General features: G+C 32.9%; 4 protein-coding genes across 6 annotated transcripts; 3 read left to right on the top strand and 1 right to left on the bottom strand.

The window, feature by feature from the left end:
* The first annotated feature begins 16,201 nt into the window (after positions 1-16,201).
* On the top strand, positions 16,202-26,334 carry LOC133204678 (uncharacterized). The gene is made up of 15 exons (XM_061340424.1): positions 16,202-16,466; positions 16,963-17,047; positions 17,599-17,892; positions 18,032-18,138; positions 18,333-18,351; positions 18,495-18,774; positions 19,004-20,449; positions 20,590-21,093; positions 21,412-21,859; positions 22,282-22,766; positions 22,998-23,424; positions 23,727-23,994; positions 24,127-24,518; positions 24,765-24,797; positions 26,255-26,334. Exons 1-15 carry the CDS (start codon positions 16,202-16,204, stop codon positions 26,332-26,334), a joined length of 5,133 nt encoding a protein of 1,710 aa, XP_061196408.1.
* Positions 26,335-36,937: 10,603 nt separating this feature from the next.
* On the bottom strand, positions 36,938-51,160 carry LOC133204677 (potassium voltage-gated channel protein egl-36-like). The gene is made up of 2 exons (XM_061340423.1): positions 50,684-51,160; positions 36,938-37,834 (listed from the first exon to the last, which is right to left on the bottom strand). The coding sequence occupies exons 1-2, from the start codon at positions 51,158-51,160 to the stop codon at positions 36,938-36,940; spliced, it is 1,374 nt and encodes a 457-aa protein (XP_061196407.1).
* Positions 51,161-52,177: 1,017 nt separating this feature from the next.
* Positions 52,178-68,067, top strand: LOC133172494 (carbonyl reductase [NADPH] 1-like). Of its 3 annotated transcripts, none has more exons than XM_061307383.1 (2): positions 52,178-52,321; positions 61,854-62,777. In XM_061307383.1, the coding sequence occupies exons 1-2, from the start codon at positions 52,301-52,303 to the stop codon at positions 62,682-62,684; spliced, it is 852 nt and encodes a 283-aa protein (XP_061163367.1). In that variant the 5' UTR covers positions 52,178-52,300; the 3' UTR covers positions 62,685-62,777. The 3 variants fall into 3 exon arrangements, with proteins under 3 accessions (XP_061163367.1, XP_061163370.1, XP_061163368.1); XM_061307386.1 differs by lacking the exon at positions 61,854-62,777 and adding an exon at positions 67,059-68,067 and having other exon boundaries at positions 52,182-52,321; XM_061307384.1 differs by lacking the exon at positions 61,854-62,777 and adding an exon at positions 54,149-55,092 and having other exon boundaries at positions 52,192-52,321.
* Positions 68,068-69,941: 1,874 nt separating this feature from the next.
* LOC133206018 (carbonyl reductase [NADPH] 1-like) lies at positions 69,942-71,832 on the top strand. The gene is made up of 2 exons (XM_061341924.1): positions 69,942-70,025; positions 70,938-71,832. Exons 1-2 carry the CDS (start codon positions 70,005-70,007, stop codon positions 71,742-71,744), a joined length of 828 nt encoding a protein of 275 aa, XP_061197908.1. The 5' UTR covers positions 69,942-70,004; the 3' UTR covers positions 71,745-71,832.
* The last annotated feature ends 257 nt before the right edge of the window (positions 71,833-72,089 follow it).

The raw sequence follows: 72,089 nt of genomic DNA, 5'->3' as shown, positions 1-72,089 counted from the left end.
GTCCCTTCAAAGGGGAGATAATCAAGTAAAGACAAAACTTGGGTGGGGTGATTAAAGAATCTTCTTCTCAAGAACCACTGGGCCAGAAAAGTTATGTGGAAGCATTCTGGGGTAGTGTAAATTCTAAATTGTTCATATCATGACCCCCGGGGGTAGGGCTGGGCCACAATAGGGAATCCAAGTTTTACATTGAAATATGTAGTAAAAATCTTTAAAAATCTTCTCAAAAACCACTGGGCCAGAACAGCTGAAACTTATGTGGAAGCATCCTGGGGTAGTGTACATTCTAATTGTTCAAATCATGACCCCTGGGGGTAGGGCGGGGCCACAATAAGTACTACAGGGCATGGGGGGATCAGGTAAAAAAAACAGCAAGGCCAAAGTTACTCAGGTTAGCGTTGTGGCCCATGGGCCTCTTATTGAAAATTATAGTCTTACACAAAATTTCTTTACCTTCACCTTTGACAGCTGTTTCTCATTTTGGGAGGGGGATATTGTAAATGTAAACTCGGTAATCGAACTTGTGCAAATAAAAAGCAGAATGTACGACAGCCACATAAATATTATTCTTAAAACAAAACTCTTATATAAAAAAAATTAAGACTTAATTCCATGACCCTTTGCTTTTTTGTTGAGTATAAATTATTTTTTTTATTTTCATTGATCAGTTACAGTATTTACAGTGATTAATTATCATAACTGAATAAACAAAAGAAACCAACTTCTCTCTGTTTACTCATAAGATCAATGGTACCCTGCTCAGAACCAGAATACTTGATCCATAGGACTAGTTTCAGAATTTTGGAAAGGTCACCCTTCCTTGTTTCTTTTCTTAACCATGCACTTAGTTTGTCAGCTTAATACACAGGAACAGAGAAGAAGATTTTCAAAGAATTGAAGCAATTTCACTATACATGTATGACCAATAAAGCCCCACCCTAACAAAATGACCATGACCAAGAGGTCTTAATTCAAAATTTTGGAAGAGGCACACTTGCTTATCATTTCTGTGTATTTAGTTTGTCTCCTAAATATACAGTCGAGAGAAGAAGACTTGAAAGAATATTACTTTACCTATATGATCTACATGTATAAAGCCCAACTCTTACATCAAAACTCCAAATCTAAGGACCATGAATGAACAGTTTGCTTTTGAGGTATCATTGCTTATTGGAATTCAGAAAATAAGCAAGCATTTAACGAATAAGTTGATTATACAAGGATATAAAGAATCTCGTTTATACACAATATTTTGCAAATTCTATGGTTGAAACAATGGCTATGATTGCAACTACGATCTCTCGTTAAGTCCATTACTTTTACACTGAATTGTCTACTGAATTCTCCAGTTTCCCAATAATGACAAAGAGCAAACAACGGATTTGTATGGACGACAGGGGATGCTCACTCATTTAAGGTACCTGGTCCCTCCTCTGTTTTCAGAGGTCCTTGTGCCTCTGCTAAAAATTTTGTATTGTTTGCTTTGACTGTTCGTAATTCTCATATCTTATAAATGCTAAAAGTCTGACTGCTTGATGTCTAGGAGTAAATAAGACTTTCAAAAGTTACATTAAATTTGATAGTTTGAACCCCACCCCTCAGGTTCCAACAAATTTGATGTCGATATCGACAATATAACATCGATATTGTAATGCTATCGATCCTGATCATTACTATGGAATTGGAAATACTGGATAAATATTAAACTTAGTTTTATTTCGACACCGTTGATATCGACAATATCATCGATATCGATACAGATCAGTACAGTTTATTTCCAAATTGAGGAAGAAACATATTTATAGAACGTCGCAAGTATGATGTCGATGTGCATTCATTATTTGGCATAAGTATCTAAATATATAAGGATGACAAATAAAGGGCAAGGGGTTGTTTTTTCAGGAGGTTGGTTTTAGGTAAGGTTTTGGGTAAGGGTGAACGTTGGTAAAAATATTATGGTTTGCGGAATCATAATTCAATATCGGTACGATTTCGATATTAGGGCAAATTTAATAATCAGAAAGAACGTACTCATAACTGTAGCATAAAGAAATGCATCCACAAGAATGATGTCGAAAATGATTTGATATCCATACGATATCGTCGATATCGACAATATCGATAGCAAGTACAATCTTCCCAAATTTAAAGTATTTAAACAAAGACTTACATACACAATGGCAAGGACAGCAGTTTGAAATGCTTGAGCAAACATGAATCGACATCGAAATGATATCGACGATATCGACACTACAGGAGGAACTTCAGAAAATGATAGCATTCAGGTAACATAACATTGAGGGAGGTAACCAACATCCAATGAATAATCATGATTGAATATCAATGCGATATCGTGGATACGTACAGTAAGAAAAGCTTTGTAAATATTGAATATTGTAACATACGAACAAGAAAAAAGAAATATTGTAGCAAACTATGAAAAAATAATCTGTCGATATCGTAACTACATCTTGTCTTGGACATAACTCAGCTCCAAAGAGCCAGGGACATATGAAATTCACAACTTTCCTCTCCTTTTATCACACATGCTATATACCAAAATTGATTAAAACATATATAAAGGTCACATAGAAAAAGCTGAATATGTTTAAATATAACATACGACGGACGACAAATGACAACAAACGAAACATACAGCAATAAGTCACCTGAGTAAATGAACAACCTCATCTCCAAATGTAATGTTAAAATGTGACATGGTTCGGATGAGATAATTGCCTTAAAGACTCTCTTAAAACATAACAAGGCGCACTTCCTATGATCCCTTTCCTTTGCCTAGTGTTGGTTTGTTACATTATTCAAAGATGGCGGAGAAAAAAAAAACGCTTGAATCAACCCACTTGGTGGAACCCCTACAGTTCCAACTTAAAAGCGAAAATGATAATGCCCCCCCCCCCCCCCATTCTGCCACAAAAGTACTTTCATGCACACTTCAATGATAAGGGGATAATAGACGAATCTTAAATTTTCTTGAAAAGAAGAAAAAAAATTAAAGTTTCTTTCAGAATATTGGCAATGTCCAGTCTTAAAGACCCTCCAAAAACTGAAAAGGAATACTTCCTATGATCCCTTATCCTTCCCTTGTGTTGGTTTGTTATGGTGTTCAAATATTGCGAAAAATAAATACTTCAAATAGGGATTTCAACCAAAGCACAACTAGGTGGTTCCCATAAATCTTAATCTGAGATCGGCAAATGATAGCCCGATACGCCACTTACTATGCCCTACTAACGGTATGATGCATATCCACTTCCAAAAAAAAAAGGCTTATAATAACTGATCTTTATCCGTGTTTCAATATTCAATGTAAATAAACGACAAAGTTTAACAGGTCCCCATCAAGACCGAGAGAACAAGAATAACATTTTTCAATGATCCTCAACCAGTATTAGTTTCTTCCATGGACCTAAGGTGATTTGAAAATGAAAGTTTGAAATACGCCCCCACCTATGGCACCACTTGGTGGTACCACTACAGCCCCATTCTGATAGCGGGAAATGATAGTCCTAGGGGCCCTCTACCTTGCCCCAGTAATGATTTGAAGCACACTTCAAAGATAAGGGGTATGATAGCTGACCTTTAACCTGTATATTAAAACTTAAAGTGAAAAACAACAAAGTTCAGGTTAGCTTACTGACCCTTTTTCTTCTCAGGGATTCTTCAAAAACCTGGCAAGTGGTTCTCTTTAAGGTCCTTAACCTTTCACTAGTGTTACTTTGTTCTAGTAGCCAAAGATGCTTTCAAAATGAATGCTTGAAATACGTTCCCCACCCTTGGCACCACTTGGTGGCACCACTACAGCCCCATTCTGAAAGCGGGAAATGATAGTCCTAGGGGCCCTCTACCTTGCCCCAGTAATGATTTGAAGCACACTTCAAAGATAAGGGGTATAATAACTGACCATTAACCTGTATATTAAAACACAAAGTGAAAAACAACAAAATTCAGGTTAGCTTACTGACCCTTTCTCTTCCCAGGGACCCTTCAAAAACCTGGCAAGTGGTTCTCCCTAAGGTCTTTAACCTTTCACTAGTGTTACTTTGTTTTAGTAGCCAAAGATGCTTTCAAAATGAATGCTTGAAATACGTCCCCCACCTATGGCACCACTTGGTGGTACCACTACAGCCCCATTCTGAAAGCGGGAAATGATAGTCCTAGGGGCCCTCTACCTTGCCCCAGTAATGATTTGAAGCACACTTCATTGATAAGGGGTATAATAGCTGACCTTTAAACTGTATATTAAAACACAAAGTGAAAAACAACAAAATTCAGGTTAGCTAACTGGCCCCTTCCTTTCCAATGGATCCTTCAAAAATAGGCAAGTGGTTTTCTCTAAGGTCCATAACCTTTCACTAGTGTTACTTTGTTCTAGTAGCCAAAGATGCTTTCAAAATGAATGCTTGAAATACGTCCCCCACCTATGGCACCACTTGGTGGTACCACTACAGCCCCATTCTGAAAGCGGGAAATGATAGTCCTAGGGGCCCTCTACCTTGCCCCAGTAATGATTTGAAGCACACTTCAAAGATAAGGGGTATAATAGCTGACCTTTAACCTGTATATTAAAACTTAAAGTGAAAAACAACAAAGTTCAGGTTAGCTTACTGACCCTTTTTCTTCTCAGGGATTCTTCAAAAACCTGGCAAGTGGTTCTCTTTAAGGTCCTTAACCTTTCACTAGTGTTACTTTGTTCTAGTAGCCAAAGATGCTTTCAAAATGAATGCTTGAAATACGTCCCCCACCCTTGGAACCACTTGGTGGCACCACTACAGCCCCATTCTGAAAGCGGGAAATGATAGTCCTAGGAACCCTCTACCTTGTCCCAGTAATGATTTGAAGCACACTTCAAAGATAAGGGGAATAACATCTGACTTTTAATCCATATATCAATAGAAAAAGTGAAATACAACAAAGCTCAGGTTACCTAACTGGCCTTTTCTGGTCATTGAAACCTGTCAAAAAGTTGACAAGGGGCACTCCCTAAGGCCCTTAACTTTTTTCCAGTTTAGTGTTAGTTTGTTCTAGTGGTCAATGATGGTTGAAAATGAAAGCTTGAAATATGTTCCCCACCGTTGGCACCACTTGGTGGTGCCACTACAGCCTCATACCGATTGCGGGAAATGATAGTCCTAGAAATCTATCTTGCCACAGTAATGATTTAAAGCACACCACTCTTATAAGATAAGAGGTATGATAGCTGCTTGAAATATGTAACCCACCTTTGGCACCACTTGGTGGCACCACTTCAGCCTAATTTTCATGGCCGTGTAAAATAGCCCTGTGGACCCTTTACTTTGTGCCAGTAATTGTTCGAAGCACATTTCAAGGATAATAACTTAAAATAGATTAAATTACCTTCAAACCCTTATCAATGTAAATATTAGGAGTAAGCAAATTTCAGGTTAGCCTTTTGGCACCATCATGTTCCTGAGACCCGTAAAAGAGCTTAAACAGGATTCTCCCGGAAGTACTTAACCTATTTCCAATGTTGGTTTGTTCTTAAGCGGTCAAAGATGGTGACATTTTTTCTTTTTTTGGGTGTTTGTTTGTTTGTTTTGAAACCGCATAATTTTCCTTATGCAGGTGAGCTTAACTGCCTCCAAGTGTTTGAATTATTAAATAATAACGTGTTGCATTAATTATCTTATTATTAATTATAAATTGTCGAAAATGAGGCGTTAAACAGTATTGCGTCAGAGTACTCTCAGTCCTTTGATGAATTTCCTTATTGGCTGCTAGCTTCTACGGGCTTAATGGCTGCTGTTATTGGCTGCTAGCTTCAGTCTAGTGAGTTTTCTTGCACATAAAACTTTGACCCTTTTTTGTGGTTCCGTCCAAGCCCAATGCAGGGGATCGATCATGATTTGAACAAACTTATATTTACAAACATAAAGATGCTTACATATCAATATTAATAATTTTTAATCGGTTGTTCTTGAGAAGAAGACTTAAAATTAAATAAATCTCAGTCTATTGTTGCCCCACCCTAGTATCGTGATGACTTTTTGCTTCCTTAGTCCTACGGGTTATGAGCTAGATCTAAACTACTAGGAGATACAAGTACTTGCATTTAAATTTGGCTAAATATTGGCCCTTCTGTTTTAGAGAAAAATATTTCAAAAGAGTTTTCCTGCATATCCTATGAAAAATTTCCATTAATTCTTTTTTATCCCACGAAATCTTTCAAAGGGTCATATTTTGAACGAATGGAAACTACACTATTTAAAATTTTCAAGTACGTTTTATCCTTTTTGGTCTTGGGGTTCTTGAGAAAATGTTAAATTGATCGTATAATACACTGAGTCAAAAAGTTTAGCAACATTCTAGTGCGTTTAATTTATCATTGAATATGCATGGTTTAAGATGAAAATAAATCTAGGTATAGGATAAGTGTTTTTAAAGTGAAGAAAAATAAGAATTGTTAAATAGAGCACGCATTGTTTTGTTTTGTGTTTGATGAGTAATTTGAATCATGATCACAGCTGTGCAAAGGATGACAATTTTCAGTATCTTGTTTATCCCCAACTTTCATCTATAACTGCTCGACAGCGTTTCCACATTCCTTTAAGGATACTTTTAGTTAACCTCTGGGGAATAGTGTACGTACCGATCAGCCAGCAGTGCGTTCTTCAGATCATGTAGGCAATTAATATTTGCGTGATTTTCGGATTCGTCTTTTAAGCAAATCCCATATGTATTTGGTATTTAGGTCCGGAGAGCGGCTAGGTCATTCCTTTATAACGTTCATATTGTTGGTCTGGAGGGAATTTATCGTGACTCTGGCAGTATGGAGACATGCATTATCCTATTGAAACCCGAATCCATTACGTGCATGCTATAAAGCAGTGAAGAACAAGAACAACAGGCCGCAAGATGTCATTGCAGTAGCTCCTTTGTTTTAAGGATTGCAAAGAAAAGATGAAATCTGTCTCTCCATGGCAAGGAACTCTTCCCCATGCCATCAAACTACTTTCTGCAAAAACAGCACTTTGATGATACCTTTTGCCTTTTTGATGTTAGACCCTTAAAAAAAACAGCCATCTGCAAACTTAAGACTGAACCGAAATTTCTTGGTGAAAATACCGATTTCCACTTTCAACGGGGATGTTGATTTGCCCAACCTCAGCTGCTGTTCATGGTTTGCTGTTACCTCCATTTTTGAGGTCTTCAAACCTTTAGAACAGCACTACGGAGGCGATTGAGGACAGTTTTAGACGAAACTCCTGCTGCTGTCTTAAAAAAGATCAGCATTGTGGGTTGCTGGCAGAAATCTGTTGCGTCTTGCTTTTAGGCGTATGAAACGTTCCTGTCTCGATGTTAGTTTCTTTAGTCTTTCCGCTCGACGAAAATGTTTTTTCAATTGGTTATTTTATGGATATGGACAAGCAGCATCATAAATTTTCATGCTTGCATCCACCATTCCAAGGATTCTTTGGCAGTCATTTTGGAGGGAGGCTTCTCTGACGACCCTTTTTAGTTGTGATGCATGAATCGCAGTTTTTATATCAGTCTATTAGCTCACTTTGATTCAAATTCAATCGTTTACTTTTGATTTCCCTTTAGAAAAGCCTGTTTACCTACGGTTTACTCACTAGCGGTGCAAAATCATTCAACTATTAAAAACTGGGGGTAGATTTTATCATGAGTCGAATTAAGTGCTCGATAATTAAAAAAAAAAAAGATTTCACTGGACATTTAATTATTTTTGCTATCAATATATATATATATATATATATATATATATATATATATATATATATATATATATATATATATATATATATATATTCAATATATTAAGAGTGACATATAGGTCCTTTGTGCCGGGTATAAGAAACTTTTTTTTGTAAAATACATTGTATAATTGCATCAATACATGTCACTGTAATAAATAAATTTACTTTCTTACTTACTTTTATTTTATAAATTGCCTAATTATCGTCTCGGCCACTCAGTCGCGGTAGAGCCTCGCTTCGTGATCGAAAAGCTCAAACCCCTGCTGCGACAAACTAAGTCGATAAAAAATAACCTTTGCCAAGATCTCCGCATATTGTAGTGAAAGTTTTGGGTCTTTCGGATAATGCCTTAAAAACCGAAACCCCGTATCACACAAGGCGTTGGCATGTTAAGGATTCCTCACTTCTCAAACATGTCAAAGGCCTAAATAAAGTGCCGAGTATAGATAAACATTTGAATCCCTTCACCGGCATCATGCGGTGACTTGCAAGGTTTGGTTGAGAATGCATTTCAAAGCCAAACCCAGATTGCAACCACTATTGAAATAACGTTCACTATTGAAGTAATTATATGTTATTTCATTAGTTGCTAATATTGCATGTCAAAGCCAAAAACCACGTTGAAACTACTATAAATTATCTTTCACTATTGAAATGATTATTTCAGTAGAGGCTATAATGTAGTATTGCTTTTGAAATGCATTCTCACCCTCTATTGAAACAATTCTTTGAATAATGGTTGTAATTTTCAAACTTACGCAATGTAGCATTGTTTTTTAGATACTTTCTCAACTACTTTCGAATAGTTATTTCAATAGCAGTTCCTGTTTCAATAGTGGTTGCAACGAGGTGCTGTTTTTGAAATGAACTCTCAGCTACCATTGAATAGCTATATGAATAGTAGTCCTTATTTTAATGTGGTTACAATGTGATATTGTTTTTGAAAAGTTCTCTCAACCACTTTTGATATAATTACATTTTATTTCATAGTGGTCGTTATTTCAATAGTGGTTACAATGTGGTGTTTTTGAAGTGCACTCTCAACCACTATTGAAATAAAATATGGATATCTTTTTCATAAGAACCTCTGGACCAGAAAAGGTGAAACTTTTGTGAAAGCTTCATTACATAGTGTAGATTTATGTTTGTTCAAATCATAAACCACAGGGCTAGGGCAGCTAGGCCAAAATAGTCAGTCAAAGTTTACTATATTATATTAACAGAAGTTTGGAGAGTATTAGATGCTCCTGATTCCATGGAAGACGAAAACTCTTTTACTTCGCCTTTTTCAGAAGACAGACCCATCTGTAGACACTGTGGAAAAGTTTTATTTTTTATCAGCAGCTTCCATTTTCAGTTTTTAAAATAAAGCAACATTTTGCTTCTAACTCTTTATCCACTTAAGAAAAAAGAATGCATTAACTAAATGTATGGCATCAAAAGTTGCGAATAGTGGATTGGATTTACAGCATCTCAAGCTTGCAATGAAAAGAGATGGTGAGCAGGGCCGTTTACTTTCTGAAATTTGTCACTTTAAAAATTCATGTATCAAAGTTAAAGAGGATTATCCGGTCCATATCCCAATATCTAAACCACTTAGAGGAATGTCTATCATTATTATACCCCTGCAAAATTTGAGTAGTCTATAGGAATAATTTTGTCCATCTGTCTGTCATTCCGTCTGTGTAATCATGTCAGGGCCGTAACTTTGTAATTTTAAAAGAAAATTTGGAATTTTGATACTTGATTAAAAGATTGTTTATGACATAAGGATTGTAAGGACCTTTAGTGAAAGTCATTAACTTAAGGCAAGTTTAAATTGCAAAAGAGTTTAAAATATGATTTCCTTATGAAGAAACATTGACGTTAACAGCTCACACAAGATTACTTATGTTTTAAAGGTGTGTCTTGACTTTAATATGAGGACATTTGGTCATGGTCGCTGGCAAAAAAAAAATTTGTAAAATTCAGGTCTCGTCTGAAATTTTCTAATGGAAAAACGTTTTAAGTTCAAACAAAGATTTCTTGTTAGTCGAGGGTATATCATAACCTGATGCAAGGACATTTTGCAAGTTCAAGGTCATTGGCAGAAAATATGTGAAACTCATGTTTAAGCCATAACTTTCTTAAGGAAAAATATTGGTAGTTCATACTTCAAACAGAGATTACTGTTTACCAGGGTATCTGTCATTACCTTGGCCCAAGGTCATTTTGGGAAGATTAAGGTCACTTATTGAAGAATTGCTGGTAGGGTCTAATTTTGTGAGATTGCTCTGAATACCATTTGAGCAGTATATTGTGTATGAAGGAAAATGGGAAGAGTGTTTTAATGCATGTACAGGAAATGTTCACTAAGTGTTGTTTTTTTAATACATATGTATTCTGATTTCACTATACACATTAATTAAATGTCATCAATTTAAGAGAGGCAAAATAATTTAAACGAACATGAAAAATACATATATAGTACATTATATTTATACTAACAACTAGTTGACAGGAAAAGCAGTAACAGTGAATTTTACTTGTACAGTAGTGCAACTGTACATGCAAATATATGCATATGACTGGACTGTAAAGTAAACTGGTTTAAACAAAAATCATCAGATTTTTTATGTTTATATTACATATATTGCTACAATTTTGATCGTATATAGTTGACCTGCGCTCGATATTTTCCAGTTAAATTATTAACGTAAATTACATTGTATTCTTTCGAAATCATTAAAATGTCGAATTTACGCCATTTTTACGTCATATATTACTTTTAATGTCACATTGAATGAAAATGTTGAATGCTTTGAAGTCTGCATATATCCTCCTGGCTTAAGGTTCATAAACCTTCTGCTCACTCAAATAAAATGTTTCTTTTACTCTTATGATTTTCCAAATGAAATATATTTGTTAAGTAAAATACAAACAATTATAGCATAGACAAAAAAATACACTTCAACTTGACAAATCTATAGAGGAATAATAGACATTTATGTCAGAAAGAGTTATCTCTCTTATCAGAGTATCAATGAACCTTGAAAGATTAATAGAGGATATTTTTTTTTATATTTTCAGATATTTTCGAGATATATTATAGGAACATTTTAATATCCTAAATTGAACATTTTATTGTGCATTGACATTGAGATTTGCTTTTGGATCCTGAGAAAGTTTTAGGTCTGCAGCAAAAGCATATTCAGATTTCAATAACAGTCAGGGGTTTTGAATTCAACAATTATGAGATATGAAAACAATATCTTAAAATCTCATTCCCCACTAAATTTGGCCTTTTATTAAATGATTTTGTGTCAGAAAATGACATACCACTAGGGCATAAGCAACAACCTACTCGAGATACAGATCTGATAAAATATACTTGAAGATGCTTGTGGATTTGATGCCATATATTTGCTTGAAAATAAACGGATAAAAAAATATATACTGTTTAAAAGTTTCCGTTCTACGTTTTACTTCTTGTACATACAGTTGTACAACTACCCAGATAAACACAACATAATTCAGACTGTTACGATCAATAATTCTGTTCTTGTCTTTGTATAGAAATTCTTATTGATCTAAACGGAACAATTTTTTTTTTAATTTTGCTATACCTCTTTCTACGACCTTGGATGTTTTCTGGCTTTTACCTTGCACTGATTAAGTTGGATTAAAAAAAAAAAAATTAAAATCACATTGTATTAGGAAATAGTTTCCATTGCTAAACATAAACCATGACACATCGTTGGGAAATCCCTTTAAGAAGATTTATTTTATATCGTTTTTATTGATTATATAAAAATTACTTAGGAATTAAAATAAAATAGTGTTAATATTGTTGACAGGTTTTTAAAATAACCAAATCAAAACAATTATATATGTTGTTCATGAATAAATACTATACAAGATGAAACAGTCTAGCACATGCATGTACAGAGTTATCGGTAATTAATTTATATTCTAAACTGCAAAAATATGAATTCACAGAGGATTCATTCTATAAGCCTTGGAAATGAAATAGCAAGAATTCCCTACGTATATAGTTTTATTAAAGAAAATTGAATCGAGATATAATTGGTGTTGAAATGAAAAAGCAAAACGTTATTAATGTAATAAACTCTTTTCTATTTGGTTCATCAATACTTCCTTTAAAAGCAGTTGGCCATCTCGTTTTAGATTGGAGTGCAAAGAATCTTGTTGAGAAATCATCCTGGGATGTAGGTGTCCCGTAGTAGAACAATTAATGCAGTTCTCATGGAGTTACTGTAGTTCCTACTATTGCCTTATACTAAACCACTTGCTATATATTTATGAGAAAAATAAAAAAAAGCAAAACTGATGTAAACATGAAATTACATTTCAATATATGTTGAATTCTTTCAGAATATGAATCATTGATAATGAGATAAGTCGTGGCACGACACTGCACATTTGATGGCCAGTTATCTATGTAGCAGTTATCTCCTCTAGGCGATTAGTGGGTAGGCAAAACCCATTACTGACAACTTGCTCAGTTCATATCGTCACATGATCATATTCAGGGACAATTTAGTATATTCAACGGATTCGTCCGCACTTCATTTTAATTTCCCAGATCAATTAGCTATGATGGCATACTAATTCATATATATATATATATATATATATATATATATATATATATATATATTATCTTTAATTTACATTTTTACATTTGAATATATATCATGCTTGTTAGTTAAGGTCGTGTGAAAAGTGGAAAATGTGGTAACAAATGAAAAATTACTTCTCTTTCAAGAGTGACCCCTATTATTAAAAACTACTAAGAAATGATACAACACTGCTCTTGATCTAGGTTTAATCCCCCCCCCCCCGTAGTTCGAATTAAACATTGCCGTGACATAATTACTTTTTCATGCAGTCTAAAGAATTATCTTTGGTTATCATACATGTACATCCATATTTGTCTGATATTACATGTAAGTGTAATATCAGTCTTGTTCAATAATGAATTCTTTCAAAATTAGACTGAAAATTGAAACACACACACACACACACACACAAACACACAACAAAAACAAGAAACCATGGGGCTAGCATTTACTTTTGGATCAACATATCCTGAGGCATGTCATTTCAGTTGAAAGGATTTGATGATCCAAGCTAAAAAGAGTTGATATCACATGATAAATTTAAAATGTAGATCTCTTTGACTTACTTTTACTAGACTGACAAATCTTTGTGCCCAAGGTGCATCAGTTTTCTACGTTTGGTGACTCGGTGTGTCATAGTATTAAAACATATAGGTACAAAAATTATTTGAATGTCAAGACTTAAAACAGAGAGTAAAGCCAGTGACCTAATTTAAAGCCACAACATAAATCAAATAACAAAGTTCTCAGCATGTTAGCATCCAAGACATTTCGCTATAATGTTTGGAAAAGGAATGGAAATAAGATTTAGAAAGTGGGTCACTGTGACCTTAAATTATTTTATTTGACACACCCTGTTATAATATAAGTTGTTTCAAACGAAAAGTTCTGATGATCATAGGCTACACAAATATATGATTCTAAAACAGTTTGGAATTAAAAAGATGTAAAGTTCAGAAAGTTGGCCACTGTGGTCTACTTTGGGGTCAATATATTTCGAGGCCTAAAGATGTATAAGTTGTACAGAGAATAAGTTGTACAGAGAGTGATCCTTGTCCTCTTTGAGTTCAACCTAAAAAGATTTGACAAGAATAAATAAATTCATATCAGTAGGTGACTGTCACTGACATTTGTGTCAACATATGTCAAGGACCTAATGCACATCAACTGACAAGGATTGATAATCTTAACCACCTAGTATCTTGACTTAAATATTTGACAATGGATTGAATATGATAATATTTTAACAAGTAAGTCACTGTGACCTTATTTTTGAATTGACAAATCCCTGAGCCCAAAGATGCATCAACAATTTAAGTTTGGCGATTCTTCCTAAAATGTGCTATAAATATATAGGTTAAAAGATTTTAAAATGATAAGCCGTCAAATTCAGAAACTAGGTCACAGTAACTTACTGTTTTAGTTTACATTAAATTCAGAAAGTAAGTCACAGTGGCTTATACTTTTTTAGTTTACATTATTGGGTCTAAAATAGGAAATTTTTAAGCAAAATAAAAATATGTATGAGGACATGTATCTCTTCAAATATTTCAGAATATGAATTGATTTTAAGATTCTTAAAGCATTTTTTTTATTTTTCAACTTTGGATTCAATTTGATAAATTATGCACTTCTCAAGACAGTTTCAACGACAAAAAACTTTCTGTCAATCAATATTTTAAAATTTACGACTGAACTGAAGTTCTTGATTTTCATAATTAACTGTTGCAATATTGAAAGGTGTCTAAAGCTTACCTCAATATTACACTGAACATCACTGAGCAAGGTGTAAACCGTGATGAAAACGCTGCATGTTTATAATTTCCATTTCGGGAAAACAACTGTGACGTCACACGAAAACTTAACAAGCGAAATGGAATAAATACAGAGAATCTCTGCTACCAAAACAAAGCAAATTTAAAATTGTTAATGTGTTCCCTGCTTCCCAAAATATTTCACGACGCACTGACTATCACCTGTTTTTATGTAATAAAAAAATAGACCGTATAAATATCGTGTACTAACACTGCACTAACAAATATTAGTAAAGATAACAATAATGTATGTATACGTACCCTTTTCTTTTAATTATCTTACTTATCAATACATGTAATCCAAAAATTATTTATGGCTAACAAATATTGAAACGCTATTAACATGTTTTAATCATTAATTTATATGAAGGAGAACTTTTATTCAAACACCGAAAACATTAGTTTATAAACAATTGGTTTAAGGTATGTCACTCGTGAAATTAGTTATATCAAGGATTTTTTGAGAAGTATATTTTAGATAAGTCCTCATATAGCATGACTCAAAATCACAAAGAAAATGCGGGATCAGTGTGCATCTTACTGAGCTACGGTACAATTAAGTTGACCTTTTTGCACTTAAATTGTAACTCTTTGGTTAATCACTTTTATTTTTATCATATTTTATCAGATGTAATTATGGCAATAAATATAATCCTATTTTACGTAAAATAGTTTGAATAATATTTATCATTGAACAATTCATGCAAATTAATGCGCATTAATTATTGTGTGACCTTTTTGCACTAAAAAAGTATCACATTTGAGGTATAAAAAATCTAAGTAGGCAATAAAATATTTTCTTGTATCAAACTTTTTGTGACTTAAGTGCTGATCGGTTGGAAGTATCAGGTTGTTAAAAATAATGAAAGAAAAAGTTGGGGTCAGTGATGTAAATTTTGAGATATTGGTCAAAATGTGCGATTTTCAGGCAAAAAACGGTGTAAATTTTATCTTGACTTCTTTAATATATCTTCAATTCTTGGCAAAATCTGTTGAGTGAATGTGTAAAATTTGTTCTAAAAATATAAATTGAGACCTATATTTAATATACCTAGCACATCATAACGGAAAATATTCTCTAAGTTAAAATATGTGGGGCTAAAGTTCCAATATATTAAATTTAACAAATGTAGATTTGAAGAATTTTCTTCTAAATATCCTTCCACCACAAAAAATAGACCCTCATAAATCTTGCTTCTTTATGAATTTATGAGCAGTTTTTAAATTGAATGCTGAATAATTTGCAACGTTTAATTTAAATGTGTTATGAAACTTGAATTGTAATAAATAGTTTTGAAGTTAATGGATCTGACTGAACTTTTCTAAAAAGCTGACGAGTTACACACCTTAAAATGAAAAAAACTCCGGAAACTGTATTTGAGGGGGGGGGGTGGGGGGGTCTCGCTATGAAGGGGGAGGACTAGCTCTATAGTGAGACTTCTTCCCGGAAGACTGGCTTTATAGTGAGACTTCCTCGGGTGAAGTCTCACTATATAGCCCCCAATAGGGGGGTCTCACTATTTAGCCAGTCTCCCGGGGGGGGGGGGGGGGAGTCTCACTATATATAGCCAATCATCCGGGGGAAGTCTAACTATAAGACATCGGTATATATAGAAACTTGTCTGGACCTCTGTTGGATGAGCTATTGTTAAAAACGTATGCACTGTACATGTAATATGATGAGTGAGCGACAATGCATAGTCAACAATGTGCTCAGGTGAGCGATGTGGCCCTTGGGTCTTTTGTTACTTGATCATTCCATCCCAGATTAAGGGACTTGGCGTTTTATTCTGTAATACAACTTTCGAAAACAGCCGACTGAATATCCCTTGTAACCATTTAAATGTCCAATGTACCTTAAACGAGTTCATGTATTCATCTGAGGTCATTTTTCACCCACGATTTAAAAATCGTTGTTTTGTTGTCTGTTTTGAAAAGGGATTTTATTTTCTGTCATGAATGTTCCTACATTTGTCACGTAAAATTGGGTTATTCTCAGGTTGCAATAATGGGAAATAAAATGTCACAAAGTCTCTGGATATTTATTCTGATTATATACTCCTCTCATGCAGTGATGATAACATACATTGTGGAATCTCATATATTCTGTGACATGAACTCGTCGGAAATAGACAGTATATCGAAATCCATATCAGTTTTTGTTAATGAAACATCCACTTCATTAAAACAGTTGCAATTAGACCATGGTATAGTAACTTTTTGTGCTTTTCATAATTTGGATGAGGATATTTCAAATTACACGGATTTAATTGGTAAGTTAAATGTGACTAACAATTTGATTCAAGTACAGAGTTGTGTCAGTGCACCTTTTTGCATTTCGCAATCAAAATAAAAATCGTGAAATTAACTTAAAAATTAAATTTCTTACCGCCATTGAGTTGTATATAATGTATTTTGATCTACATGTGATAGAGGAATATTGATTTATAATTTGGAAATATTTCTAAATGACACTTTTGGTTTATATTTTAACATTTAAATTTGATGTGAACTTGCTAACACTTGGAGCATAAAGTGTTTTTATAATGAATACCGGTAGCCGTGTGCAAATGAGTGGGATATCAGCAAAATATGAAATTTAAACATCACTGAGTATTGAAGTACAGACATTATATAATTACTTTTTTATAATAAAATCCAAGGAAGTACTAGTAATACATGTATATTAAATTCAACTATCTTTCTTTCAGATTTGAGCAACTGTATGATGTTCTGCTGAGTTTTATAACAATTTTTTTTTGATTTTAGTTTTTATCTCAGAGAACGAAACAACAAATTTCTCTACATTGTCAATAACATCAAATATCCCAATAATTTCGAATACATATGATGGGTTCGAAGGAAAAAGGTATGTAGTATATCACATAAGTCACACAAAATACTAGGGCTGGGACGATATATCGAGATATCGATTTTTTTGTGAAGACGATACGCATATCGATACGTATGAAGAAATATCGAAATATCACAAAAATATCTTTGTTTAATATATAAAATAAATATGCTAAATATAAATATAAATATGAAATACATAATAATTAACACCACTTGTGTAAAAATAAATTTGTTTTACAACAGATGTAAAACTTCTTTGAATAAATTATTCTTATTTGTGAAGAAATTTTTTGTTCATTTCAATAGAAAAAAAAGATTTTATAACCAATTCAACATATCGTGATACATATCGTATCGTGGCTCAGTTATCGTGATACGTATCGATATAGAAAAAGTTGTATCGTCCCTGCCCTACAAAATACATGTACACGTATCTTGTGAAAGAAAATTTTACACATAACAGCTTTAACTTTATGTTTAATGAATGTAAAAATCTGACCTTTTTTTTTATCATCATTGATCTCCCTATCACCATGTTTATCTTTTCAGAAATAATACTATTATTTCTACACAATACACAACAGAAACGCTGGGTAACTTCATATACAAAGTCCTAGAAGTGCTTGAATGGCCATACATCCAAGTCGTTTTGCAGCCTACACCTTACTACTTCGATATTCTTAATACGTTTAAGCAATCACGTGACTCCCCATACATATGTGCAATACGGACATTTGAAGTGAATTCAACTTCAGAGAGGGAAATCGAACTTTTGCTGGCGTCACTTCAATATGAAACTAATACGAAAGGAATATTAATATTGACAGACGATTCAGTTTTACAGTAAGATTTGGTTTTTAAGAACAGAGATAGTTTTTTGAAATATATTTGATAAAAACTCTAACCTAAATCAAACAGTCTCCCAGGTTGTTGGCCAAGTTAATTTTATTCTAACTTAATATCATAAAATTTGTTTTTGAAGAAGTATCGTACAGATCTGGACAGCAAATAAAGATCTTGAACAATTTTACTTCGTTGCTTTAGTTGAAGATTCAGGAAAAATTAAACCATCCTTAGAATCAATTCCAGGTATTTTTCTTCTCTTATACTTCAGCTTGTTTATATTATATACGACAATCTTCAATTTGTATTTGAAAAAAATGCTTTTATTTTATATTTAAAAAAAAACACACTTTATGTTCCTTTTCCTGTTGTTACGATATGACGCAGTTTCATACTATCCTTACTCAATGGCTTTTGATTTGTAATTTTTATGCTTTCAGGTTGGGTCTTTATTCCGCGATCAAAGGCAAAACAAAACACAAATGCAACAGGTAAAACAAATAAAAAAGTTCAACAGGAATCCAAGAAATCTTTTTAGTCGTTGCTAGGATTGTAATATTTTTATTTGCCCAACAAATTATGGTTCATTACCTTGGTTCTTTCCATTCAGCGAATCTTATTTCAGAGAGTTTTCTATATGGCAACCTATCAATTACAAATATTATGGAGGAAGTCAGAGTTACAACAGTATTCCTTATGGACGCTTTAAGCAATGTCAACAGCAGTGCTTGTGATTACCAGAGCAAAGAGGAAGATGATGCTTGTTTACAGTCGAGATGGATTTTTGAAATGAGATTGAAAGAAGAAGAAATCAGTGTTTACAATGTTCAGATAGATCAGCTTTTAAATAACAGGAATATCGCAATGGCTAGATTTGTTCAGGTAACTCTATCTAATGGCCTTAAGTTGTTTTCTAACCAGTCTTGAGAAGCGTTAAAATGATCATCACAAGAAATTTAAACAAAACACTTCCTGAAACTACTTCTGTATCTTACACAATGTCAAGATGTAACTCTAAATTCGCTAAATATGTCTTATCGTCATCGAATATACAATGGATAATTTGAACAATTTAGATATATATTTGTACGTTTTATATATTTGTGTATAGGTTGGAAAGATGGATAATGGCAAATACCTAACGATGAATCCAATGAAATTATACGACAAAAATAATCTAATCTTAAAAAGCAATGCAGTTTCTTGGAGTGAGGCGTTCGCATACATTTGTCGTTCATTTGTAAAATTCCAAAGACTTACATCACCAACTGAAACGGATATTCAAATAATTGGATCTTTACCTCTCCATTATCCTTCATACACTCCCGAGGGGTGTGGCGAATTGCGAGATAATTACATTTTGTTAACTGAGGCCCTCATATTTGCAATTGAGTATGTTAACAATATGACAAACATCTTACCAAATTTGAAGTTAGGATACGATATCATTGATACATGTACGGTACCTTCCAGATTCATTCATCAAATGTACATTCTGAATTCGAGAGGACTAAGAAATACAACTTTAACGAGAAAAACCTACATTGGTGGAGTGGGATTTCCATTTAGCTCCGAGGTCGAACATTTGGCAGGATATCTTTCTTCAAAGGAAATACCTACCATAAGTATCAGTGCAACTAGTTCTGTGTTTTCTGACAAGATACTGTATCCATATTTCATGCGTATGGTTCCTTCTAATAAAGAAGAAACATTGGCGATAATTGGAGTCTTGGAATATCTTTCCATTCATACTATCGGCATTGTTTACACCAACGATGCATTTGGAGCAGATCTCACGAAGAGCGTATTGCAATTTGCAGAGGAAAAGGGAATCAGAGTGGTGTATTTGATGAGAATGGAAGAATCGTATATGAGAAATTCTGATGTTCTAAACTATCTTGTGGAAAGATTTATTATTGGAAATAATAATGATGTTCAAGCTGTAGTTTCACTTACCCAAAGCAATCACATGAAAGCTATTTTACAGCGACTTACTGATTCAAAGTTCAACCAAGTTTTCTGGATTGGATGCGATACGTGGATAGCAGGTATTGAGGAAAGCTTCTTTAGAAAGAACATTGAAGTAGCAAGCAATGCAATTCTTATAACATTTGAAACAAAAATTTCGGAAAAGTTTCTTAAGTATCTAAGCAGGAAACAGGATGTATTGGAAAATAACCTGTTCATCAGGCAGCTGGTAGAAAAAATAGATAACTGCACTTTTGAAGCGAATCAGCCTTGGAAAGCCCAATGCAAAGACGCTGTGAATTTTCAAAATATCATTGAAGAAATTGATCTTCATGGAGAAACACACATCATAGATGCTATTTTTGTCCTTGCAAATGGATTAGATGCATTAATAAGAACCTTCTGTCCTTTGCTTGATTACTGTAACGAAGCTAATTTGAACAAAGACAAATTGGCAGAAATTGCTCAAAAGTTGCACGTTAAAGACATCAACGGCGACCAAATATATTTTGATAGCAAAGGGGATGGAAAGAATATTTTTTATATCATGCAGATCAATCCAGCGCTTAAAATTCACACATACGAAAAGGTTTCATTTACTTTTTTCTTAATTCTTACATCCAAAGACAATATGTATATTTCACGTCCTGAATTTAAGTCTCTTGCATTTGTCATTTGTAGAAAGATTTGAATGCATAATTGTTATTTAAATTTAACTTCTGTTTGTAGATCGGAATGTGGCTGGAAGGCAAAACTATGATAAATAATGACACATTGAAAATACCAAAGTCAATGTTACAAAACAATCTCCAGCCCTGTAACGGGAGAGATTGTTATTCTCTAAGAGTAGGCATGGCTGAAATGCTGTATACGTTCATTCCAGGTGACGTTATGATTTATGCCTTTCTAGAATTGTTTGAAATGAGCAATGGTACATGTTCAAATACCCTCATTCTAGACCATTTTGAAGTTGCGTCTTCAGTTTTATGGAGCATTCAAACCATAAATAAGAAACAGCCAAAGAACAATCCTCGAATAGGATTAGGAATATTTGGAGTATGTGGCCATGATTCTACGATAGCAAAGAGTGTTGCTATACCATCATTTGTTGTACCTAAGCTTCCATCTTCTCCTTTCACTAAACCTATACTGGGATTTGTCGGAGCTCTTACAAACCCTGTGGCCTCGGCATTGAGCAATGCAAGAGATTCCCTGTCGCAAGACTTCCCAATGGTAAGTAAAAATTCTATTAGGTAATTTTGTTAAAAAGATGATCAAAGGTAAAATTTCAAGCAGGAAATACTAAAAGCAATCCAAAATATCCTTTCGAAAGAAAATTCAAATACTTCTGAAATACTTTAAAAAATGTAAAGAAAATTCCAACCATTTCACGGTGTCCCTGTATTGAATTACTAGTAATTTACAATATTTTCAGGCATTTCTGCCTAAAAAAGAGAAGTTAAACACAAAATAAATATTTTTTGTAGCATTGATAAATAAGCAATGATATTTACATGCAAATAAATTAAATTAGCTTTCTTTTTTTGGAAGATAATATCAGCAACGACAGAACAATTCAACGATAGAAATAGATTCCCGCGAGTTTTCAGAACCGCTATGTCATCATCCTCCGACGTGTACATTGCCATGGAATTTGCAAAGAGGCTTGGCTGGACCTATTTTCACGCTCTATTTGGTGATCGTGATCAGTCTTTGTTAGATCTTTTGGAAATGGAGGCTTCACCTTTAAACATTTGCCTAGCTTCCAAGCATACAATAAAAATGTCAGATCAGGAAAATGAGCTATCCAAGGCTGTTGATAAAATGTTGCAATACAATGGTGCAACTGTTGTCATGGTCTTCATTCCAAATGTTGCCATTGAAATGTTACTAAAAGTAGCACATGAGAAAAATACTTTTGGAAGGCTTGTTTTTATCATTCCAAAGCCTGTTGAGAATGTAGAGAGAATCCTTGCCAAATACAGTAAACCTTCAATGGGTAAATGTTACAGAATACATTTATTATGTAGCCAGCATGAAGCTTTATCTGTCTTTCTTGCATCTTGATTAAGATTTCTATATTGTCACATACTAGTGATACATGTACTGCATGATTTTTGTTGGTCCTCAATTTTCGAATGAAAAATAGAATAAACCAGCTCATTTAATGCATGATCTTTAATTAGGTAGCTAATTTTCATACATCTGAAGATGCATAATATTGTATACATGTACTAGAATTACTTTCTTCTGGGTGGTATTCTTAATTAACAAGATTTTCAATGGGAGTCTAAAGTTTTTGTCAAGCAAATTGTATTTTTCCCCTTTAAAACGTGACACTTTTGAAAATTATCATTTCATCCTGATTAAAAAAATGTTGACGGTTATAAATGGATGTAATATCTTGTCAAATTATTGTAGGATTGGTTATTCTTCAGAACAACATGACAGAAAACACACAGTTTAAATCGTACTTCCAAAGCCTTAACATTGAAGAGGGAGATTGGTCTGAACAACTACCATGGGGAAAAAGATTTTGGGAAGATGTTCACAAATGCAATTTACGATTTTCCAATAGATATAACAAAGACTGTACAATGGATTTGATGCTGAAGACAGTTAACATGAAACAGTCACCATATGTAGTTTCTACAATCAATGGAATATATGCATTATCTGCGTCTTTCCAAAACTTTCTGACGAAACATTGTAACAGTTCAGATTTAGTCAGTTGTGTACACAGGAATTCCTCTGATATGTATCAGCAACTTGAACACGAGCTAGATCATGTAAATGTTATACCCGATGGTGGAACAAAGTTCGCTTTCGAGAATAGAAATGCGTCAGTACCCATGGCAATCCTTAACTATCAGTATGGGCCTAAAGGAAATCCCAGACTGGTTACAGTATGTATGCATTGTCATCATTCAAACTGAAGTTGGTATTTGGTGTATTATTAATGGCTGTTGATACAAAATTTCATGAACATGTATGGTATATAGTTTATAGTGCGTATGAACAAGTTTAGTGCTCAAATAAATCTCTATCTTTCAAAATATAAAGCTGAATGCTATATTTAGATTCATTTGACAATTTGACAAAAATTAAAGCAGTAAATAATTAATATTTTTCTTTAGATTGGAAGTATTCAGAATAAGGAGATAACTCTAGACTTACGAAAATTGAGTATGTACAACTTGAATGGTGCTCGCAGAATCTTCAAATCAGAATGTCCTAATGATCAGTGTTCGGCCTGTCTAGACCCAAACTTTGTGTCCAACTACCACGACAGAGTCAAACACCTTTCCGGTCTTCCTCCTGCAACAGTGAACAGTTTTGAAAGTGGAGTTGGGCTTACTACGATTTTTCTTATAATAATTGGTGTTGGAGTAGCAGTTGTGTGTACTTATTACCTGGCTAAATTTTCCTCTCATAAAATATTTAGTCTTTCTGCTGATGGACATGCTTGTATAATCCTTGGAACAACGATACAAATTCTCGGAGCCGCAGTGTATCTGTTTGATGGTTCGCCATTAGCATGTGGCGTTCATCTCGCTCTGCCTGGTGAGTGTAAAATCAAAATTTTATTTAATATTAACAAAGAATATTTACATTCATTTCATTTGTGAAAGATATGAGCAATAATTCGTTCAAGTAGGCAAAAATATGGTTTCTTATCCTATTCAAAATGAATAATTATCAACCAATTGAATTATGGTGTTTATTAAACATTTTCCTGCAAATTAAATAATAAAAAACTAATTTAAAAAATAGACTGATAAATATTTTTATTTGAAAAGTTAATGATTTTTTTAAAATAGTAAATGTTGATATTTTTGAAAAAAATAATGGACTTTGAAATGTAGGAAGCGTTTATAGTATCACTCTCACTGGCCTACTGATCAAACTGAACAAAACTGCCTGTCTTCATGCGATCATCGGGACAAACATCACCAAACTTCCAAAATGGGACTTCGCTCTCACTTATCTTCCAATAGTTATGTCTGCACCTATTATTGTTTTCGTTGTTTGGAATGTGAGCGATCCTGTGACAATGACTTGGTCCGTGCCAACCCTGTTTGAAATCTCAAATATCGACGACATATCTATTACCTGGCGTTGTGATTTCAATCGGTATTATAATTTGTAGATCTATTAGCACCTTTGCATTTTTTTCTTAATGTTTTGAGATAAACAGAGCAAATTTCTCTTTAACGATCTTGATATAAAGGATTTCTTTAATAATTCTTTATGTAATTGTTTTAGAACAGAATATGCAATTTTCATGACTTTCTTCTGGATCATATTGTTCCTCTGTATGACATTATCTGTCATCTACAAGTGCAGAAAGACAGGACGAAAAGAGGTGAAGCAAGTTTTGCTGTCGGCAACTTGCTTTTCCCTCTTTACCATCGCCACGACCATTGTTCGTTTGTTGAGTAACGATCACGTGCTCTTCAGAGCGTTCATGTCGGTGACTCTTCCATTGAACGGAATCATTATTTTGGTTGTGAATTTTCTTCCACAAATTGTTGATCTAATGAGGGAAAAGAACCGAGAATTGTTGTTCTCTAGACTAATGTCAGATAATAAATCTACTCACATTGCACAGTTATGGAAAGAACTGATACAAGAAGAGAGCACATCAAAAAAGAAAGGTAAAGTTCAAATACCTACTATACCATTTTATTGTATATAAATGAAAGATTTTGTCAAGTGAAAACTAAGAAAACGGAGTTGTACACAAACTAAAATCAGATCATCGTCAAAGCTGTTTTCAATTAGTTTATAAGAAAAGTAATTTTTAAAAGATAAAATTACGCTTTCAGATACATATACTATCTATTATTTAAAACTTAGCCTCTGCATCTCTTTTAAACCAGTGTTACTGAAATTTGTTTCAGAGAAACCAAAAAGAAAAAAGGAGAAGGAAAAAGGTAGGAAATGACAAAGGGATAAAGATAAAGTGAAATGTTAAGAAAATAAATGGTTTAAGGACAAGTGCACTTAAGCACTGCTTAATGGGCCCTTTTTCAGTGCCGTTTGACTTCAGAAGATATTACCAAATTGTTCTTTTTTGGTAATAGTTAAACACAAGTGGATATTTCTAATTAAAATCACGTTAAAACATCACCTAAATCAGCATGGATTTGAAACAAATGAAGATTTTTAAATGCCTATAGATACCTTAAATCCGGAAAAGTCGTACCGAACCTATTTTGAGTTTCGTTTATTTAAATCAAGGGGAGGAGACATTTAAATCGGACACTTGAACAATCTGATGGTGGATCATTGACAGACGCGTTTTCCGAATGATAATCTTGCGCTATTTTACCTGAGAAAAAAAAATCGAAGTTGTATAGATGCCTGTAGCCATAGTGATCAAACTAAGAAATTTGCACGCTTGCATTTGAAATAATACAATAAGTATTAACATTAATTCCTTTAAGTCTTAAATGAAAAAAAGTGTATATAGGTGGCTTTCATTACCGGTACCATTGTCTTGCATGAATGTTAAAAATGTTTCAATTGACGCTTTTATGTATGCTGATTTCTTAACGACACTAAACTCTCCTAACCCTCCCTTGTTCATAAAACCAAATACATCCAAACTTCTCTATGCGGCACGTCTTCGATATAATGATACAAAACGTGGCTATCTTTTACAGTGGAAATATTTACCTGGGTAGAACTCACGTGACTACCGGTATTTTAAATAATTTATTCCACGGATGGGTTCAACAAAGGTCATACAGGTAAATAGCTCTTGTTTGCTATTGGAAAAACATTGAACTTTTCATACATTTTTAGTATTTTAAGTACAAGCCTAATCTTGTACAAATGTCCTACTTTCACACAAGTTTTATAAATGTATAATGCGCTTCTTGTCGTTCGCACAAGTTTGTACAACGTTAGGCTGACAGTAAACAAAAGCTTTGAAATGAATGACCGTCCTCGATTTACAATAGAAAATCACGAATGTCGGCTGACCCCTACCACATTGTATGGCTTTGCTCTTTGTATATTCATGAATTTCACCGATAAAATTTGTTGAATCTTATGGTTTAGATATCAATTAATGATCTGAGATGAAAAATTATGCTTAATTTGATTTTTCATTTTTTCACATTTTACCGGGGCCCATAAGTGCACTCGTTCTTTATATTTTACCTACTGAAAACCATGCAATTCTCAATTAGCTTATTTGATAGGAAAGGGAAAAAGTAAGACAACTACAAACAAATATTTTTTAAATTCGAAAAAGGTTCAGAAGAATTAAATTACGAAAGAAAATTGCTGTATATGTATTAGAGTAGCAAAATTAATATGGAAAGCAGGGTATATAGGAAATCAATCAGTAATCGAATTATTTTTTTTTTTACTTTTCGTTTAGTTTCCATGTCAGTAGTTGGACTTTCGTCAAAATGGAGAAAAAAGACAAAAGGACAAAAAGAAGACGCATCTGAAGCATAAAACTTGCAAATTAATAATTTTGATTGTTTTGGAACATTTTTTTTAACCAACCTTCATTATTTGTTCATGAAAAGTTTACAATTTGATCAAAATTATAACATGAATATAGAATTAAAATTTTGAAATCTAATTCAGTTTAATGTTTGAGAAGCCTTGCCTCACCCTTTCAAAATATGAAAGGGGGATGATTACTCCAAGCAATATGAGCTGCAACTTTGAAGTCGGAAATTATTGTTGCAAAATTGTAATTAACTATTTCAATGTCAGAAAAAAGTACGTTTATTATAAACTACTGTTGATCATTTTTGCAATGGAAGAACTATTCTTAAGCTTTGGTTGAAGCAGAATTACATTATTGTCGTCCTGTACAATATTGATTCCTTATATATAATACGATATATATGATTGCACTGAAGTCTTTCTTCTGAAACAATTTAATACTTTGTTTCATTCAAAATGATCCAAAAGGTTCAAATTACATAAATTTTTTCAAAATAGCACATTTTAACAGCATAATTAAATTCTCAATATTCTTCTTACTTCAGTTTGTAAGTACTTAAATAACTGTTTTAAAAACTTTAATCATAATACTTAGCTGAACAAATAAAAATATTAACCAGAATCAATTATGTAATCACAATGCCTTTCGCAAATGGTGACAGATTATAATGAGAACTTGAATTTAAAGTAAGAAAAACAGATATCAGTGATCAGACTAATTTATAATACTTCCATTCCCTGTTTCATTTTCCATATTTTTACTAAAAAGCACAATATATTCTGTTTATAGTTTGGAAATTGAATGCTTTTGTTGTGCAAAAGGTTGTAAACGCTTTTAATGAGACATTTAATGTTTGTGCTATAAATATAAAACAGAAACATTAATCAAAAGTCAAAATCAAAATTTTTTTTATCAAGATATAAAATAGTTGCCTATATAAACATATCTTTTAACCGATGAAATATCTTCATTACTCAACAGTGTACATTACCTAACACTACATTATATCAAAGGTTGGCCATACTTTACTTTAGTAACTAACTACATGGCAACGTTGGTATACCATATTACACATTTATATATATTTTTTAAGTTTATCAATAAAATAAATGAAGATAGATTGATCCTTGTAACTGTTTACGTTTACATCAGAAATTTAACATTTTAATTTTTAAATCATTTACATTTGAACTTTTAATTTACATTTAACACAGAAGGTGACATTTACATACTATACAATCTAAGTCATTTAAACCATATTGACAAAAAATACTTAAATATGTTAAACTTGACTGTCTACTTTAGAAGTTTATTTATTTGCATATATAGAACAACCAATACACTTTTCAAATTTAGACAGTGATAACTAGAGATTTTGCAAACAAAACTTTAGTGGACAGATAGAACAGGAGCTAAAGTAACTTTTTGGATAAATCTTATACTTTTCTTCCCTCACTTGAATGAAAATCCTTTACAATTTAACATTAAAATTAGGCATTATAGAAAGTTTGTATGACTCTTGGAGAAATTATTACATTAAAAATAATAAAACAATGGATATTCAGAATAGTGACATGCATGCAAAATATCTGAGGGTGAATTAAAAAAAAAATGACCAAACTCATATTTTATCAACCTGCATTAAAGGACAGACAATGGGAATAAATTTCTCTGTCTCAGCAGATGTCTTTAGATAGTGTCTAAATACCTGCCAAATATCTCATTGAAATCTCAATTCACAAAAAAGTTATGTTCAAAAATGATGCTAAAAATGTCAGGAGTGCAATTCAATATTTCTTGCAGGTAGGTTAAGGCTTCCCGTAGAATATCACAGTGCACTCTGTGCCTTCACATCTCTGAACTACTAAAATATGACGTCATAATGGAAAATGACGTCAAGTCACTACAATCTTGAGATGTTATGACGGGGAGAGTGTCATGAACTTTACACTTTATTTCAAACTGCATGTAAAATGCTAGATAGCTTTTGCAAAATTCACGGGTCGTTAAAGCTTTTCTAAGTCTTATTTGTCCGAATATTTTAAAAATACACCGCTAACCTACCCTTTATTGAAATTCAGCATGTTGAAAATGCTTATGAAAAATATACTTTTGAAATGTACTCTGTTTTATACCCGTGGTTGGAGGTAGAATTTATTTTGTGTGTATAAAAGAGTCTGGCGCAGGTGATTAATGAGGATTAATTTGAGAATTTTTGTGGAAATCTGTAAGAAGAGGTTGTTCTCTAACTGAATCTTGCTTTGGAAAAATGTGTGTTGGCTTTGTTTTAATACAGATTACGATATTGTGTGGAAAATACCCTCAAATTTGCAGGTAAGTTGAAATTCTCAGGAAATATTTTGTACCCAAGTAATACCATGACTTTTCCCAAGCACATTTCGGATACACAAGGATATGATGAGTTTATTTATATAACAAAATGTCAATAACTATCGTGTTAATCATCTGCGCCGAAGCGATTTATATGAAAAACTTCAAAAAATTATAAATGACCGTCACGTGATCAACAAAGTCATGTGATATCATAAATAATATGTTAATATATAGCCGAGGAAACCCTTCATATAAATTGAAAGTACTGAAGTTCAATACTTAAAAATTAAAACCAAAACCGACGTCGCAATGACATATTATGTTTTGAGCGCATTTTAAAGCTTCGGGAAGCCTTAACATAGCTGCGATATAATTGAAGATCTTTGAAATAAATTATAATGCTTTATGGTGGAAATAAAGACTTTCCTGATAATATTAAAAGTATTGAGTTTTATATGAAGACTGCAGCAACTTTTGTTTGACCAAGAAGTGGCCATGGCTGGTGTTGAAAATAAAGTACACCATGTCAGGAGTGCAACAGAAAAATGTAGTGTTGCCAAAAACATCAATTTTAAAAATCTGAAAGACTATTAAGTCAAAAAAGGAAGAATTTTTAAAGTGTAAAACAATAACTGATGTACAGTTTAAAACTTTAAAATATTATATAAATCACAAGAAGCATTAATGAGATTCAAGTATCTGTGCATACCCAATAATGTCAGGAGTGCAACATTTGATGTTTTGTTCCCCAGCATGAAAAAAAAAATTATCAGTATATGATTCTTTGATTTTTATTTTGGAAAATAAAGACACAAAGAACATTTTACCACATAGATTTATCAATTACAGGGTATGTCTGTGTTTCATATCTATATTTCTATGGTTAGGAGTGCAACTCATTTTTTTTTAAAGATTCAAGTTATATGATGAAAAGACTTCTACTCATGCTAAGAAATATTCTTTAATTAATAATGATCTATTTAAATAATTTAGTACTAAATTATTGACAGTTTTATTATTAAAATCCTTCTTTTTTTCAATTTTGTCAACTCAGATGTGTTTATATATTTTCTTTGATTTTTTTTAAGAATGTAAAAAATAAACACATTGAAAAATTGTTATAAAGTTCAAGTAATTCCACCTCAACTTTACTGAAACAACAGAACAAGTTCTGATATAATTTTTGCTTCACAATTCTACTTTAAAGACTCCAATGCTCTTCGTCAGGAGTGCAACAAATATGTTAGGATTATTGCTATCAAATATGAATAAATATAATAAAGAAACAAATGATGAGCAGAATGTTCTGGTTGACCCCAGTTGCTGACAGTGTTTGTTCTGTGAAGGAAAATATAGTATAAAATATATTTTATCTCTTAATATATATTTTAGCTGGTTTGTTTGACATAAATAGGGATTAATTCAAGATATAAAGCCAAGTTTAAATACTTTCATGTGTTTTGGTATAATTATGAAGTATTGGACTATAAATATTGCAGAATTTCGTTACCACTTGATGTTGCCAACACTTTATGAATTTTTGTGTTCTGTGGTTTTAATTTTTGATTTTACTGCAGTCAGGAGTGCAACAAAACTGTTTTACAATTATCGATGACCTTTATCTATCTTTTATTAAAAAATAAATAGGAAAAAAAAGTTTGATACTATTTGATTTTCAAAACATTATGTCTATCAACTAATTACAGACATTTTACAGCCTATTCAGAGAATAGTTTTCATCACTTAACACATATTTTTAAATACAATGTATAATTATTACACATTGCAAATAATCATGTTTTAAAGTCTTGAAAATGTGAAAAACTTGCCTTAAATGATAAAAAAATATCAAAACGATGAACTGATTTACAAAATAAGAATGGGTTATTGTGTGTTATAATTTTTAAAACAATGTTAAATAAAATATATATCAGATGTCAAGAGTGCAACACAATAATGTAACATAGAGTCATTTCAAAATCCAGTATTTTTTATAAGAAAACTTGTATGTCAAAATTCTTTTGGCTTGAATTTAAAGAACTGACTTAAATGGACAAAAAAATGATTTAGGGGGAATTTTATTGTTTCATATTCCTCTCATATTAAAACTTTTCAAACCAGAATTGAAAAAATAGTGTAAAATAACAATCAAAAAGCCAATTTTTTTCCACAAATACAAGAGAAGAAACTCATTCAAGGTTTAGATCAAATCATGTATATCCCTGATACCATTTTGAAGCATTAAAAACAATAATTTCTTTTAATTATATATTTTAGAAAGTCTTTAAGGATTAAGTGATATTTTCTTTTTTCAAATAAAGTTTTAAATATAATAATTCTGAAACTTTTTATCCAGTTGTCTATTCTATTGCAACTCCAGGAATTTTAACTAGAATGCATGTACAATATGATGATATAAATGAAAAATACGTTATGGGTAGTTGAATTTTTTATTTTTTTTAAATTCACCCCTAAGCTTATCTAGTTACATATGCTAATATTTAGTTAGAATTGGTTCGTCACAGATAATCGATAATCATCGATTTTTACTCATTACAAATCACCTAGAAACACAAAAGGAAACCCATGTAACAATGACATTCATAATTCAATCTGCCTTTCTCTCTTTTTGCTTTTGTTGCTTTGCAACTAAAGCAGAATTACAAATAGGTCACTTATATATAATATACAAACAAAGATAAAAGCAGATAATTATGTTTCCAATTTTCATTAAAATTTAACTAAAAGGTGCAGTCCTCAACAAATATTTAAAAGAAAACAACTGTAATAATTATTTTGTGAAGAAGAGGTTTAAATACCCGATGAGTCCTTGCTCTACAATGAGCAGCATCTATCTGAGGACGAATTATAACTCAGGTGATAACATGGAAAATAATCAGCCGAAAGGCTCATCAAGAATTTAAAAGAACCTTTATTGATCATACTTTCTTTGGTATTGTTATTTGGACAATAATTGGATCCATTTGAATATTGAAGATCGAACTGGGTTTGCTTTTGAAATTCACATAAGATTTCTTGTTTTCATACAATATTTCTGTATTTCTTTGTGTTTTATTTTCCGTGTTCTTTTTATTATCTAGAATAATTTTCTTTGATGATCGTCAATTTTCATTTTTGGTCTTGATTAGCAAGCAGTTATAATTAAACTAAATTAACATAAAGCTCTTTAATTGGTAACAATCTGGATAGTATATTGAACTTCGATTTTTTTTCCGAGTAAATGTGATTGCATTCTTAGATAATGAAATGTTTATTCACTCAATTTTATACTTAATCAGTATATATATATTCATTTTGCTATCATATTTATCTTTATTTAAATGCGTTTATGAGGTGTGTCCCAAAAAAGTCGTAGACAATGTCTGTAACTTTTCAACAATTAACCAATACTAACTATATTTTGTATGACAATCATTTATCAAATATTCATTAAAATAGTGATTTTTTTAATAGAAGTTTTTTCATAGTAATAATATTATGACGATTTATAAAAAGGTCGAGCTAAAAAATCCGGAATAATTTACGTATGTTTCCATTGAATTTGCAATTGTTTTTCTGATAATATTTAATAGATTAAATTCAAATATATCAATTAAATCAGAGGACAAACCTGCATAATAATAAAATTTTCATGTAAATGGCATCAGAGACAGAGGAGTGGTAATGCAATTTTTATAGGATAATCTGAACCGAGTCAGCTGCAAATAACGCCGTCAAACGCGTCTACAGCGCATAAGGATGTACTCAAATATCGGTTTGATTGAGGTATCTCTCCTTCAGAGACGGGAAAATATAGAAGTAACATAGCACACTATAGTGTTAGTATTGAAGTTTTGTTTTTAAATGGCATACGAGATTCTGTACAGTTTTATCTCAGCACCGTAAAATAGGAAAGGCGTAAGAAGTAGAGTAATGATTGTTAAATTCAGAATTTGAGGAACGTTTTGGATCACAGTGGATGTTTAACTCTTTTTAAGCCTCTTATTTTTAGCCTCTTAAGCAGGCTTTACAAGGACTTAAATTTGAAATTGATCAAGAAAATAGAAAGAAAGTGATAAATTTTATTGAGTCCCTGTGTCCATCTTGAGTGGATTGCCATTAAATTTGAAAAATCAGTGAGTCGCCATGAGAAACTATTGCGTACAAAATTCATGTATTTTGAAAGAGAATGATCATGATCCTAGAAGAGATAGACGTAAATTACGTTTGCTTTCGTGCGCCGATCAACAAAATTACGCTTTCTTTATCATATTTTTTTAATGAAACTTGAAATTCATGATCATTAAACGTTTCCTTTCACTATGACAATAAAAGAAATTTATGTTAGCAAATAGAATTATATTTGTCGGTATTGTGACCTCAACTGCATAAAAGGACTGCGTTGAAAATACTGTAAAATGCAAGTTATATTCAAGAAAATTTATTGTTTGATAAAATACATAGTACAGAAATATAAAAAATATGGCATAGATATAAGCAAAATTAATTCATCGAAGACGAACATAACAGTGATCATGAATTTGAGAATATACTATTCATGAATATTCGGAAATATTACTTTGCAATTAGTCCACAATCAAGAAAAGTCTCAATTCGTTATATTCAATAAATTTGAAGACATTTTCAACATTTAAAAAAAATGATAGGTAATTAAGTAGACAGGCAGTAGATTTTCTGCATAACTCACATAGGGATACTCCAAAGAAGGGAGTGATAAAAAGAAGGATAAATATATATAATGTGAAAAATACTGCAGAATCTGGAGTAACTAGTTCCTGCATTAACATGCTTTATATCATTAATGTAATTTTATATGATACAACTTCATCCCAAAAAATTTTCTGGAATCTAAAAGTTGTTTTGCAAAGTCTTATAAAGCTGTATATTGTTTGCCTTATGTGGTGAAAGCAACGTGATACTAATCTCATGGGCACATTTTGTCAATTTTTCTTTTTTCATTGGAATTAAAATTCAAAGGAAAATCTGCAATACAATTTTTACAGTGATGCTCAAGAAAGGATTAATATAAAATCTATCTAAGGAAGTCGGAATCATGATCTATGACACTGTGCAGAAACTTTGTAATGCAACTTAAAAGTACATTTTCTTATGTCATTCATGTTTAAAAGGGGTTTTCTTTGTCTTAGACGTGAATGGGATTGTTTCCTTTTCATGGTTACTTTCCCCTATTACTTTTTCTTTGGTTCCCCATACTTTCGAATACACATAAATCAAGAGGAAATTATTATCTAAAATACTGGTATGATAACTGCTAGAAGGCACACTCCTGTAATGGCAGATAAAGAACCCCCATTGCTGAATGACCCTGAATGCCGAGTAAAGGTCTAAATTTGAAGCCCTTCACCGGTATATGATGACGTCTCCATATGAGTGAAAAATTCTCGAACGGGACGTAAAACAACATACAATCAATCAATCCATTACCTGTTTCATTTTCCATAACTATGGAGGACTGAGAGATCTGGAGTATAATTTAATGTTAAAACTAGGCATTGTAAAAAATAAATCATGCCTCTTGGAGAAATTAGTACATGAAACATCGCAAAACGATGAATATCCAGAATAGTGACTTATATGATAAGTTTGTTATCTAGTTACATGAACTAGTGCATGTATTTAGATAGAATTGGTTCGTCACAAATACGATCGATAATGATCAATTTTCACTTATTATATTAAACACGCCACAAATCAACTAGAAACACACAAAAACAATGTAATAATGCCATACACAACTACCCCTCCCCCCTCTCTCTCTCTGGTTGCTGTGCAACATAAGCAGAATTACAAATAGGCCATTAGTCACTTAGATATAATATACAAAGATAAAAGCAGATATGTTTCCGATTTTCATTAAAATTTGATTAAGAGGCGCAGTCCTCAATAAATATGCAACAGAAAATTACGAATAAATAAAGGATTATTTTCTGAATAGAAAGAGGTTTAAATACCAGAGGAGTCCCTGCTCTGAAATGCATCAATCTGAGCACGAATGATAAATGTGGTGATAATATGGAAAATATAATCTGCCGAATGGCTTATCAAGAATTTAAAAACTTTTATTGATCATACTTTCTTGGAAAGAAAATGATTGGATCCATTTGAATATTCGATATCACATTGGCTTTGCTTTTGAAATTCACTTTAGATGATTTCTTATTTTCAGACAATATCTCGTGTTTGTGTTTTATTTTCCGTGTTCTTTTAATTATCAAGTAGGATATCCTTTAATGATCGTCGATATTCATTTTTGCTCTTGATTTGCAAGCAGTCGTAACAGTCATAACAGTAGTCAAGTAAATTAGAATTTTATATAGATCTATAATTAACTAAATACTGGATAGTATATTGAACTTCAAAAGTTTTATTTCAACTTAAGGACATACGCAACGTACCTTACCTACTGCTTATAATGAATTGACGCTAACAGCGAAGTGATTTTCATTCCCCTTGACTTTAACATATATTGTGAACTCATTGGATATAACCAATTTCGTTTATAACGAAGCTAAATCGTCCATCCCTAGCCCTTCTTTATAATCGTGTTAAACTGTTTATGTTATAGTGTACAACACATAGTAGATTTCATCATAAAGGTACTAAATGTTTAACATTTAGAATTACATTTAAGGACATACGCAACGTACCTTACCTACCTACTGATAATTTTTCAAGATATTCTTAATTTAAGCTTATAGTGCCATCAGATGTTCGTAGACAAAAAATCAACATGCATTACAAGGGGTTTTGAAAAGATATCAATTGATGAAAATTCTTGTGTAATTCAAAGAAAAATATACAAAAATTACTTAACATATATTCAAGACGTTTTGTTTATCCAAACTTGTTTTCGAAGAAGTGTACAATGGCATACATAGACATTAAAATGTAGCATACAGTTCCTTTAAGTATTGGAACTCTTCAACTCCAGGGAAAAAGACAATAAAGTTCAAACTACGTTGCGTAAGTCCTTAACGGTAATGAGGCCTCAACTTCATAGAACTATGTTTGAGACATTGTAAAATGCAAGTTACATGCAAGAAAATTTATTGCTTGAAAAAAATACATAGTGCAAAAATATTAAAAATATGTTGTCATATAACATGTATATAAGCAGTATTAATTCGTCGGAGACAAACTTTACAATGATAATGAGTCTGAGAATATACTTTTGATGATTATAGAGATATGTTAATTCGCAATTAGTCCAAAATCAAGAAAAGTCTGAGAATACAGGTGACTCTCAATGGTTCCAACTCCGATCTCTCGAAGTGAACCTCCGGTCCCGTTTTTTTTCTCTATATAACTAGGAAAATTTACTCCTGATCTCTCGAACTTCCGATCTCTCGAAGTTCTCTATTTCTCGTCGCCCGCGTGGCGCAGTGGCTAGAGCGCCTGCTCTAGAATCGAGAAGTAAGGAGTTGATCCTAACATCGCGGGTTCGAATCCCACTGTGGGACGTGGAGACCGGTCCTTCGGATGAGACTGTATTAACCGAGGTCCCGTGTCGCAGTGGGTGCTGGCACGATAAAGATCCCTCACTGCTCAATGGCCGTAGGTGCCCAGTATAGGACAAAATTTGCAGCTTTCCACCGGCAAGTGGTGGCGTCTCCATATGAGTGAAAAATTCTCGAGAGGGACGTTGAACAAAATACAATCAATCAATCAATCTCTATTTCTCGAACTAAGACCTCGGTCCCGTTACACACATTTCACTGCATTATATTTAATAAACTCATTTTTTAAATGATAGGTAGGCAAGTAGGCATGTAGTAGATTTTCTAATTAACTCACACAGGGACACTCCAAAGATGTGGGTGACAAGAAGAAGGATAATTATGATGTGGAGAATGCTGCAGAATCTAGAGTATAGTTCCTACATTAACATGATTCATTTCATTCATATAACCTTACATGATACAACTTCACCCCTAAAAATTGCTGGAATCAAAAAAATTGCAAAGTCTTATAAAGCTGTATAATGTTTGTAAATTAGTGTAAGTCTTGCGTGGTGAAAGCAACAACGTGATAGCAATGTCTTGGGCACATTCTGTCAATTTTCTTTTTCCGTTGGAATTGAAATTCAAAGGAAAAACTTGCACTACAATTTGTACAGTGATGCTTAAGATTCAATTGATTATATCCAAAATTTATCTAATAAAGTCGGAATCATGATCTTTGACACTGTCCAGAAACTGTGCTACAAATAAAAGGTTTTTTTTTTCTTCATTCAGGCTTGAAAGGGGCTATTTTTGTCTTAGAAGTAAATGGGGTGCTTTCCTTTTTACGGTTACTTTCCCCCATTACTTTGTCTTTGGTTCCCCATACTTTCGAATACGCATAAAACAAGAGGAAATTATTTACAAATATTGGAATGATAATTGCAAGAAGGCACACTCCTGTAATGGCACATATCGCCCCTATGGACTTCGACAGAGCCTCCGTGGGATATATATCACCGTATCCAACCGTTGTCATGGTAACTATTGCCCACCAGAAGGAGTCTGGGATGCTCGTAAAAACTTTGTCACCCGAAAAGAAAACAAAAGCAGAGAATAAAAGTGTGGCAACCATAAGAAACATGGACATAAGAAGAACCTCGCAGAAGCTTGCTTTCATTGAATATAGAAGAACTCGAAATCCAATAAAGTTTTTAACTAAACGAAAAAGTCGGAATACCCGAATAATTTGAAAACAATGAACAATATCAAAGATGGACGCCGTATATTTTTCTTTTGGATTGACTGTTTCGACTATATACTTTGAGTACATCACAAGCAAAGATAAAATGTCAATCAGATTCAACAATGAAACGAAAAACCTCTTTTTGGTGGGACAGAAGATGACACGAAGGGCGAATTCGATAGTAAAGAAGATGGTTGTAATGAAATCAAGGTAAGTCAGAAGGTCTATCTGTGCCATTGGTTCGGTTGGTAATGGTGGAACTGTGGATCCAGAATGAACATGGGACGAATCAAAATGTCCTGCATACCGGTGAAAATCGTCATCGAAGTATTCGCGCCATTCAGATTCGCGCAAGCTTCGCCTGAACGTTGGATGGGTTCCACAGATTAAAGCAGCTATGGATATGATGACAAAAAAAGCGCTTGTGTAAAAATAGCCCTACAAGAGAGAAAAGTATTTTTTAATTATAATTATGCAGTCCTTTTTCCTTTTTTACTTTGACAGATATAAATTCCTAAAAGATATATTTCACATTGTAAAACCTTATATGCATTTGAAAAAAAAAGAGATTATAAATGAAAGCATGCAGATATAAAGACATGTTAGTTAGGCCAAAGTTTTTTTTTTCTTTTGGTTTACGATTCCGCCGACCCTTACTTTCACCAATCATGAAAATAAAAATAATGTCTTTTTCCGACATATTTTTCCGGATTTTTCTCAGCTGAGCTGGTGGGTTTTAAATTTTAGAATGCATCTTAGTCAAATAAGCGTTTATAATTTATATAGAATTTTACAAACATTTAGGTGACCGTTGTCGCATAATATTTGGTCCGCCTCGTTTAAAGGTCCGGGGGGACCTAATACGATAACATATAAGGTCCGGCCTGCCTCTATAATAAAAGGTCCGCCCTCGTTTTAATATACAGATTTTTCTCATTTATTGGTTCGAAATTAATTTGCTTAATTAATCTTTTAATTAAGTTTAAATTATTTAAGGTATAGTTATTATAATTATGTCCCTCCCAACAAAATGGAGTTCCAGGGACGTACATGTACATTGTATATATACTAACAGGATCAAGTCTTGCGATATCTCGCTTGTTGCTAATTTCGTTAGTTTTGATTAATTATATTTCTAATGCTATCAAATATTTCAGTACAAAACCTCAAATTATCTATCAAACAATTATTCAAAATTTGATGTTAGCACTGATTAACTGTTAGCTCCTTATCTTAGTACATAATGTACATGTACATACCTCCCAGGTAGTGCACAAAACAAAAAATATAAAAATGCAAAAGATCTGTTGATCGAGTTACCTTATGGGAAAATCATGTACGACTTGTGTCTTTTATAGTTTAAGTGATATCAATATTATCATTGCAAAATAAAAAAAAATACATATATATAATAAGTTTACCTTCGCTGGCACATTGTACAGTGTACAGTGTTCTTAAGTCCAACAATGATCATTTCATTACATTCTCTTTCCTAACAACGTTCGACTTCTTCCCAAAACGAATTTTCATATCTTTCGAAAGATATTTCGTTATATTATTAATAATAATTATGCATAATTCTTACGATTCATATTGTAGCTAACTATAAAATAGTTGGAGGGTCACTGTGACAGGGACTTGTGTTACGGTGTACTAGCCTATACCCCGTTGTTGTTAAAACAACATGTCTGTGCATTGAGGGTAGGCCTATTGTCTCACTTGACGAAACTTGAAGTCGCATATCCCCCGTGTTTTTATAACCACCGTTTCTTATCCAGTTAAAGACTAACGATTATATCATTCTCCTTGATATTACCCCGGGGTTAACACTGGTTAAGGAAGATGTGCATTAATTGGCAAAATCAAACCGAAGTCAATCGAGTTGAACATTTTAAGCAATAAAACACCCCCCCCCCCCCAAGAAAAGATTTTAATTGGTCTTGTCGTGTTTTTGGTGTTTGGGGTATAGCAAAATTATGTTGATACATGTCAAATAGTTTTAAAAATACCGGTGTTGTAGACTTTCCTCCCGCATTAACATTTTTTTTCCCGGAAAAACGAGCTTGGGTTTAAAGACCCCTCCCCCTTTTGGTAAATGAGCCTAGCATAGGATTTTATTTCCGGAATTTTTTTTAATATTGTTCATTTCATTTCCTATATTTTGTAGTTTTCATTTCTGACATTTTAAAGTTTTCATCTCTGACATATATCATAAAGTACTTTTCCCGCAATGAAAACAGAATTGAAATTTCCCATATAAAAAAAATTAAAGAATAAATCAAGAATAATTAATTGATTTCCACATACATGTAATAAGTTCTGCTTATATTTAAAAGAATCTTATGATGATTTTGTCCTCGGACACATGTAATTGTTTTTAATTTTTGTTCATCTTTTCAAATCAAGATATTCAGATTGAATTAGAGATCAGAAAGGTTACTATAGTTGAGGGGATTCTGTTTTTCGGTGCTTTCAAACACATATAATTCAGTGGGCATAAAAATTTGGTGATCAAAAATTGCATGTTTTATTATTGAAATTATTTATTGCATTTTATTACTAGACTTTGTATTTTTACTAGACTTAGTGTTGCATGTATTGTAATGTTTTTAATCGGATCGATATTTTCCGGAAAAATGGGATTTGACATAAATGTTATATTAAATATTTATATCCTGTTAAAATTCTATTTCCGCCTGCTTGGTTAACATTAAATTGTCAGAAAGGGGCCTTAAAAATTCCGGAAACGTAAAAAAAAATGAATGTCGGAAATGAAAATTAAAAAAAATGTGAAAAATGAAAACAAAAAATGTCGGAAATGCAATGCAAAATTCCGGAAATGACATGCAGCCAGCGAGCTTGGAAGAAACAACCCCGGCTTAATTATCCACCATAGGAAATACGCTTCAGTACAGAATTTTCTCCTTTTCCACCTTCTTACTAGGGAGAATCTTATCCACCCATACTATTTACGGGGGGGGGGGGGGTGTTAACAGAGAAACTTGACAACTTGAAAGGAAAGTGTCTCTTGAAATCGTGACTGATATAAAAATTCATAAAACACCACCAAGTCGTGTTCTTTTATTAATATTTTTTTATATTTATTTTGAGTTTGGTTTAAATTAGATTTGCTACGACTTTTAGCGGCTTTTTATTTATGTGTGTGTGATGGGGGGGGGGGGGGTAATAGTTCTCTTGTTGCACCTCATCAACATTACTAATTAAATAATAATAATATATCCTTGGTCCGTTCAGACAGATGTTTCTGGTTGTATATAGATATACAATACAGTAGACACATCTCCTGCAAACGTGGATAATTAATTGTCATTAAAGTTTTGTCTTTTGGTCAGCATAAATGCAAAAAAGTACACTACTACACGTAGTATGTGCAATTCTTATGCACAATTAGGCGATTCCAAGACATTTCTAAGTTTATTTAGCGTCCATCCTAAAATTACATACCTAATTATCTTTCTACCCTGGGAAAACACACGACCAACAAAGAAAAAAAAACAATAGGAACTTGCAGCATTTCCATAATTTTTGCTTTGTAACAGTGAGATACATATATCTGGGAAAAAAGAAAAACAGAGGGCGGACCTTTTATTATACTGCGTTTTAAGTTTTAAGGTCCGCCCTGCCATTTTTCCGAGTTTTTACGCTACGAAAAATTTTAGTAAACCCTGTCCAAAACATTTGCCTTGTAATAGTAAGATATCTGAAATATAGAGGGCGGACCTTTTGTTATACTGCGTTTTAAGGTCCGCCCTGCCTCTTTCTCTAGTTTTTATGCTACAAAAATAAACCCTGTCCAAAACATTTGCCTTGTAATAGTAAGATATCTGAAAAACGGAGGGCGGACCTTTTATTATACTGCGTTTTAAGGTCCGCCCTGCCTCTTTCTCTAGTTTTCATGCTACGAAAATAAACTTTCGCCCTGTAATAGTAAGATATCTGAAATACAGAGGGCGGACCTTTTATTATACTGCGTTTTAAGGTCCGCCCTGCCTCTTTCGCTAATTTTTATGCTACGAAAATAAACCTTTTCCAAAATTTTTGCTTTCTGATAGCACGATATCTGAAATATAAAGGGCGGACCTTTTATTATACTGCGTTTTAAGGTCCGCCTTGCCTCTTTCGCTAATTTTTATGCTACGAAAATAAACCCTGTTCAAAATTTTCGCCTTGAAATAGTAAGATATCTGAAAAACGGAGGGCGGACCTTTTATTATACTGCGTTTTAAGGTCCGCCCTGCCCCTTTCTCTAATTTTTATACTACAATAATAAACCCTGTTCAAAATTTTCGCCTTGTAAAAGTAAGATATTTGAAAAACGGAGAGCGGACCTTTTATTATACTGCGTTTTAAGGTCCGCCCTGCCTCTTTCTCTAGTATTTATGCTACGAAAATTAACTTTCGCCTTGTAATATTAAGATATCTGAAAAACTGAGGGCGGACCTTTTATTATACTGCGTTTTAAGGTCCGCCCTGCCTCTTTCTCTAGTTTTTATGTTACGGAAATAAGCCCTGTCCAAAATCTTTTGCTTTCTAATAGTACTATATCTGAAACAGAAAGGGCGGACCTTTTATTATACTGCGTTTTAAGGTCTGCCCTGCCTCTTTCTCTAGTTTTTATGCTATACGAAAATAAACCCTGTTCAAAATTTTCGACTTGTAATAGTAAGATATCTGAAAAACGGAGGGCGGACCTTTTATTATACTGCGTTTTAAGGTCCGCCCTGCCTCTTTCTCCAGTATTTATGCTACGAAAATAAACCCTGTTCAAAATTTTCGCCTTGTAATATTAAGATATCTGAAATACAGAGGGCGTACCTTTCTATTATACTGCGTTTTAAGGTCCGCCTTGCCTCTTTCTCTAATTTTTATGCTACGAAAATAAACCCTGTTCAAAATTTTCGCCTTGTAATATTTAGATATCTGAAATACAGAGGGCGGACCTTTTATTATATTGCGTTTTAAGGTCCGCCCTGCCTCTTTCTCTATTTTTTATGCTACAGAAAAGAACCCTGTCAATAATTTTCGCTTTGTAATAGATAGATCAAAACGGGGGATTAAGGTTTTACATAGGAATATTTAGGAAAAAGTCTTCAAAAATCTTCATCTTAAGAACAGCAATGTCATGATTAGTCATATTAACATGATAGCATCATCAGGTAGTGTAGATGTACGTTTGTTTAAATCATGACCCCCAGGGTAGGGTGGGGTCACAATGGGGGATCAAAGTTTTACATAGGATATATATACACATGTATCGAAAAATCTTCAAAAATCTTCTTCACAAGAACAGCAAAGCCATCTTTCGTCAGACTGATATTGAAACATCTTCAGGTATTGTAGATTCAAAGAGCTAAGTCCACGAAGCATCAAAAACGGCCTCTTCTCAAAAATTGATGTTATGATTATCATAGATAATGTAGAATTTTTGCTTTTCATAACCGTTTTCTTTTTTTCAATATCTATTATACTTTTTGAAAAATAGATATTGCAATATGGCAGTGTTTTGATAGAAAAATGCAATAGGAACGTCATTTTTTGTAATGTAACGTCACGTCAAAGAGCGATAGAAATGACTTAAAGTTTGCAATTATAATGTAGCAGTATACGAATTTAAGACTTGAAATTGAATAATTGGAGATATATATTTATCTAATTTAGAACCATAATTTTAAAAAGCAGATAAAAGTGTTCATTTGATATACCAGTCAATTCTGACTGGATAGAATTTAAAAATTTCAATGGAAAATGATTTCAACTGCGGTATTTTTAGAACAATGAAATAGTAAATATTTGAGCTTTTAAAAATCTATATCTAAATAAATTAACATAGAAAAAATAGTCAACGGAAGTTAAAAGGATATATTTCCTAAACATTTGTAACAATAAATTGAACATCTCATCGTTTTCGTTCATGATAAAGAGAAACTGAAAGGAGTTTCGTAAAATACGGAACTCATTCAAAATTTGTTATTCCTAAATACAAAATTTTGTGGAAATGATTGAATTATATATATGTTTTCAACATTGAGTTACATATACCTGTTTTAAGCTTTAACATTACATGTATTTTGTTTCTGCAGTAAATATAGATCGAATACAACTTTAGGCTATATATTACCCTATCCACAAATAAAGGAACAAAATATGATTATAAACTGAAAACAAGTTAATTGTTAAAACTAAAGGGAAGCATATAAATACTTTTATTCTTTATCGGTCTTAGTATTAACTCTACACTTGGAATAAGAAATTTCTTTAAATATTGTAATAAAAATAAACTATATATAAATATTTAAATCAAAATTTTGATGTTACGCATGAATATCATAATAGTATTATAATTTGTTCTTTAGCATAATTTATTAAAATAGAGAATTCATATCTATTGATTTAAAGCAAACATATGACCAGTACATTGTCATTGCTATCTGCCGCGGGCTCTACCTGTGGGTACATGTCAGGTATACGAATACTTCACACCCCCATAGTTTTATTGCCTATACACACCGACAGATTTCACACCTTTAATCGTCCTAATTTACACAAAGCAAATGCTGCAGAAAAACAAACACAAGCCCAATAAAAGGGACATTTTTAAAAAAAAAAAAAAAAAAGCATTGCCCTAAACGGCATTGCTAAAAGCACACTAAATAAGGAGTAGCAATTCCTGCCCTAGAGATATATTGTACAAAAAACACACACACAATAGCTAGCCCTTACCAAAAATACTGCCTTCCTGCAAACATTTGCTGCAAGTCTGCAGCAAACATTGCTGCAAACCTGCTGCAGACATTGCTGCAAGCTTGCGGCAATGAAGCAAAAGAAACCCTGACGGCCTATACAAAGCTTCTGTGTTTGCAGCAAGTTTGCGGCAGGTATGCAGCAAGCTTGCAGCAAACATTTTACCATGCAAATGAGGTTTGCTGCAAGTCTGCAGCAAACATTGGGTTTTCCAAATATGGAGACCTTGCTGCAAGCTTGCAGCAAACATTGCTGCAAGCTTGCGGCAAACATTGCTGCAAGCTTGCGGCAAACATTGCTGCAAGCTTGCGGCAAACATTGCTGCAAACTTGCGGCAAACATTGCTGCTAACTTGCAGCAAGCAATATATTTATTGTTTTCAGTACATTCCTGCATACAAGCAACAAGTTCGCAGAAAGTCTTTGTCCTGACCTTAATCTGTTAATTATAGAGAAAATCCACCATATGTGTCTGAAATGATGCAAGTTTCTGAATTGTTGACAGTCTTTCTTTTTGTTCCTAGACAAGGTTCCCATACTATTCTTAATTCAAATGTTATATACATGTACAGATGTAATAGACACGTACAGAAAAAATTAAGAACCCTTGCACATAACTCTATGTACACACAAATTAAAATTTTAAAGTTAATACCAATTTATTTGAAAACGTATGTACATTTATAAAAATTGGTTTTGAACCTTTAATACATTAAAGAAACATACAAATGTGATTTTAAAATAAAGATTGAAATTCAGAAGTAGATTTAGATTTAGCAAGTACACCAGTTTTTCAAGAGATAATTGTTTCATATTAAAATAAAACAAAATCAGATCTTACCAATTAGATGTTTGTATGCCAATGTACTCCTACATCCATAATTATGCTTTTGTAATCATTCAAAATGGTATATATTCCTAACAAAATACTGAAACATCTACAACTTCAATTCAAACATTTCAAAATGGCGAATTCTGTATTGACCTCAGTACAGTCTGCATTTCATTGGCTGATTTGTCTTGTTTACTGTTCTTTCGAACTTCCTGCAAACATTCAATTTGTTGAATGTTTCCTGCAAACTTGCTGCGAACAACAGATTGGCGTTTATGTTTCTTGCAATGTTCCTGCAAACATGTTGAGTTCCTGCGAATTTGCTGCAAGCTTGCAGCAATTGCTGCAATGTTTGCCGCAAGATCGCAGCTAGCGGCAATCATCTGCGAACAAGAAAATTTTCTTCCTGCGAACAATTTTGTTTGCTGCAAACTTGCAGCAGACTTGCTGCAGGTCTGCAGCAAACATAACAGTTTGGTAAGGGAGGGTAAATCCTTCTTTCTTCATATGATGTAAACAAACTCTCTTTAATTTTACGTGTTTAAGTCAAGATTAAAACATTTTGCACCACCCGGACCTTTAAACTAAGGCGGACCTTTTCTTATACGGGCCGGACCTTTTCTAATAAAAGGCGGACCTTATATGTTATCGTATTAGGTCCCCCCGGACCTTTAAACGAGGCGGACCAAATATTATGCGACACCGTAAATAAACACATGTGCAAACGAAAAATGGCGGTTCTGTCATGTAACAAGGTAATTCCTCACTGAAAGCAATGACACACACTTAAAGAACTTTTTCTGCATGGAAAAGTGAATAAAATCTTGGATGCACGATCCCTTTCTCCAATTGCAATGTCTCAATTGGCTAAATTCATACCGTAATATTGAAGAGTGTATGCCCAACCCTGATCGACCTAACAGACATACACCTATTTATAGATAACAGGGATTTATCAGTGCCTTCTCAGGGGCCGAAATTCGGCCCCATTCCCAATTGAAAATGAGTTCACTTTTTCCCACTTTGGCAGTATTTTTCCCAATTGGTGAACAATGCTTTTATTTTAAATTATCTTGGAAAACACAAAGTAAAATTGTCAGATTGTCTGTAATTTTCATCTATTTAACTCATTTAGCAAAGCTACAGTCATAACACATGTTTATAAACACTGTAAAAACATCGCCAACTTTTAATCCGAATTTCCTCCGTTTTTCTAAAAATGATGATATTGTGTAATTATATAGATTTATTAAGTTATTTCCACCTACTCAATTGATCTGTGAGTGAATGGTAAGGACTTTAGGCATAATTTCAGATAGAAAAATATATTTTCAATGCATTAATACATATTAAAAGAGGACTTTTAGAAAATGTGTACTTAGTATAATTTTTTGCAGGAGGTTTATAATCTCCAGAAACAGATATACTATAATGACCTAAATTGAAATCTCATACACACATGTACATGTACTACCCTAAGTTTTATAAATACTTTAAACTCAATGAAGTCCATTTTACTTTTATTAGTCTATTATTCATAACTGATCTTGTATGATGAAGATGGATCATATTTAATTGTCGTTTGGTTTCCCAAATTAGAGTTCATGCTGAAATGTTAAATGAATTACCCCTGAATACATGATTTAAGCAACATTTTAAATTTTTTTCCAATTTCATCAAATAGCCAATAATTTGTTTACCCATTCCCCAAAAATGGCGTTTCCCAAAATAGGGTGATAAACCCATGCATGATCAAGTTATTATAACCTTTATTTCAACGTCAATTACTTTTAATATTGTTAAACAATTAAATTGTATTTTTCTTCAATCTAAATTTAACTTAAATTTGGATCCTTAATTTAGTTTGTGGGGATACCGAGGTTTATAACACATCACATATCACCGAAGAGCACACAAAGAAGTTGAACATACATCATGATCGAACCAAGCACTGATTGACAAATAAAAATCAGAACTAAATGAAAATGACATTCAGTCTTAAGTTAGAAATGAATTAAAATTAAATAAAAAGAGTTATCATATATTTGTTCAATAATACAGGATTTTTGCATCCCTGATATGAACACAGACACGCGCCCTGTATTATACACCCTGTATCAGCACCCTTTATTTTACCCTTTATTACACCTTTCCGGAACATCTCTGTATTTTTCATTCGGAGTATCTCGGATCTTTTTCTATTAATTGTTTATGAAGTTTATTTAAACTGTAAATTTTCATCAGATATTTTATGCTATTCAAAATAATTATTTGTTTAATTTATAATTATTTCATTTCTTATCGCTGTATGCATTGCCTTTGGAAAAAAAATAATAAGAAAGGAAATTTAACGAAAAAAAGAACATATTCAATTATTAAGAACTAATTAATTTACAGGTTTATATATGATTTTTTGACACTATTTTCAAATATATAATAAAAACAATAATACATGGCAAAATCTGTATCACACCCCATATCAACCCTCGATCAATATCAGCCCTCTGGCCTTCGGCCCTCGGGCTGATATTGGAGTCTCGGGTTGATATGGGGTGTGATACAGATTTTGCCATGTATTATTCTCTATTTATGTGATGTAGACAATAAAACTTAAAAGTACTATTGACGTGTATTATTTTTATTAAATAAACATTGCCCAGGTATTTTAAAATGAAATTGTTCAATCCTAAATTATTTTTTTTTTATTTTTCGACCACCCAATGCATTTTTTTGAGACAGAAAATCGTAAACCAAAAAAAAAAAAAAAAAAATAAAATAAAATAAAAACTTTGGCCTCACCGAAGTAATAATATGATATGTCTACATTATATCATTTAAACAGCATTTCAAGTGGAATCGATCTTCAACATTTGTTGATTGTTTTCTTTAATTAAACTTATAGTACAAGTCAATATACTTTTAATTGTAAAGTCCGTTTTACAATTTATTTTTTTTCGGAGACTCAAAACACCATTTTTTTTAAAAATAGGTGTCTTTCTTTTCAACATTTCATTTTAATTTTTTTCTATGAAGAGGATATTTAAAATTATGACTTTATTTTTATTCCCTGTTAAACAAAACATGCAAGGGGAGAATAATTGTTGAAATGTTTTTAAGTACGCATTGAGAAAAAATAAGAAATAAGTTTTCATTGTACGTGCTATGAACAAGCGGCCATTTTGATTCTATATCACTATGTATTATTTATGTGCTTCATAAAATGACGAGCTTTCACGAATGTATTACTTATGCATGATATTCCTCATAATTATATTCTCAAGAATGGCCTAATTCGAAAGTTCCAAAATAATTCAAGTATTTAGAACATGACCGTTCATAATAATGGGAACGTTATACATATTTTATGAAGCAATATTAGCAATGTCAGTTGCAAAATTTGAAATGTCATCAGTTACAAAAACAAATGCTAGCTTTGATATCCATGCCTGATATTTTTCTTTTAGTGGTAAAGATTTATGTTATATTTTCATGAAAAAAGTTTCTAACGGAAACAGTAAGATGAAGCACCGAGACTCATTTTGCGAATAATTAATATCATAATGTTTGCTGTACCTTTTTCTATATAAAGAGTGATTTCTTCATAGCACAAAATCATCTGACACTAAGTCTTTATATATATTTCAGCCAATAAAACAATTATTATACGATTAGTTAATAGCACTATTTCTTTGAAAAATTTCATAGTAAATTAATGTATTTACAAAAGATCTCCTAATTTTCAAATATACATGCAATGCAGGCTTGGGGCTTATTACATTGTAAAATATAATGCATAATATTACCATTACTTCTAGAATTTGGTCATTAAACTAGCATTACCATTACTCTTCTTTCTTAGAGTAATGCATTACATTACCATTACCTTGGTTACGTTATGCATTATTAAACTTTAGAATAGTAAAATACTATTACGGAGTGCCTTTAATCTTCAACAATGCATCAATAAATGATTTACAGCACAATGTTGTACTCACGGTGCCAAATAATTCTAGAGACGTGGTTCTAAAGAAAAGACGCACAGTGTATATAAAATTTATTTCTAATTATTTAAATAATATTTAAAAATGCACAGAGCAATTATGCGATTACATGGAAGTGTGAAAATAAATTATGTGTCTTTGTTCCTTCATATATGTAAAGTCCATCGAGGGTCTAGGAGATAAGGAGATAATTCATAATACAAGGTGAAGCAAGTCACTGCGCCCTAATGAAGAGATAATTAGGTGCTCTGCTTTAAAAATTGAAAGAAGGTAGCTTTCTTTGCTTAAAATTTCAGATAGAGAAAATTTGTTCTTGTTTTTCTTATCGTCGAAGACCTTACTGTGTCGCAAAAATTTTACTGTGGCGCATGCATAAAATTTGAATCGTTACTGTGCCGTAGGAAATTTTACTGTGTCGGGGCCGACACAGTAAAACAGCTCATGGAGAACCCTGGTAATACCATTATTATTACTTTTTGGGTTTGATATGTAAAATTTATGCAACTACTTGTATTTTATCGAGAGGCGAGATCGAAATTTCTAAAAAGCTTGGTTCAAAATTATATGTGTAGAATGTTGATTCAAATTTAATTGTAAAGTGCTAGTATTTTTTATATCATAATTTTATTACATTTCTTTTCGTTATCCCTAAGAAGAAACATTTATTTACAAATATCATAAAATTTCATGTATAGTACTGTATGTATGTATTTTCTATAATTATTAATGCCAGAAAACAAAAACTTTGGGACTCTTCACCCCCCCACCCCCCCCCTCCCCCAATTTGGATTTGGGTTTTTAATCAGACATCAATCTTTTGAACTTGTCCATTTTGAAACAAATCCCAACACATTCACAAGTACGAAGGCTTGGACAGTGTCTATATTTTTTTCTCTTAAAGTAGCATATCTGTATTCTATTAATATTGGACCGGTCACGGAAGCTTAGTGGTATAGAGTGTTTGCTTCGTAATCGGAAGGCCCGAGTTCGAATCTCGTTCGCCGCGCCGCGTCAAACCTGTAAAACGTAGCTCGGCATCTGAAGTGAAAATCATCAGACCTCAAAAATCGAGATCCCGTGTCACGCTTGGCGTTTGCGCGATAAAAAAAACCTCACTGCTCAAATGGCACTGGTGCCAGGCATTGGTCTCAATATAGAGTCCCTCATCGGTATTTTGGTGACGTTTCTATAAGTCCAAAATATCTTACGTTATCCAGACGTTTTTCACGATTTTGATATTTGCGTGCCAGGAAAACGTCAGATTCGGCGTCATTAAGAAAGGAGGAAATTTCGCCGCCCTGAACTGAACTCAAATTTTGATACTTGCAAATCGAGATAAACGTCAAACTCACAACGTATCAGTAGCACAATCCTGAATCTAATAATCCATCTGCATAAATTTTGATCTTATAATTTGTTTTGTTTTATTTTTGCATGCACGTATACTTTAAAAGTTATGCTAAAGTTATACAAAATCAGAGAAATACACAGAAGCTCCTTTAAGCTGAGGGGCGTGGAGAATTCAAAATAACTTTTTTCTTTACATAATCTGTAATGAAATTAAATGTTCTTGCTACTTTTAATTTGTCCTTTTTTTTCGAGAAACCAATATATTGTAATCAAAAATTAAATATTTATAGATTCCATTACAATTCTTGAATTTTCTTCAGTAAAGTAACAGAAATGGTCTTACTTTTGCTATAATATTAGAGGATGGCTCTTCCAGAATAGACCATATTTTTGCTTGTATGGACGGCCATCCACTTCCTTGAGCTCGGCGTTGGAGTTCTTTGCGTTCATTAATTCTTTGAGTTTGGTCATCTGTCAGAATTGATAGGGCTTTCTGGTCGTCGAAAAAGCCCACATATTTACTGTAGCAGCAATGCTCCATAGCTTCTGGATCAACGCCCCAAAATTCCAATTCATTCTTGAATTCGGCAGTACATGTCAATGGGGGTAAATGAAGACCGTTTCCTTGAAAGTAACCAAGAACTGCTAAAAACGATGTAGGATTTCTCTCTAGGAAATACTCGCCTTGCTTTTCTGCTCTCGCGGTCATTTTCTCAAGTTCACGTTTTGCATGGCTCATGGTTAATGTTATCTGCTTAAAAGTTTCAGACGACACCTCATACTTTGTTCCACTTATATTGATGATGATTTTGTCCTCCATTATCCCTGTGACTCGCAGTTTGACTTTCTGTGAGGTAGTTTTATCAATTTTTTTCTGTATTTAATCCGTGAGATTGTGAGAAAAATCAATGCGAACAATTGACGTACGCCTGGAGATGCTCATCAACTTTTCATACATATATCTATACTTACTATTGTCATAAAGAGTTATGTAAAATAAACATACGATGCTAATTAACTAATAGAAGAACCAATGTAATTTTTCCAATTCAATTCGATATGATGAATGCGACAGAGAAGGCTTCCATTATTCTCCTTGGAATTCATTTAAATTTTCAGCCCATGTAAACAGCATCTACTTGTTTGAAAGATGTATGTGAATTTAAGTTTGATTAACATATTTTTAAAACTGTCCACTTGTCACAAAGAGTCCGTTTTGTGTATCTTTGTTCAAGCTGCATTATCTATCTAGATTTGAGTTGCTTTTATGTTCTGGACGTCAATAATTAATTTCAAGAAAAACATTCAAGTTAACGATTCATGCATGATATGTATGAAATGTAATTTCGCTCACATGACAACAGCGTAAAGTTCCTTTCTCATCAATTTTTTGTCAACAAAAATCGACAAAAGAACAACATGCAGCGACTTGATGAATGACCTCCCTCTGGATATACACTTAAAAAAACTCCTCAAAGTAGCCACTTGGACATGTAAGTAGAAGTTCTATTTAGTAGGAGAGTTCTAGTTTTGTTTTATTTTCAAATATTTGTATTGTTTTTTCTTTCCTTTCTTTTTTCTAAAGTACACTTTTGATATAAAATTGAATCTCACTTCCAAAAATTCAGAGGTAAAAATTGTTGCTGGACGTGAATATAATTTAAACATATACTCTTTACAGATTATGAGATTCGCGACATATTAGCAATGATTTTGATAAAGCTTGGGCATTTAGTTTGATATCATATTTTGTCACTGAATGAACACAGAAAAAACATCTAAAAATTGAAGGGTAAGATAGCCCAAACGGAATTCCATAGCGTTACCTCGCCATTTTTTTCGATGTGCTAATATTTAGGACGCTGGGGCTCATGCGCTCACGCCTTTTAAAGCAATAACATCTGTAGACAACCTGTTGAAGCAGCAAAGAATCGCATAGTCAACATTTTAGCACACCGATATGTCAACAAAAGTTGCAGTGGTAAGTTGTTTTCTTATTTTGAAAGTGGTTTTCAAAGAAAATGTTCCCCTTTGGCCTATATTTGTTTCCTGTTACAATCTGTTGAATATTATATGTTTTATGCGTACAATCAGAATATAAATGCACGGATGATTTTTAATGACACAAATAAGATAGGAATGCTTATTGTAGAAATGAACGTCGATAGGACTTAGGATTTTCCTTTGATTACGCAATTCTACACACACATTTATATATGGCGCCGCGTCAATGCAAATAGAAATATAAAATCGCCGTCTTTATCAAATATCGTTTATTTGCCCGAAGTTATTTGATGAATTCAGCATCAATTATGCAAATCACATGGTACTATGAAACTTTGACAATCTTACCCACTCTACTCCACAAATAGATTCATGCTTATGCAATATGGGTGCGGGGGGGGGGGGGAGGCGTTACATCATAAAACAAAATGGTGAAAATCACGTCACATTGTGTGAAGTCTTTTACATATTAGATTATGAAGAGCAAGAAATGCAATCAAGAAATAGATTAGCAGAAACTTATATATTTGTTAATGATTACTGATGGAATGGTATGGTAGAGACATTTGAGTAGTTTTATATGTAGGACAGACTGGGAAAAAGCTAAAAAAAAGTTAAGTTTTAAGTAGAGGTGACTTATTAAAACTAAGTGAAAGAGAAATCTTTGAGAACTGCTATATTTCCCAAGTATTATATAATGTATATTTTTGGCTTTAGATATTATCAAACAGACTGATTATCAGTTCATTGACATAATAAATTTATTTTTCTGCTCTAATCTCTAATACAAGGAAAAACAACAACTTACAACAACAACCACAGCATTATTAAAAAAAGAAAGTACAGTTGAACTTCGGTATCTCAAACATGGATATCTCGAATACCATGGATATTTCGAAGTGATTTTGAAGTCCCAAGCACTTATTTCTTAAGTATTTTACCCTGGATATCTCGAATCCTTGGATATCTCGAAGTATTTCCTTGGTCCCTTGAAGTTCGAGATAACGAGGTTTGACTGTATTTAAAAAATGTGTTTTTATATTTTACGATTTGTCTCATAGAAAATTTATATTTGATACTCATGCACAACAGAAAATTGAGTAATCAATTAATTTAAATATTTTATTGGTACAATATCATTTCCTGTAAGTTCACTTTAATTTATAAATAAAATGATGAAGCTGAAAATTATCTGTTTAATATGCATATTAAGATGCATTGCTTCACTTGGCTTCTTTATAAGAATACAAAATAAAATCATTTTAAGATAAAAAGCAGATTATGTTTCCAAAAGGAACATTTATTAAAAATGGGAATAAAAAGCACGATGGAGAGAAAAAGTTATCATCTTTAAGATTATATTAGAACTACAACATTATGCAGATACAAGTTTACAGCCAATCTGGTAAGAAATTTGATGAAATATGAAATAAAGATCTGTTGCACAGGCAGTCATGAGGATAGAAAATGCATGTGCTATCACATAACTTTAAGGACAATCTGATAAATGTTATTGACTAACACATTCAGGAAAAGGTCTATGATCATGCTCAGATCAGATCAATTCTAATTTTTGTTCATCTTTTACAACAAGGAGGATACATGACATTGCTTAAGTTAACCAATCCAGTATGAATTTAGGGTTTTTCAGAATGTAAAAGGAAAACATGACTTGCAAGTTGCAAAAATAAATAAATAAAAAAAGTAAATAAATAAAAAATACACACACGTTTATACAATTTTAGTGCTTAAGTCACATATTGGTATAACTTATTCATATGAAAGGTTATATACATTTATCTAGGTAACTGGTTCCAATAAAGGGATTGGGTATGCTATCGTAAGAGGTCTTTGTAAGCAATTCAAAGGCGATGTCTTTCTGACAGCAAGAAATGAAGAGCTCGGCCAGAAGGCTGTGAAAAGCCTAAATGATGAGGGTCTTTCTCCAAAGTTCCACCAGCTTGATATCACTGATCAAGTTAGCATTGAAAGGTTTAGAGACTTTATTAAGAACACTTATGGAGGCTTGGATGTTCTTGTCAATAATGCAGGAATGGCATACAAGCAAGCATCAACAGCTCCTTTTGGGGAACAGGCAGAAGTAACAATCAAAACAAATTATTTTGGCACTCTTGCTGTTTCTGAAGCTCTTTTTCCTCTTTTGAGACCACATGCGAGAGTAGTCAATGTGTCCAGTATGGCAAGTAGTTTTGCTATTAGAAAATGTAGTCCTGAGGTGCAAGCAAAATTCCTTAACGCCAAGATAACAACGGAAGAGCTCACAAAGTTGATGAATGATTTCATTCAGGCAGCCAAAAATGGTGATCACGAGAAGAAGGGTTATTCAAATAGTGCTTATGGAATGTCTAAAGTGGGAGCTAGCGTTCTTTCACAAATTCAGCATCGCCAGCTTTCTGCAGATCCCAGGGAAGACATCATAGTGAACGCCTGTTGTCCTGGATATGTAGACACTGACATGTCATCTCACAAAGGTCCAAAAACAATTGATGAAGGTGCAGATACACCTATTTATTTGGCTCTTCTTCCCGAGGGTGCCAAAAGTCCAGCAGGGGACTTTGTAGCAGATAGAGAAGTTCACAGGTGGAATGAATATACTTACAAGTTTTGAAGTGTTGTCCATTCAATATTAATTAATATTAGAAATTCATAGTATATAGCTTGAATATGAAGCTCAATTAAACATTGATATATATTTTCCTTTGTATTAAATCTCTTTCATACAAACTATTACTTTGTTTGCATCATTATTAGTTTATAGTGAGATAGTACATGTAACCACTCCATAGTGTGTAGTGTATCATTTTCTTTGGACATTTGGAGTAATCTATTTATACATGCAGTGTTTTTACTTCCTTTAAAATTCGTTTCATGCCACTATATCTTTGTAGAAGTCTGGGACAAGATGTTCAAATCTGTTTTTGTATTTATTGATTATAAGTAGTTTCTGAAATTAGATATTGCGAGGAATCAATCTGAGGTAGTTATTTTTCTTGACATCATGTTTTGTTAAATAACTTTTCTTTCAAATTTTAAGGAAAAATTGCTAAATTTGAACCTCGCTAACATTTCCACTTATAGGACACATCAGAAAATATTGTAGGTTATTGACAAGAATGGGCTTTAGTTTCCTAATATTATTGTTTAAAAACATTTTGTCTTATAATTTAAATTATACTTGTATATAGATACTAAGATTGAAAGTTCTGATATTTTGATTTTTAGCTCTTCTGAGTCAAAGGCTCAAAGAGCTAATGCTATGGCCATTTGTGCGGTGTGCGGTGTGCGTAAACTTTTTAGAATATGGGCCATAACTCAAGAACCCCTTGGCCAATTATTGTCAAATTTGTCACAGGGTATCCTTGGCCCAAGGGCTCCCTTTTATACTAAAACTGGGGTTGTGACCCTTTAACAAGGGGAGATAATTAGGAAAATAGAAAAAAAAGTACTGGTTGCTAAAAAATCTTCTTCTCAAGAACCACTGGGCAGATTATCACCAAACTTACACAAAAGGATGAGGATATGTTGTAGATTAAAATTTGCACGGGGATTTACCCTGGGGCAAAGGGCGTGGTCTCAAGGTCACTTCAAAGTTGACCAAAAATTACATTTTATTAAAATGTTGATATTTTGCTTACTATAAGGACTAGGATCATCAAATCTTGTCAGTTGGTGCATCTAAGGACCTCATATCATGTTGACTCAAAAGTAGGTCACGGTGACCTACTTTTTAAATTTTGCGGCCATTCTTTTTCAAAATGATTTAGAGGCATATTTTGAACAATTTAAGGCCTATGATCATCAAACTTTGTCAGTTGATACATCTTGGGTCGTCAAAGTACGTCAACTAAAAAGTAGGTCACCTTGACCTACTTTTTGAATTTTATGGCTAATCTTTTTTAAAACAATTAAGGTCATTAATTCGAATACGGGGAGGCTTAGAATCATTAAATCTTGTAAGATGATGCATCTTGGGGCCATAAAACATATTTATTAAAAAGTAGGTCACAGTGACCTACTTTTTGAACTTTGCAGGCATTCGATTTCAAAGCATTTTAGAGGCATAATTTGGACATTTTAAGTCCTATGATCATAAAACTTTGTAAGTTGATGCATCTTGGGTCCTCAAAAAAGGTCAACTGAAAAGTAGGTCACCGTGACCTACTTTTCAATTTATATGACTATAATTAAATATTTCAGGTACTTACTGGCTTAGAATCATCAAACTTTGTCAGTTGATGCATCTTGGGTCTTCGGAGTAGGTCGACTAAAAAGTAGGTCACCGTGACCTACTTTTGAAAATTTATGGCTTTAATTAAATATTTCAGGTACTAATTGGCTTAGAATCATCAAACTTTGTCAGTTGATGCGTCATGGGTCTTCGGAGTAGGTCGACTAAAAAGTAGGTCACCATGACCTACTTTCGGAAAATTTGTGGCTTTAATTAAATATTTCAGGTACTAATTGGCTTAGAATCATCAAACTTTGTCAGTTGATGCGTCATGGGTCTTCGGAGTAGGTTGACTAAAAAGTAGGTCACCGTGACCTACTTTCGGAAAATTTATGGCTTTAATAAAATATTTCGGGTACTAATTGGCTTAGAATCATAAAACTTTGTCAGTTTATGCGTCATGGGTCCTCGGAGTACAACAACTGAAAAGTAGGTCACGGTGACCTACTTTTGAAATTTTATGGCTGTATTTAATATTTTCAGGAATTATTTGGCTTAGAATCGTCAAAATTTGTCAGTTGATGCACCTTTGGTCCTCGGAGTAGGTTGACTGAAAAGTAGGTCATTGTGACCTACTTTTGAAAATTTATGGCTTTAATTAAATATTACAGGTACTAATTAGCTTAGAATCATCAAACTTTGTCAGTTGATGCATCTTGGGTCCTTGGAGTAAAACAATTGAAAAGTAGGTCACTTTGACCTTATACTTATAAAATTTTATGATTATAATTTTAAAAAACATTTTAGGTATTAATTGGCTTAGAATCATCAAACTTAGTTCATGGGTCCTCAGAGAATGACAAGTGATAAGTAGGTCACCATGACCAACTCTCAGGTACTAATTGGCATAGAATCATCTTGGGTTCTCAGAGTGTGAATTGGAATTTCAAGGGTTTATGTAAATATACAGGATACTTCGAAGCTTCAAATAGAAGTGATAGGTTGTACAGTTTATCAGAAGAGCGATTCAAGGCCCATGGGCCTCTTGTAATATTTCGTATTCTTCCTGAGACTAAAGCTTAGCATAGGTCTAAAACGAGTTTTCGAGTTGTCTAGCAACGTTTTTATGCTATTTATACAGAAAACAAGAAGAAATGCATAATGTTGAAGGAGATATATCAAAAAAAAATATTTAAGCACTTTTCTATTGTGTTTTCTTTGAAAAAAAAATGACCACAATTCTTTTGAGTGTCGTTTTCCCGTAATTTGAAGTTCAATATCTTGTGTTGGTATCAAAGTTGGGGATAAACTTTTGAAATAGAAACAAACCCCTGTATTCACGTCCTAGAAAGACTGATTGCTGTTGCGAGTTCTGTTACAAGGTAGAGAAGTGCGATTTTAGAGACCAGGAGTTCCTAACGGCTGCGAGTATGACAAAGGTTGCTCTTTAAAAGTTGAATATTTATGAACCTTTTTTGAAACATGCCCAGAGCACAGGAGTCTAAAATGAAAATTCTTAAACTTTCAATGCAAGCTTGATCAGTAATACCGGGGAAGTGGAGCGGCCCTGCAGTGTTTACAAAATGAACAAAATTCTCATTGGCAATTTTAATTTGTGCTGCAAAATAAACTGGTTGTGGTTATTTTCATCAAAAGCCGTTTAACAATGCATCATTTGATTTTATTTTGGACCTTAAAAGCTCTTAATCAAATTGTTATAATTACAAAAAAAAACTTTTTGCCCAAAAAGGAGTTTGATATAATGAGTGTGTTTATTATCTGCGCAATAGCAATCATTGGATGATTTATTAATCATTGGCATTGGTAACAAACATAATTTCATATTAAAACGTGAATTAAAGTGTTACCTTGTGTTTAGCTCAATGTTTGCTGCCAATATCGAGAAAGGAACCAGCGTTACCAATGTTACGTACAAAGTTAATATTATGAATACCTTAGTTCCTTATTTAGAAGCTCCCTATTAAAGTATAGATGATGCTCAATGCTTTTTAGTTTGATTTTGAATTTATTACACGAGTGGAATAGGACTTAGAGTTCAGCTCAACGAAGTCAAGATGAGATTATGCATTACCCCGTCGTCGTCAGTTTTATGGGCAAGCCCATTTTCAAGGGACTATTATATAAGCCCTATCCGGACGAAACTTGCATGGTTGATGCATCTAGGAATAAACACTATTGCTTCAGATGTTAGATGTGACCTACATTTTCTGGAAGAGTGACCATGCAGATTAAGGTTTTTAAGTCGTCCATTTTAAGTAACTCAAGTCTTTTAGTTACCAGACTTGCATGGATGATATATCTAGATATGCATAGTACTAGACATGCTTGGGATGCTGGATCTGACCTATATTTTTTGAATGAGTGATCAGATTAAGGTTTTAGTATCAAGTCCATTTCCAACTACAAGTCCTTTAGTTACATGTACCAAACTTGCTTGGATGATGTATCTAGATATCATATGCATAGTACTAGACATGCTTCGGATGGTGGATCTGACCTACATTTTCCAGATGAATGACCAGATTAAAGTTTTCGAAATAGGTCCATTCTCAAGTAACTATAAGCCATACCTGGACCAAAGAATCCAGGGATGCATACTACCAGACTTGCTTCGGATGCTGGATCTGACCTATGTTTCCCTGATGATAGTTGAACTTTAAGCTCTACCAAGACCAAACTTGCATGAATGATGCATCTAGGTATGTAAATAACCAGACATGCTTGAGTTGCTGGATATGACCTATATTTTCTAGCTGAGTGACCCGGTGAACATGTACGTTTTTGGAGCAATTACCTTCTCCGGTAACTATAAACCCTAAGGTGACAAAGATGCATGGATGATGCGTCTAAAGAATCACTGTTACAACGAAAACGTAACAACGACGCGGAATATAATAAACTGAGATTGTGCGTTATTACACTCTACATCGAAATCAACCAGAATGTTATTATGTAATATGTAAAACATACTTTTTGGTTTGTTTCATTTTTCGTTATTAAATTTTGCGTCGATATCGACGCAGAATGTAATAAGGCAAAATTTAAAAACACACTGTTTTGGATTATTACATTTTGCATTGATACATTTTGCGCCGAGGTCAATGAATTTAATATGAAAGTCTATATATCATTGGAGACTTTCAAATCACTTTTCCTAATTTCCAAAAGTCTGTCAACTATATAGTATTAAAATATAAATACATATGTATTTACATTTTGTGTTCCTAACATCCTGTGTTGAAATCTGCACAAATTTTATTAACGCCAATTAAAATTATTAGTGGTATTAGTAGGATAAAAACCTATCCCTCCAAATTCAGGTAGAAACATTTTTCCCGAAGCGCAACAAGTTAAACAATTTACCACAAATTTAACAAAAGCGCTAAACATATAAGATGTATATAGAATTAAATCTTATTCGATATTTATAGATATATAAAAATATTTTGAGGTATAAGAACAATGATTCAAAAGAAGAAAAGTTCAATAAATTCGAAAATATGGTTTTCATTTTTATAACAACTAACAAGGATTATGATATTTTGTTTTAATAAACTTTGCGTCTGGGACAGGAAATTAAGGAATGTTTTGAAGAAAGTCGTCAAAGTTATATAAAGAAATTTTAATTGATTGCAATATGCTGTATTACCACTTTCAATGAAAAATGCTTTTATTTGAGGAGATAATAAGCGAAAATAACATTCTGTGTTACCTTCACGAAAAAAATAATAACGCAAAATGTAAAAATCCGTAAAGTTTGTTACTACATTTTTTGTTATTACATTCTGCGTTGATCTCGAAGAAAAAATTTTAAAGATATAAAATGTAATAATCTCAGTTTATTACATTTTGCGTCGTTATTACATTTGCGTTGTAACAATGCACACTACCAGACTTGCTTTGGATGCTGGATTTGACCCATATTTGGCCGCATATTGAACATGTTAAATTGTTTTGGAGCAGCCCCATTTCATAATTATAATAATTATAAGCACTAAGGTGACTGAATTTTGCATGAATGATGCCTTTTGGAATGCTTACTTTCAGACTGCATCTGGCCTTCATTTTCAGATTAACGACCAAGTTAAATTATTGAAACAGGTTCATTAAAAAGTAACTGTAAATCTTACTTAGACTTAACTTGCATGCTACGCTGAAGAACATTCTAAAATTAATCTGGTCCATATTAACCGTGGGTTAATAGGAGAGATAGAGAGATGGGGTACTGGAATGACGTATCCCCAATTATTTAGCAGGTATATACATTACAATAGTTACAATTCTGCCCCCTCAGTAAGTTTACAAATTTTGCTAGTACAGTACAATAGAAAACATGGATTTTACGGTTTTATCCCCTCAAATAATTTCTCATGGCCTTAACTTTTTTCCTACATTGTCAAGAATATATGTTACATGAAGGTTCTCTCCCCCTTCTTCAACTAAAAATAACTTACTACATGTCTGTTATATGAGGGACATGATCTAAACAATAAATTTAGATGCCATTTTTTTTAATCTTCCCTAACGATCCACTTATACATTTCCAAATTCCTTCTCCGCTGGATTGGAGTGGGGGGAAAATATAAGGGATGCATTTCCACAAACAATTTGCTACTATCAAACATAATATGCAGGCGATGAACCATTGCAAAGGCTGCATAAAAATTCCTTATATCTTTAAGGAATCCAGAATTAATATTTAAATCATTTAATGTCGAGATATAGCTGAAGATAAAGTTGAAATTATCTTTGCTTTTTTATGACTTTTCTAAACTGTAAAATGTGTTTAAAAATATATATAAAACGATATAATTATTAAATTGCGGTATATTGCAGAGCATAGGATGAGTGTGAAGGAAATACGTAAAAAGTGGTCAATGTAACCGATCCAGAGAACACAGTAAATATAATAGGACTAGAAATTATTTTAACAAATGACTGAGGTTTTTCGAGGAATGTGTATTATTTGGACAGAATAACGTTTATCTCTTTCTTTTGTTGTGAAAAGGGATGGGAATAATTGTTCAGGCACAAGGTTCATGAAATATCTTAAGCTTAAGTAAAAAATATTTAATCCGCTGAAATAATTTTGAAATCAAGGCGTCCAAAATGAAAATGCTTTTGAACTTTGCCTTAATAAACGGCTGTTATATACAGTTCACAAGTTAGAAGCATTTCATAGATGATTCAAATTTTGACTTGTTAATTAGTTTCGAAGCTAATTAAAAAAAAAAAAAACGATGCTACGTTCCTGATATTAAAAGTAAATAGTTTTAATAGTACCTTAAAATTCCTCTAGGTAACTGGTTCCAATAAAGGGATTGGACACGCAATCGTAAGAGGCCTTTGTAAGCAATTTAAAGGTGATGTATTTCTAACAGCAAGGGATGAGGAACGTGGTAAAGAGGCCGTACAGAGCCTAAATAAAGAGGGACTTTCTCCAAAGTTCCACCAGCTTGATATCACTGATCAAGTCAGCATTATAAGGTTCAGAGACTTTATTAAGAACACTTATGGAGGCTTGGATATTCTTGTCAATAATGCTGGAATTGCTTTTAAGAAATCATCAACAGTTCCATTTGGAGAGCAAGCGGAGGCAACAGTCAAAACCGATTACTTCGGAACACTTACTGTTTCGGATGCACTTTTCCCTCTTTTGAGACCACATGCAAGAGTAGTCAATATGTCCAGTGATGCATGCAGTTTTGCGATTAGAAAATGTAGTTCAGAAATACAATCTAAATTCCTTAATACTGATATAACAAAGGAAGAGTTGACGGGATTGATGAATGATTTCATACAGAATGCAAAAACAGGTGATCTTGAAAATAACGGATATGTAAAAAGCGCATATGGGATGGCCAAAGTCGGTGTCACTGTGCTCTCACAAATCCAAAATCGGCAACTTTCTGCAGATGCAAGAAAAGACATAATAGTCAACGCTTGCTGTCCAGGACATGTAATCACCGATATGTCCTCACAAACAGGTAGGAAAACTATCGACGAAGGCGCGGATACACCCATATATTTAGCTCTTCTTCCAGAAGAGATCAAAAGTCCAGCTGGTGATTTTGTAGCAGATAGGAAAATTCACAAGTGGAACGAATACATCGGTACATATAAACCATGAGATTAAAAAAAATGCAATTCTTTTAATTTAAAATTTGTAAACTGATTTTATGTTATAGCTTTAAAATGTTGGAGAAATAAAAGTATTGCTTGGTTTTAGTGTTGTTTATTCTCTAAAATAGCCACAATATTTGTAAAGAAATAGATTTGTTAGTTAAACCTTTTTACTCCCTCTTAATGGATAATTCTTGTTCATACCAAATCCTAAATTTGAATAGTATTGCGTCGAATTGGAAAAATAATAAAATGTAATAGTTTTCCCTATGCAGCTCAAATTTTTTTCTACCCTAACATGCTTTTGTGAACTAATTAAATGTACATTTTTGGAATAAAATTTAATGTATAGCTACATTGTACCATACAAAAGCACAAACAAAAGATATGATAAATTTTGCAATTTTATTAAAGTTTTTATATTGATAATTTACTTTATAGTACTTCCTTACTCCTCTTGTTTGCACTTATAACAACCTTAATGCAATGAGGCATGTAATTGACTAAGTTTTCACAGAACCCTCTTTTAGAATTTAGTCCAGTTCTTGTTAGAGAGCTTTAGATATATCTTAATTTATGAGTTGTTGACATGTTTTGAGTAGGGTTTTCTTCATTTGACCCCAAAAAATTATATTTGGATTTGAATCAGAATTGTTTCATGACAATGAAAATGTGGAAACAACAAATTCCGTCTGAGAAACTCTCTTGTGCTTGAAGAAATATATCATGCTGCTAAATAATACATATACATCTAGGAAATATTAATCAAATTCGAGAAACACAAGAGAGTTTCTTAAACACAGTGTATTTTCTAATGCTTCCGGGAAGCGATCCCGATTGAAACTCAATCTGAAACATTTAAGGCTAAATTTACTCTTGAATAAGTTTGTTTGTTTATATAGTCCCTTTCGAGAATTTTTCACTCATATTGAGACGCCACCACTTGCCGGTGGATGTCTGCAAAGTTAGACCTATACTTGGAAAACTTAATTCATAGTAAACCTAGTGACATAACGGCTCTCTGTTATTCGTGCAAAAAGGGGTGGGGTCGGGTAACTAACTACTAGAAAATAAAAAAAAAGTATGAATGTGAAGAATACAATAAAATTGTACAATCATGTCTTAAGTTTGCAACAATGTTTTGTAGCAAACATTTATATTCCAAAATATGCATTTAATTCACAAAAGCAGGTTAAGATAGAAAGCTTATTGAGCTGTACAAGGGATTATAAGATACTCGACTCTAAAGATATCTGGCTAAACGTCCCTATATCGAAGTTCTTTTCTCTATCAAGTTCAATATGACGATGTAGGTATAGAATTAAAGTGAGCGTTATGCAAGGAGGAAATTCTCTAGGTAAAGGAAAAGCAAAAATTATTTCAGAGAAATGAATAAACTTGATTGAACCATAATAATGAGTTGCTCAAAAAAATAAAGTTTACCATAATTATTATCATGTTTATGGACAGCATAAATTATTTAAAAGTCATTTAATCATTATACACATACCATTCTATTGGAATGAGTGTGTAACTGCATGCAGATTACACAATACAGACTTAATACATATAGTTATCAGTAAATTACATAACTTCTTAATAGTGCATACTAGATCATAGTAATAAATTAGGTATTGAAATTTGTGACTGGTTAACCGGTTACTCGGTCGGAACGATGGTAATCGGTTAGTCGAAAAAAAATAAAATCATGTGTATATTTCCTTAAAATTCAAGTTACAATGTAAAAAAAAACCCCTCTGAATGTTGATAAGTTATAACATATTTATGAATTATGGAGATAACGAACAGTATTCAAGCTCAAAGTCCATTAAAACAATACAACTGGGGAGCAGAGCAAACATGGACCTCCAAGAACATCAGAGGTGGGATCAGGTGCCATGGAGGAGTGAGCATCCCCTACCCGCCGTGTGCTCCTTGTCAAGATCGGGAAATAGCGGAAAATCCGTCGACAATTCAGTAAATAATGGCTTAACAATTAGTATGAAAAACATCAGTCAGCATATGACTTAATGATAGATTGTATTTGCTGACGGTCATTGAATCGACCATACAACTTTATCGACTTTAAACGAGACTGTTGATAGTCTTGTTTCATCAACATGTTTGTCAATAACTTACCTCATTTTAGAAATTGTTCGTACGCATGCTCTTGCGTATCGAATCAACTGAGAGATATACACCCCATATACAGGTGATAAGGGTATATTGCTGCATAAGTGAGGGGTAGTTGATGATGAAAAGTTAAAGTCATCACGTTTATCATTAGGCTTTGTTGTTAGAATACCTTTAACGTCTTTTTCTAGTAAAATATCCAAATATTTAACAGATGTGTCAGACTCTGTGGTATCTTTTATTTCAAGCTCACTGGGATATATAGTGTCGACATATGAATGGAAATAACTATTGTTGATTGATAATACGTCGTCGATATATCTAAATGTCGAGTTGAAGGCCACAGCAAGAGAATTCTTTTTTTTTTTCATGTATAAGATTTTAAATAAATTCTGCTTCATATGAATACAAAAATAGGTCTTCTAATAAAGGGGTGTAATTGGTACCCATGGGAATTCCAACAGATTGTTGCAAGACTTGATCTCCAAAAACCACATAGATATTGTAAATCAGAAACTCAAGCATCTTTTTAATACCAACTTCAGAGTACTACTGTGTACAATCAGAATGTTTTTTTTAACAAAATAAATTTAATTCAAGTGATTTGATGGTATGTGCAGAGGGTTGTCCTTAGGAATTGAAATAGGAGGGAACACCAAAAAATAGAAAGGGTTCTGAGGTTTCTCCCTAATAGGGTGTTGACAGGGGATACCAGAGTAGCCGGAAGGAGAACGTCATTGTAGGCGGAGAAATTTTCCGGCCCCGGGTCTTGGGGAAAAATTTGGAAAGAAAATTAATAAAATACGCATCTGTCAAAATTGAATAGGTTTGAAGTCGCCTGAAGTAGAAGCTTAACATACTTGTTTTAAATTTCGTACACTTTTCTAACAAATAGTATGCGATTTGTACAAAAAAAAAACTGATTTCACGTCTGTAATAAACATATAGTTGTTTCTGTGAAACAAGCTTGTGGACGAGTATAAAGTTAAATGCACAATTTCTACAGAATAAACACGATGGTATTTGAGATTATATTTGAAATCTACTCATAAGATGGTGTAAACATTTTTTTTGCTTTGCTTCATGAGTGTGTTTCCTGTTTAACAGAGCTATAAGCACTTGTCTAGTGAAAAGTGTTTTTGGATTTTTTGGGGGGGATTATTTTCATATTAGGATGTACTTACTGGGTGTATTAAGTTCACTTTCAGCATAGGCTACCTGTCATATTTACCCAGGAATATGTTTAAAACGATGTAGTATCACTGTTTTTACTTACTTTGGAAAAATACATGCAAATAACGTATTCAATTACCTTAGTCTTGGTCTATTATAACTTTCATCTAGCAGGTATATCAAGTTGTATCGTTTACTGTAAATTTCCATTTTCTATCTTATATTAAAGGACAGATCAAACAAATTGCATAAAACTACATTGAAGTTTAGAAATTAACAGTTAATAGTGTTTATAGATTCCTTAATCCCATAAAAGCTGACTGGTGTGTATACTTGATGAGCGTATTGCGGATAAAATTTTTGCCATATTGGATATGGAAAGTTGAGTATAACCGGTGGTATCCGATCTTGGAGTTTTCTTGACTTTTATTGGATCGTACAAAACATTTCTAATTTTTAAATGATTATAATAGTAAATTGTACAAATTGGTGTATACTGAATACATATACAAATAACATTAAAGTGATATTTGTTATTTTTGAAATTCAGAATCTCTAGAATGAAAAAAAGTCAATATGGATATAAAAATTAGATTTGTTATTTTTGCATATTAAGACTTTAAATAACATTTAGTTCTCGGTTCGTTATCTTAATTTTGTCATGAATATTCAAACTATCGAAAAAAATTTATCGAGCAAAAACATCTTGATTCTGTTTTAAAATAAATCAGGATGTGCTGTTACTGGCTTGTTGTAATTAGTTATTAATGTCTATGTAGATGTCTAAAACAATCGGATCGGTTTTCCAAACGCGTGATGAGAATATATAAGCGAGAAAGCTTAAGAATATAGAAATAAAATTTTCATAAGTTGTATCCTCTGGATTTTTGCTTATATGATTTGACGGATAAAGAAAACATATTTATCCTGTTAATGTTTTTTACTGAAAACAAATTCTTATTTAGCTATAGTATGCTATATTGATTGCTCGAAAAAATGCAGGCTACTGTTTTAAGCAATGCAGTTGAAATAATGGTTATGAAATGTTAACTTCATTTCTTCTGCATTTTTTCAGGTGACTGGTTCCAATAAAGGCATAGGATATGCTATTGTAAGGGGACTTTGTAGGCAATTTAAAGGCGATGTCTTTCTCACGTCAAGGAATGAAGAACTTGGTAAAAAGGCAATTCAAAGCTTAAATGATGAGGGCCTCTTCCCTAAGTATCATCAGCTTGATATCACAGATCAAACAAGCATTGAGAGATTTAAAGACTTTATAAAAGGTACTTACGGGGGTCTTGATATCCTGATTAATAATGCCGGAATCGCGTATAAGCAAGCATCAACCGCCCCTTTTGAGGAGCAAGCAGAAATAACTCTCAAAACAAACTATTTTGGAACTGTGGCTATTTCAGATGTACTTTTCCCGCTTTTGAGACCTCATGCTAGAGTGGTAAATGTATCCAGCTTGGCCTGCAACTTTTCTATAACAAAATGTAGCCCAGAAGTGCAAGCTAAGTTCCTCAATAATGCCATAACAAAACAAGAGTTGACGGATTTGATGAATGATTTCATTCAAGCAGCAAAAACTGGAGATCACGAGAAGGAAGGTTATTCAAATAGCGCTTATGGAATGTCCAAAGTTGGAGTTACCGTTCTTTCACAAATTCAACATCGCGAGCTTTCCGTAGATCCCAGGGAAAACATCATTGTGAATGCCTGTACTCCAGGATATGTAGACACTGATATGACCTCGCACAAAGGTCCAAAAACTATTGACGAAGGTGCAGATACACCTATTTATTTGGCTCTTCTTCCGGAAGGCACCACCAGTCCAGCTGGTGAATTTGTAGCGGATAGAAAAGTTAAGAGCTGGAGTGAAAATACACAAATTTCTTAACTCTTTCTGTTTATAAAAGGTTAAACGGACATAAACAAATTCAGTATTTGGTTGAAATCTACATTATATATTATTCATTTTAAATTTCTTATTGAAAAATAATGTTTCTGATATTTTACAATTCTTGTTATGTATATATTTTGTCATAATACATGCTTTTCCCAAAACATTTATTAAACTATATTTTAAATACGTCTTTCCTCTCTAATGATATGGTTCATTGAATTCTTTGAATAATGACAATTAAATAAAAGACGTACATGTATATATTGAAATAGATAAAACAAAACAGGCGGGTAAATAGAGAACAATGTTAATATATCAGTTTATATCAGATGTAACCTTGTAGAAAGCCTATACAGTATGCTTCAATCTTATGAGTATTTACATCATTTCAACAATAAAATCCTTTGTTTGTTAATGCAGGAATAACGGTTTGTGACATTGCAGATGTACTGGTAATTTTTTCTGCAAAGATTGCAACCATTAATCCCTGCGTTAAAGTGAACACGATTGTAAAAGACAGAGATCTATCTTTGTCGGCAATATTTCTCTGTATTCGTCGTCACTTCGAGAGTCCTATATCAGCCGTTCACTTGGTCAAATTTCAGTGTAATATGCTTTTCAGTTTTCACCTGTGAGGACTATATTTTACATAGTTCTTGTAAAATAGTGGGTCGCTACAAAAGTAATTACTCACTGCTTTTTCTACCAAAAGTTACCAAAGAAAGTGACATTAGTTTTATAGGTCAGTGCAATACAAACACAAATATGGTGAAACTAGTTTATACCGAATTCGCTTATAATGACTAATTTTTGACGTTTTACAGCAAAGTTATTTACATTTCCCATGGTTTTAAGATTATATAACGAATTACGTCCGTTCCTGGCAATTCGTTGTAAGCGTGTTTTACTGTACATGTAAACTGCAATAAAATGTAAGCAAAGCTAATGTAAGAAAACCGAGACGGTCAGGTGCGAAGGGTACACCCCAGTGTTAATATGGCGTACGCCTATTTACGAGTTGTGTCAGGTTTTAACAGACAAGGAAAACATTTTATTGTTTATATCTATATATGTTTAAATTATTTGTATAAAGTGGATGAAAGTATGTTAAATATTGTATTATTGATCCATAGATTACCTTGATGGAAAACCTTAGTTCTTAAAAATCTTTCCAATACATGGCCTTAAACACCGGTTCTAACCCGCTTATTGTTAATTTCCTCGGTACAATTATTTCGATAATTTTGGTTGCTTTTTAAAAATTACTTTGACATGTGTTTGACAAGCTTTCCGTTTCTGAATCCTCAATGTTAAGAATTATAACATTTGGTTGAAAACACTTAAAGCAATATGAGCTGCAACTTTGATGTCAGAGATTTATGTTGCAAAATTGTAATTAACTTTTTCAATGACAGAAAAAAGATTGTTTATAAACTTCTGTTGTTTAAATTTACGATGGAAGAACTATTTATATAAGCTTTGATTGAGGCAAAATTACATTATTGTCGTCCTGTACAATATTGGTTTCTTATATATAATACTACTTATTTGATTGTACAGAATCCTTTATTCTGAAACAATGTAATACTTTAGTTCTGTCTAATTGATTAAAAAGGTTTAAATTACATATAAATTTATCATAATAACACATTTAAACAGCGAAATAAAATTCTCAAAAATGCAGCTCATATTGCTTTAAACAGTTTTGATGATATGGTTCAACTATTGGTTATAAAACATAAATCAATACATACTTTATTAATAGTAATGGTACAACAATAGTCCCTGACGACACGTTTTTAAACAAAGTGAACATGACATTTAACCATTCTTTTGCAGGAGATTAGTCTATTTAGGGTTTTGCATTCATACATATGTACATGTCTTACTTGTAGTAGACTGAGTTTATGAAAAAATGCATAAAATAACTATGAATTCAAAAACTTTTTACTCTAACTGTATCTTAGTTATTAGTTTTGTGTGATGTCAACTACGGTGTACCATAAATATTATCTACACAAAGTCTTTCAAAAGTCCTAAAAATTAACACAGCGCTTTTACCTTTAAAATCAACCGTACGTACTTCTTAATTTCCAGTCATTTCTTGCTAGAAGTATGTCGAAGAAAGTAGCCGTGGTAAGTAATATTTTGGTTGTCTATCTGTATTTTTGTATCTTACGAGACTCTGCAAAATAGCTTCTTTTTAAGGAAAAAAAAGAGTTTTTATTGTTTTTGGTTGTACATATATAATGCTACCATCGAAAAGATTTGTCAGATATGTTATACAAAATTGTTCAAATAAACCCGTAGGCCCGTAGGAAGCAATTTCACTTTGAGGGGCACAACTATATATTTTCAGTTGGGGAGCACTATCAACTACCAAAAATTCTTTGACAAGCACAAAAAAAGGTCATCAGAGACGTTATTACTGAGGGGGCACAAGCACATAGTAACTATGTTTTTTTTTTTATAGTCTATATATCGGCAAAATTATTGCCACCCCCCCCCCCCCTCCCCCGTGCCCCACGGTTCCTACGGCCATGTTCTAGTTTTTGTGTACGTTAAAGTTTCTTGCTATATTTCAAAATCGAAGAAAAATTCAAGCAAATATTAGGTTATCACTCCAAGATAAACATTAAATGTCCAGTTGGCATTACACTTGGGTAACCTGTGTAAACATTTTCAACAAATCGAAGAATCTACCTGATTAATGCACAGCGTTTAAACAAAAAAAAAAAAAAATCTGATTTCTGTTGTCGTTCGTTAAAAGTAATTTAGCAGCCTTAAATTTTGAATATCAAACGGGGAAAATAGAATATAACAATTGAACTGTTAAATAGTTTTCCAAAGATTCTGTTCCTGGAGGTAAAAAAGTAAATGACGTGTACTGTCGACATTTAAGCAGCAATAAAACTCGCGTGCATCTAAATGATTAAAAATCTTTTTTTTTAACGATGTTATTCAAGTAGTTTCTCAAGCACTAAGAGAAAAAAATAGCGCTAAATGCAAAAGAAAAAAAAAATAAATATGAATTTCTTTTGTTTCAAGGTGACGGGTTCTAACAAGGGAATAGGGTATGCCGTTGTTCGGGGTCTCTGTAAGAAGTTTGATGGAGATGTGTATCTCACTGCCAGGAATGAGGAACTGGGTAAGCAGGCCGTCAAAAGCTTAAACTCAGAAGGACTATCTCCAAAGTTCCATCAACTTGACATCAACGACCAAGCCAGCATTAATCGTCTGAGAGATTTTCTCAGAACCACTTACGGAGGTTTAGACATACTTGTCAACAATGCTGGTATCGCGTACAAGCAATCTTCAACCGCCCCGTTTGCTGAACAAACAGAGGTTACCATAAAAACGAATTACTTTGGAACCCTTGCTGTCTGTGAAGCTTTGTTTCCTCTTTTAAGACCGCACGCAAGAGTTGTAAACGTATCAAGTATGGCCAGTGCTGCGATCAAAAAATGTAGTAAGGAAATTCAATCCAAATTCCGCAATCCCCAACTAACAGTTGAAGAATTGACGGCCCTGATGAATGATTTTATTCAAGCAGCAAAGAACGGAAATCATGAAAGCAAAGGATATCCAAGTAGCGCTTACGGCATGTCCAAGGTTGGGGTTACGGTACTCTCTGAAATTCAGAATCGTCAACTTTCAGCAGACCCACGGGAAGACATCATCGTTAATGCCTGTTGCCCCGGTTATGTTGATACAGATATGACATCACACAAAGGTCATAAAACTATCGATCAAGGTGCTGATACGCCTTTGTATTTGGCCTTACTTCCACCAGGAACCAAGAGCCCATCCGGGAATTTTGTGTCAGAAAGGAACATTAAGAACTGGAGTGAATAGTAATTGATCGAACTATCACATATACAACTCTGAGTTATTATAATTGAACTTTTTCCATATACATGTATTTTTAGTTGATTTACTCTATTTTTATATATATATATATATATATTGATGCTAAAACTCAATTTTTTTTTCGATTCAATTAATCTTTGAAAAGCAAATATTCAGAATCCATGACCTGAAATTAAAGTATTTGCGCAATAAACAAAATGTGTTGTTAGTATTGTTACATGTAATTTACTGGTCAACCATTTTCCATTCCGAAAAAATCGAACTGTTTTTTCCCTTGATCTAATATAGCATGATTTATATTTTGGTGTCATACTTTTTTGCTTGTTTCAA

This window comes from Saccostrea echinata, unplaced genomic scaffold (assembly GCF_033153115.1).
Source record: "Saccostrea echinata isolate AGI-Se365-2 ecotype Australia unplaced genomic scaffold, CSIRO_AGI_Sech_v1 ptg000054l, whole genome shotgun sequence".
In the NCBI taxonomy this organism is placed as follows: Eukaryota; Metazoa; Mollusca; class Bivalvia; order Ostreida; family Ostreidae; genus Saccostrea; species Saccostrea echinata.
This window is presented reverse-complemented; position numbering and strand designations above follow the sequence as displayed.

What these genes read in the sequence shown, in the direction of transcription:
- LOC133204678 (XM_061340424.1), top strand. Translation starts at nt 16,202, where the DNA reads ATGGGAAATAAAATGTCACAAAGTCTCTGGATATTTATTCTGATTATA. An exon ending in ATTTCGAATACATATGATGG is followed by an intron (nt 17,048 to 17,598) that starts GTTCGAAGGAAA and finishes TTATCTTTTCAG; the next exon opens with AAATAATACTATTATTTCTA. An exon ending in ATACAGTAAACCTTCAATGG is followed by an intron (nt 21,860 to 22,281) that starts GTAAATGTTACA and finishes AAATTATTGTAG; the next exon opens with GATTGGTTATTCTTCAGAAC.
- LOC133204677 (XM_061340423.1), bottom strand. Translation starts at nt 51,160, where the DNA reads ATGGAGGACAAAATCATCATCAATATAAGTGGAACAAAGTATGAGGTG. An exon ending in CCTCTAATATTATAGCAAAA is followed by an intron (nt 37,835 to 50,683) that starts GTAAGACCATTT and finishes TCTCTCTTGTAG; the next exon opens with GGCTATTTTTACACAAGCGC.
- LOC133172494 (XM_061307383.1), top strand. Translation starts at nt 52,301, where the DNA reads ATGTCAACAAAAGTTGCAGTG. An exon ending in TGTCAACAAAAGTTGCAGTG is followed by an intron (nt 52,322 to 61,853) that starts GTAAGTTGTTTT and finishes AAATTCCTCTAG; the next exon opens with GTAACTGGTTCCAATAAAGG.
- LOC133206018 (XM_061341924.1), top strand. Translation starts at nt 70,005, where the DNA reads ATGTCGAAGAAAGTAGCCGTG. An exon ending in TGTCGAAGAAAGTAGCCGTG is followed by an intron (nt 70,026 to 70,937) that starts GTAAGTAATATT and finishes TTTTGTTTCAAG; the next exon opens with GTGACGGGTTCTAACAAGGG.